This window comes from Elaeis guineensis, chromosome 8 (genome assembly GCF_000442705.2).
Source record: "Elaeis guineensis isolate ETL-2024a chromosome 8, EG11, whole genome shotgun sequence".
NCBI classification, from domain to species: Eukaryota; Viridiplantae; Streptophyta; class Magnoliopsida; order Arecales; family Arecaceae; genus Elaeis; species Elaeis guineensis.
Window position 1 is genome coordinate 77,385,904 of NC_026000.2, and position 72,089 is coordinate 77,457,992.

Genomic DNA, 72,089 nt, shown 5'->3' on the forward strand with positions numbered 1-72,089 from the left:
TCAAACATCTTCGAACTAAATCTGATTGGAAACTTGGATTAATTCATGTGCTAGGATGTCAATTAAACCCATAAGATTTTCAATAAATCCAATTAGATTAAGATCATGATTAAATTTCTAAGTATATGACTCATTGGATTCCATACTAGCCAGTAGTAGACTCAGGCTCATGACCAAACTAATCTAATTAGAATAGGTCAGCCCAAATGCACCAATTAATCAAAACACTTTTGAACTAATTATTAAATTAAACTCTTTAATTCTTGCAAGTTCATAAGTTAAGATTGATGTCTAGCAACATATCATGACTATTCAGAAGATATAAAATTTGATAGAAATATCAAAATATCCTTCAGTGGCAAGTTACCGTGCAATTCAATTCTTTCGATCATACAATATCCTAGATAAGCTATGGCATGGAATCATGTCAAGCTCAAATAGTTATCTATATGTATCTCGATCAAAAGATGATGACTCAGTGATGATATATTAAAAATTCTTTTAATTATCATCCTACTTTGATTAAAGACTTTTGAATCATCAACTTATGAGATCACATAGGATTTCTCTCTCCTATAAGGAGTAATCGATTTCTTATTGACTACTCACAACCTCCATGCATACTGCACTATATCTAGAACATCCCATATAAAACTCAAAGAGTCAGTTAAGAATGAACTAAAATATAGATTTATGTACATAAGGTACCATGATGATTAGGTCTAAAGATCACTTACACTACTCCTGTTGGAAATTATGTCCTAAAATCAATGTGTGATGATTGAGTTCATCCTTGTATATGAATTATTGATTATTGAATAAAAATTATTATGATATTTTTCATTACAAAGTAACATCGTCTTTGAACTCTTGTATTGTGATGAAGTCTTTAGAACTATGCTAGTGTGCGATAAAGAGAGGATTTATCGTATAGTTCTTAAACATGTTCGCAATCAAATGATATGTTATTATAGGACGATGATGTTTTATTGAGTAGAAATCATTGTGTACCATATAGGTTGGTTGTCCTCTTAACCAAGAGTATGTGATACTGGTATGGCATACAGATGAGATGTAGGGGTACATCATCACTGAACAAGTGACTCACCTACCGAGTGTTCTGTTGTCAAGAGTTGCTCGCAAAATATATGGATATAAGTATTCTTCAGACCTGAGATCATCATAGTGACTTGCAAGCAACTCACTGTGCTTTGGTGCCAGACTATCTGGATTTTTAATATAGTGATGGAATGCTACTGGGAACAGTCAAGTACTTGTGAAGTCTGTGTGTGTATCAAGATGGATTAACCCTCCAGATTATTAGAGTTGATGTATCGTTGTATTTTAATTTAGCAAAATCTTAGCTAGAACAATCCATGAGATGGATTTGAAAGATTGAAATATAATACCAATGAAGCAATCTCGATTGACAGTTAACTTGAGACCATCCTAGAGCATTCAGGGTCAAAAAGATGAACTATGCGGTAACCATATGTATGAGTTTTAAAATATTTTTTTATGATAATTTGACCTATCTGGATATTGAAAACCATTGCTAGATGGTATCTTGATTAGTGCAAAAATTGATTCCTATACTACCGACTTAGTATTTGAACCTATGGAGTCATGTACACAAATCAGACAAAGTAGGAAAGAATTGACCTATATTTATATGTCTAATTTGGAAGTACTTGACTTGATTGAACATATAAGCTAACTTGATTGAGAATTAAATTACGGATCAAATGAGATTGAAGAGTTGACTATGTCTAGCTAGCACTACATATGAGATTAAGGTTCGAACCCGGAGATGAATAATTTTTGATCTATGATCCATAGAGCATATGAAAGATTAGATTAAAGTACTGATTAATTTTAAATTAGATTTAAATTAATTAGTCTTAATTGAATTCAAAATTTAAGTTAGATTTGGTACAAAAATCTTAAAGAGTTGAGGATTGATAGCCTTTTGAAATTATTTCGAACCAGCTTTGAATTGGATTTGAATCGAATCCAATTTTGATGAGATATGAGTATTCCCACTTACACTAAGATTTCTCTCTATTATGGACCAACCAACACCTGGAGCTTTACTCATTTGGGTCGACCAATGTGGGTAAGGGAGTGGGTGCAAATTGATTGTCATATGTGATGGTAATTCTATCTCATGTAGGAATCCTTCTTTCATGAGTATTGGACTGATTCAAATCATATTTGAGTTGGGACCCCTATACTTATTGGGTCATGAGAATCATCTATAAATAGAGAGGGTCTCTACCTATGGATGCATAGCAAACAAATCAGATCGAGATAAAAGATAATAAGAGAGAGAGGTGTGAGAAGAAAGAGAGGTCACTTCTTCCCCCTTGCCCTCTCTTCTTGTTGTCGCCCCTTTTTGTTGTTAATTTCAATGCAGGGGTAAAACGGTAGTTTTAAAACTTTTTTCAAAATTATAATTTTACAGTGAAAATTATTAATTAATATAATTAATTAACATGTATTAATCTTACACAAGGATCTAAATATGATATATATAGCATGTATTTAAATTTAAAATTTAAATTTTTACAATAAATATTTTACTATTATGTGTTCAGAACATATTATCTTCGTGCGGGTAGCCGATTGTCGTAGTTTGATCACTGTCAGAAAGGTCTGATCATCACAATGTAGCCACACAGTATGTCTGACCTCCGTGGATTGTCCACATGAAGCTCTCGATCTGATCTGCTCCTCCTGAATGTTAGTTCGTTGCAGAACCCTTTTGATGGCCAATGCTGATCGAACTCCTTCGATCGGTGTCTGCTGACTCCTCGGATGCTCTGGATCATCAGCAAAGGTACTTGAGAGGTTGATGAAGCTCTCCCTAAAGTTTGATGGGCTCACGACACTCGTAGCTTACTTTCTCACTTTTCGAATCCTAGGTAGAAACCCTAGGGTACTCTAAGAAAATCCTACACCCTTTCTGTTTCTTTTCTTTTCTCGCACACAGGGCCTTTCTCATGCCACCCTTTTTCTCTCAAATAAGATTTTTGCACGCCCCACCTTCTCTTCCCTTTTAAAATTATGCAAGACCATATTTTTACAGCATTTTTACCGTGTGAGAGGATAAAGCTAGGTGGTTGCTCACTTGAATTCAAATCGAATTTGAATTCAAATGCCAACCAACCAATCTTTATCCACTCTTGGCATGAGAAGAAGGGGGCGTGGGTTCTTTGTGCATGGAGAATTTACACGAGAATCTTTTTCTCGTGTAGAGTAAGTGGCGCACAAGTGGATAAGGTGGCGCATGAGATTAGTTGCCCATTCAAATTCAAACTTCATTTGAATTTGAATGGCCAACCAACCATCTTTATCCACTCAAAATGGCGCACATAGGAAGGGCATGGGAAGGCTTCTGTGTGGGAGAAAATTCATGAGAACTTGTTTCTCGTGAATTCAAATAGGCACAGATGGGTGAGGTGGCGCGGGAGATAAGTCGAAGGTGGTTTGAAATTTTAAACCAATCTAATTGAACCAACCATATTAAAATAGGTTAGGCACAATTAGACTAAGTTAAATCTAATATAATTAGGCTTAATTAGGATCAATAAAATTTTAATCAAATCAAGAATTGACTAAGCCCAATCTCTGATCAAATCAGAGACCAAAACACCTCGACGATTAGGTCAACTCTTAACCTAATCGGGTCAAACCCAACTGAATCCAATTCAATTTGACTTGATCCAAAAATAATTACTTAATCAAATTGAGTTAATTAGTGATCAAATTATTAATTAAATCTCTCATAAATACTGAGTCCAAATCTGATGGACAATCGGGCATCAGAGTCCATCGATATGAAACCCTGATCGAAGAGTCCCAAACAAGTGGGACTCTTGACCCCGGTACCCAAAATATGTGGAACTCATGATCAGAGAATCTTGATTCTCGATCACAGAGTCTCAAACATGTAGGACTCAGAGTCTCCAAGCATTAAGACTCTTGATTGAAGAGTCCCAGTCTAGTGGGACTCTTCACCAGCCATCAGATCAGATAGGAACCTCTAATATGTGTGACCCCATAGGTTCGAAACTAAATCAGTAGCACAGGAACCAATTCCTATACTAATCGAAGTGACCATCTAGCAATGGTACCCGATGTCTGGATAGGTCGAATAGTCACAATCGCAACACTCAGAACCTACGCGAATATGGTTACTGTATAATTCATTCCTTTTGACCCCTGTGTATAGGATGACTCAGGGTTAAACTGTCAATCCAGATCAGATCATCTGAATTATGCTCAACTAAAACAGTCCTGTGACTCCTCACTAGGACTACCCTGGCCAAGGTTTTGCTAAATTGAAACACGACTATACACAGCTCCTGAACTGGAGTGGTCAATCCCATTTTGACACATGCACCGACAAGTCAAGTACTTGACTACACCCAGCAGCCTTCCGTCACTGAATTAAAAATTCAGGTAGTCAGTGCCGAAGTGCAGTGAGTTGCTTGCAAGTCACCATGGCGGTCTCAGGTCGGAGGGACATTTATACCCATATCCCATCGGAGCAAATCTTGACAGCAAAAAAAACTCAGAGTCGGTCACGTTCAGTGCAGATGTACCCTTACATCTCACCTGTATGCCATACCAGTGTCTCCACACTTCTTGGTTAAAAGGACAACCAACCCATATGGTATACAACGACCTATGCTTGATAAACATTATCATCCTTGGTAACAACGTATCATTTGGTCGCGAACAGGTTTAAGGACTAAATGATAAATCCTCCTTTGTCGAGTCTAAATAGTCCTAAGGACTTCACCACAACACAGGAGTTCATTAGAAGATGAAATAATTTATGATGAAAAATATCAAAATAACTTTTATTTATTTATAATTCATATACTAATACAAGAAAGAGCACAACCATCAACAGGCTGACGATTGGCTTTGGGATACTATTCCCAACAATCTCCCACTTGGCCTAAAGCCAATCGGTGCAGTATCTAATACCCATCTTTGACTTGAAGTCGTCGAACTCCTTCACTACAATGGCTTTAGTGAATGGGTCGGTCAGGTTCTCCTTTCCGTCAATCTTCTGAAGGTCGACGTCACTTCGATCCATAATTTTTCGGATAAGATGGTAGCGGCGCAGAATATGCTTCGTCCGCTGGTGTGCCTTCGATTCCTTCACCTGATCAATGGCTCTAGAGTTATCACAGTAGAGCAGAACTGGACCAACAAGGGAGGGTGCTACTCCGAGCTCGGTGATGAATTTTCTCAGCCATACCACTTCTTTGGCAGCATCTGATGTAGCGACATACTCTGCCTCGCAAACTAAATCAGCCACTGTGTGCTGCTTGAAACTCTTCCAGCAGACTGCCCCACCATTAAGGGTAAAAATAAATCCTGACACACTCTTTCTGTCATTGTGATCAGACTGGAAACTGGAGTCTGTAAACCCCATAAGTCTCAAGTCTGATTCACCATAAACAAGCCACTGGTCCTTAGTATTTCTTAAATACTTCAGGATGGTTTTAACAACCTTTCAGTGATTCTCTCCTGGATCATATTGGTATCTACTCACTACCCCTAGTGAGTATGCCACATCTGGTCGTATACATGTCATAGCATACATTATAGATCCCACTGTCGAAGCATATAGAATTCTATCCATACGCTCTCTCTCTTGAGGTGTTGTTAGACAATCCCTCTTCGAGAGAGAAATTCCATTGCTATCGGTAGATAGCCTTTCTTGAAATTATCCATGCTAAACCTCTTCAGCATAGTATCAATGTACGTGGATTGGGATAAGCCAAGCAACCTTTTAGATCTATCCCTATAAATCCTCATCCCTAAGATGTAGGAAGCTTCTCCCAGATCCTTCATGGAGAACTGTGACGATAGCTAAATCTTTATTCTCTGTAATGCAGGGACATTATTCTCGATTAAGAGAATGTCATCCACATACAATACAAGAAATACCACTACTGGACCATTAGCCCACTTATAAATGCAGGACTCTTCTCCATTCTTAACGAAGTCATACTTCTTGATCATCCTATCAAAATGTATGTTCCAACTCTGGGATGCCTGCTTAAGTCCATAAATGGACCTCTATAGCCTGCACACCTTAGACTCATCTATGGATGTGAACCCTTCAGGTTGTATCATATACACCTCTTCGTCCAGCTCTCCGTTTAAGAAAGTTGTCTTCACATCCATCTGCCAGATTTCATAGTCCAGATAGGCAGCTATCACAAGCATAATCTAAATGGATTTGAGCATTGCTACAGGAGAAAATGTCTCGTCATAGTCTATACCATAACGTTGACGATATCCCTTGGCAACCAGACAGGCTTTATAGGTCTCCACCTTTCCGTCTGCACCCCTCTTCCTCTTGAAGACCCACTTACATCCTATGGGTTTTACTCCTTCGGGTGGGTCAACCAATGTCCACACATCGTTGACCTTCATGGACTCCATTTCGGATTTCATGGCCTCTAGCCATTTCTCAGAATCAGGTCTCTGCATTGCATCCACGTAGGTGATCAGATCTTCATCATTTTCATCAAGTTCGACAGGATCACCATCCCGGACCAAGAAATCATAGTATCTGTTCGGTTGACGTGGTACTCTACCAGATCCCCTTAAGGGTACAAGAACAATGGGCTCCAGATCTGATCTAACCAAATCCGATTCAGGTTCAGCAACTTGTGTCAGTTTTTCCACCTGCCGAACTTCCTCAAGTTCGACCTTAGAGGCAACAGTCCCTTCACCAAGGAACTTCTTTTTCAAAATGATTGCCTTAAGGCTGAAAAATACCTTTTGCTCATCAGCTAGGTAGAAATAATATCCTTTGGTCTCTTTTGGGTACCCTATGAAATAACACTTGTCATACCTAGATCCAAGCTTGTCCGTAATTAAACGTTTAACATAAGCCGGACACCTCCAAACTCTAAGGTGCGAGAGTACTGGCATACATCCTATCCATATCTCATATGGCATTTTGGTTACAGACTTACTCGAAACCCTATTTAGAAGGTAACAAGCCGATTTGAGTGCATATCTCCAGAGGGAGATTGACAGACCAGCAAACCCCATAATGGATCGAACCATATCCAACAAGGTCCGATTCCTCTTTTCAGACACACCATTATGCTGTGGTGTTCCAAGAGAAGTCCACTGAGAGAGAATCTCATTCTCCTCAAGATATATCAGAAACTCATTGGAAAGGTATTCACCTCCTCGATCAGATCGAAGAGTTTTAATACACTTTCTAGGTTATTTTTCTACCTCATTTCAAAATAGTTTGAATATTTCAAACGACTCCAACTTATGCTTCATTAGGTAGACATACCCATACCTCGATAGGTCATCTGTGAAGATTATGAAGTAGAAATATCCACCTCTTGCACTTGAGCTCATGGGTCCACATACATCAGAATGTATCAGACCCAAGAGTTCACTGGCTCGCTCACCTTTTCCAGTAAAAGGTGACTTGGTCATCTTCTTAAGAAGACAAGACTCATAGGTTGGAAGTGATTCACAATCACCAACTTCAAGAATTCCTTCTTGAGCCAACCTGTTTATCCTGTTCTTATTGATATGACCTAGCCTACAGTGCCAAAGGTAGACTTCTGATATATTATTCATTCTAGGGCGTTTACTGGAGGTTTGAACCACATTAATAGGCTGTGATAGTAAGTAAATTTCATTATTTAGTTGTCCAACAAACATTGTAACACCATTCAAAATGATATTATAAATATTTTCTTTTATTAAAAATTCATAACTGTACATGGCCAAAAGGCCTACAGAAATAATATTTAATAAAAAACTTGGACAATAGTGACATTCACTTAGAATTACATTATGAGAGTTGATTACAAGGTTCATGATTCCTAAAGCTAGAACTGGAACTTTGCTTCCATCTCCAATGTTCAGGAACCTCTCACTTTCATCGAATCTCCTACTGACCTGTAGACCCTACATTGAATTACAGATATGATAAGGGCTTCTGGTATCCAATACCCAGGCAGTAATATCACAAATAGAAAAGTTGCAAGGTGTTATCGTATAAGTACCTTGCTTCTTCTTCAGCCTGTTCGGATCCAGGGAGGCAATGTATAGAGGACAGTTCCTCTTTCAGTGCCCCTGCTTCTTACAAAAGAAGCACTCCGCCTAGCTCTAGTCAAGCTTGCGCTTCTTGGTCTAACCCTGTGCTAACGTCCCAACATGCAGCTGCACCTTCTTATTCTTCTTCTTCTTATTCTTCTTTCCTTTCTTAAAGGGTCAACGACCAGAAGAAGACCCTCCCACAATATTCACTGACTCCTTATGAAGCTGGTGATCCTTCTCAAAGTTCTGCAGCAACCCCAACAAGCTGTGGTAGTTCACTGCAGGCTTTGTCATCCGAAAATGAGTAAGGAAGGGGAGGAAGGACTTGGGCAAAGAATTAAGGATCGCATCCTTACCGAGCTACTCGTGCAAAGGAAAGCCCAATTTACTTAGGTGCTCAATCATTTCGATCATGTACAGTATATGATCGGTGACTGAGGCCCCATCCCTCATTCGAGCATTGAAAATGGCACAACTAGTTTTGTGCCTTTCAACATCGTCAGGCGTGCCAAAGGAGTCGTTCAACATTTGAAGCATCTCCTGCGGCTGGCATTTTCGAACCTGCGATTGAACTCATCTTTCATTGCCGCTAGCATTATGCATCAAATGGTGGTGCGGTCGTTGAGTCACTTTTGGTAATTATCTCGGATCATCCCTCTAGTGTTCGGGTCTGGCTCCTCAGATGTCGGATCCGCTACTACATAAAGGATCCGCTCATGCTCAAGAATGATTTTTAATTTTTGATACCAGCTATCGAAATTAGGTCCCATGAGCTTGTCATTATCTAATAATGATCAGAGCGACAGAGTAGTGGCCATAGCTGCATAAAAGAAAACCAGACCTTTATTAGTACATAAATTATTAATTCTAAAAACTTGGACTTTAGTCTAAAGTTTCTTCCACTATTTATACGAACTGGTAGCCTCAACCTCCAATTCGAAAAATTACTTTAATTCCTTAGTGGGTACTAGAATCCACACAGACCACACACGAGCCCAACTTTGGCTGGTCAACCCATGTGCATCTATGGGTAGGTTCATAACCAGTTGTTTCTCTAAACAACTTCTAGTAATTGATTTTTGCCCCAGAACTTAAGCAGTAGGCTTTGGCCTCCACTGAAAAGATCTGGTTAGGTCCAACCATTAACATGACTTGATTTAGTGAATCTGATCAATAAATGGTCAAGCCTGACTTTGGCCGGCCAACCTGACCACCATCAGAAAGACTCAACCAAATGATCATATTATGAATGATAATTCCATTAATCAATAAGCACCAGACCTTTGGGCCTCCAGTGATTATTAAACTAATGGACTCATTATCACTCACTTAATGGGAGGCTATGACTTAGTTATCACTATAACTTAATAATTTTTAGGGACTTAATAATTTTTGAGGATCTTATTAAAGGATAGAAGAAAAGAAATTAACCAGCCAATTTCAATCCTCCCACTGACTTCACCAAGTCAGATTAAAAAAGAATTTAATTAAAGCCAGCATTAGGAGAAACTAAATCAGTCACACTGATTTACCTAATGACATGGGTGAGCCCTAATCACCAAGTGATCTAACCAAAACCTAACTCACCAGGTTGGCCAGGTAAGTGAGATCAATGGAAGGGATATGCCATTAACTCATCAAAAATCGAATCAATGCGAGTAGCTCCCAGTTAAAAACCACTGGTCAGACTGTCGAACTTATCTTAGATACCAACCGGTTCATTAGTTTTAATTTGATCAACTTAGTAAATAGGGTTCCACCGCATAGCCATGAATTAAGTCCATCTTGGTCTAGTTAAAGATATGGACCCATTCAACTACAACTATTGGAGTTGAGTCTAGAGTATCCTTGACCTAATCTAATTCAACTTTTGATTAGATTTGAGCAATTACTCTAATTTAGTCCATTTCTTTAAGCTAACCTTAGGTCTAACCCAATTATGGACCTAATCCATCTAACCCATTGACCCACAAGTTTATGTAATTATCTTAGGTCTTAATTCATAATTCTAGACCAACTAGACAACACTTAATTCTTTTAATTAAGTATTTGGACTGATGGGTCAGGATTTAGCATTTCAAAAATAATTTTCAAATTTGAAAGATTTTATTTTCTGTTCACCAAATGTGTTGTCTCATTGCACAAATGGATCAGCATATTTCATAAACAGCAATCCTATTGCTAATTACATAACAAAAAATAACTCAATCAAAATAAATCATGAATATTCTTTTAGATCTAATCTAACATATTCATGATAAATTTTACAATTAAACTTTTATAATTAAGTCCTTTCGCTGCTTTGTTTGCATGGGATATAATCGCTCGGCACCCCTACTGCCATAGGAGAATCCCATCGAATGGAAGGAGAGGGCCTTTAAACCCTACTTTTCTCCTATGACCGGATAACTATGGCAACCAACCCAATTAGACTACTTACTAGTTGGATCAAGTATATCTAAATATACCAATTTCAAAATTTAAATTTTAAATTTCAAATTTTGAATTTTAAATTTTAAACAAATTTCAAATTTCAAATTTTTAAATTTTAAATTTTGAATTTTAAATTTTGAATATCAAATTTAAAATTTCAAATAAATTTCAAATTTTGAATTTCAAATTTTTGAATTTTGAATTTCAAATTTTAAATTTCAAATTTTAAATTTTTAATTTTTAATTTCAAATTTCAAATTTAAATTTTTAGATTACTACTTAATCTATGCACGCAAAAGCATATCATATTTTAGAACCCGCTCTGATACCATTTGTTATGAATTTCAGTGCAGGGATAAAATGATAATTTTAAAACTTTTTCAAAATTATAATTTTATAGTAAAAATTATTAATTAATCTAATTAATTAACATGTATTAACCTTATACAAGGATCTAAATATGATATATATAGCATGCATTTAAATTTAAAATTTAAATTTCTACAATAAATATTTTACTGTTATGTGTTCAGAACACATTACCTTCGTGCGGGTAGTCGATCATCATAGTCTGATCACTGTCGAAAAGGTCTGATCATCGTAATACAGCCACACAATATGTTTGGCCTCCACGGATCATCCACACAAAGCTCCCGGTCTGATCGGCTCCTCCCGAATTTTAGTTCGTTGCAGAATCCTTTCGACGGTCGATGCTGATCGAACTCCTTCGATCGATGTTTGTCGACTTCTCAGATGCTTTGGATCATCAGCAAAGGTGCTTGAGAGATTGATGAAGCTCTTTCAAAAGTTTGGTGGGCTCACGACACTCGTAGCTCACCTTCTCACTTCCCAAACCCTAGGTAGAAACCCTAGGGTACTCTAAGAAAACCCTGCGCCCTTTCTGTTTCTTTTCTTTTATCTTCTTTTCTTTTCTTTTCTCATGCACAGGGCCTTTCTCATGCCACCCTTTCTCTCTCAGATAAGATTTTTGCACACCCCACCTTCTCTTCCCTTTTAAAATGGTACGAGACCACATTTTTACCACATTTTTACCGCATGAGAGGATAAAGCTAGGTGGTTGCTCACTTGAATTCAAATCGAATTTGAATTCAAATGCCAACCAACCAATCTTTATCCACTCTTGGTGTGAGAAGAAGGGGGCGTGGGTTGTTTGTGCGTGGAGAATTTACATGAGAAACTTTTTCTTGTGTAGAGTAAGTGGCGCACAAGTGGATAAGGTGGCACATGAGATTAGTTGCCCATTCAAATTCAAACTTTATTTGAATTTGAATAGCCAACCAACCATCTTTATCCACTCAAAATGGTGCACATAGGAAGGGTGTGGGAAGGCTTTTGTATGGGAGAAAATTCATGAGAACTTGTTCCTCATGAATTCAAATAGGCGCAGGTGGGTGAGGTGGTGCAGGGAGATAAGTCAAAGGTAGTTTAAAATTTTAAACCAATCTAATTGAACCAACCATATTAAAATAGGTTAGGCATAATTAGATTAAGTTAAACCCAACATAATTAAGCTTAATTAGGCTCAATAAAATCTTAATCAAATCAGAAATTGACTAAGCCCAACCCCTGATCAAATCAAGGATCAAAATACCTCGGCGATTAGGTCAACTCTTAACCTAATCGGATCAAATCCAACTGAATCCAATTCAATTTGACTTGATCTAAAAATAATTACTCAATCAAATTAAGTTAATTAGTGATCAAATCACTAATTAAATCTTTCATAAATACTGAGTCCAAATTCAATGCACAATCGAGCATCAGAGTCCATCGATATGAAACCCTGATCGAAGAGTCCCAAACAAGTGGGACTCTTGACCCCGATACCCAAAATGTGTGGAACTCATAATTAGAGAATCCTGATTCTCGATCATAGAGTTTCAGACATGTAGGACTCAGAGTTTTTGAGCATTAGGACTCTTGGTCGAAGAGTTCCAGTCCAGTGGGACTCTTCACCAGCCATCAGATCAGATAGGAACCTCTAATGTGTGTGACCCCGCATGTTCGAACCTAAGCCGGTAGAACAGGAATCAATTCCTGTACTAATCAAAGTGACCATCTAGCAATGATATTCGACATCCGGATAGGTCGAATGTCACAATTGCAACACTCAAAACCTATGCGAATATGGTTACTGTATAATTCATCCCTTTTGACCCCTGTGTATAGGATGACTCAGGGTTAAACTGTCAATCCTGATCAGATCATCCGAATCATGCTCAACTCAAACAGTTCTGTGACTCCTCACTAGGACTACCCTGGCTAAGGTTTTGCTAAATTGAAACACGACTGTACACAGCTCCTGAACTGGAGTGGTCAATCCAATCTTGATGTTGGGAATAGTGTCCCAAAGCCAATCGTTAGTCTGTTGACGGTTGTGCTCATTTTTGTATATGTACATGAATTATGAATTAATAAAAATTATTTTGATATTTTTCATCATAAAATATTTCATCTTCTAATGAACTCCTATGTTGTGGTGAAGTCCTTAGGACTATTTAGACTCAACAAAGAAGGATTTGTCGTTTAGTCCTTAAATCTGTTCACGATCAAATGATACGTTGTTACCAAGGATGACAATGTTTATCAAGCATAGGTCATTGTGTGCCATATAGGTTAGTTGTCCTCTTAACCAATGAGTGTGGAGATACTGGTATGGCATACAAGTGAGATGTAAGGGTACATCTGCACTAAACGTGACCGACTCCGGAGCTATTTCTGCTATCAAGATTTGCTCCGATGGAATATGGATATAAATATCCCTCCGACCTGAGATCGCCACGGTGACTTGCAAGTAACTCACTATACCTAGGTACTAGACTACCTGAATTTTTAATTCAGTGATTGAAGACTGCTGGGTGTAGTCAAGTACTTGACTTGTCGGTGCGTGTGTCAAGATGGGATTGACCACTCCAGTTTAAGAGCTGTATACAGTCATGTTTCAATTTAGTAAAACCTTGGCCAGGGTAGTCTTTGTGAGGAGTCACAGGACTGTTTGAGTTGAGCATGATTCGGATGATCTAATCCGGATTGACAGTTTAACCCTGAGTCATCCTAAACACAGAGGTCAAAAGGATGAATTATACAGTAACCATATTCACGTAGGTTCTGAGTATTCCGATTGTGACTATTCGACCTATCCGATCATCGGGTACCATTGCTAGATGGTCACTTCGATTAATACAGGAATTGGTTCCTATGCTACCGGCTTAGGTTCGAACCTGCGGGGTCACACACATTAGAGGTTCCTATCTGATCTGATGGCTGATGAAGAGTCCTAATGCTCATGGACTATGAGTCCTACGTGTCTCGAACTCTATGATCGAGAATCAAGATTCTCTAATCATGAGTCCCACACATTTTGGGTACCGGGGTCAAGAGTCCCACTGTTTTGGGATTCTTCGATCAGGGTTACATATCGATGAATTCTGATGCCTGATTACCCATCGAATTTGGACTCAATATTTATGAGAAATTTAATTAGTGATTTGATCACTAATTAACTCAATTTGATTGAGTAATTATTTTTGGATCAAGTCCAACTGAATTGGATTCAGTTGGGTTTGACCCGATTAGGATAAGAGTTGACCTAATCGTCGAGATGGTTTGGTCCCTGATTTGATCAGGGGTTGGGCTTAATCAATTCCTGATTTGATTAAAATTTTATTGAGCCTAATTAAGCCTAATTATGTTGGATTTAAATTAGTCTAATTGGGCCTAACTTATTTGGTTTAATTAGGTTGGTTTAAATAATGAAACCACCTTGACCCATTCTCCCTGCGCTACCTCACTTCCACTGCGTCCATTTGAATTCACGAGAAGAAAGTTCTCATGAAGTTTTCCTCATGCAAAGCCCTCCTCACACCCTACTTTAATGTGCCAAATGAGTGGATAAGGATGATTGGTTGGCCATTCAAATTCAAAACAAAGTTTGAATTTGAATGAGCAACCAATCTTAGCGCCTTGACCTTATCCTCTTTTAGCACCCCATTTATTACACAAAAAAATGTTTCTCATGAAATCACTCATGCACAAATTAAGCCACACCCTCCTCTTCTCACGCCCTTAGTGGATAGGGATAAATTGGTTTCCATTTGAATTCAAAATTTGATTTGAATTCAAATGTGCAATTACTCATCTTTATCCTCTCACGTGGATAAGACGTTTGACATTGTTTTAAAAGGAGGAGAAGAGTGGGGCGTGTGCAAGAAAAATTTTGGAGAGAAAATCTAGGCGTGAGGAATCTTTGTGTATAAGGTGAAGGTCTATATCCTTCCGAGAGAAAAAGAAAGAAAAGAAAGAAAAAGTGTGCACAGGGTTTCAGTGAGTTCTTCAGGGTTTCAGCCTGGAGTTCGGGAAGTGAGAAGGTGAGCTACGAGTGTCGTGAACCTACCAAATTTTAGAAAGATCTTCAACATCCTCTCAAGCATGTCTGATAATGATCCAGAGTATCCAAAGAATTGGCAGATATCGATCGAAGGAGTTCGATCAGCATCGGCCATCGAAAGGGCTCTACAATGAGCTAGCACTCGTGAGGAGTCGATCAGATCGGAAGCTTCATGTGGATGATTCGTAGAGGCCAGACACACTGTGTGGCTGCATTGCAATGATCAATCTCTCCCGATGGTGATCAGATTGCGGCGATCTACTACCCGCACAAAGGTATTGTGTTCTGAACACATTACAGTAAAGTATTTACTGTTCAAATTCGAATTTCAAATTTAAATGCATACATGCTATATATCATATTTAGATCCTAGTATAGGATAAATTTTTATTAATTAATTATATTAATTAATAATATCCACTGTAAAATAGTAATTTTAAAAAAGTTTTAAAATTACCATTTTACCCCTGCACTGAATTTTCCCCACAAATAGTATCAGAGCGGGTTCTTAGATATGATATATATATTTGCATGCATAGATTAAGTTGTAATCTAAAAATTTAAATTTAAAATTTAAAATTTAAAATTTAAATTTTGAAAGTTGTTCGAAATTCAAAATTCAAAAATTTGAAATTCAAAATTTGAATTTTGAATTTTGAAATTTGAAATTTGAAATTTGAAATTCAAAAATTGAAATTCAAAAATTGAAATTTGAAATTTGAAATTTGGTTGAAATTTCAAATTAGAAATTCAAAATTTAAAATTCAAAATTTGAAATTCAAAATTTAAAATTCAAAAATTTGAAATTTGTTTGGAATTTGAAATTCAAAATTTAAAATTTAAAATTTAAAATTTAAAATTTAAATTTTGAAATTGATATATTTAGATATACTTGATCCAAGTAGCAAGTAATCGAATTGGGTTGGTTGCCATGGCCGTCCGATCATAGGAGAAAAGTAGGGTTTAAAAGCCCTCTCTTTCCATTCGATGGGGTTTCCTATGGCGGTAGGGGTGCCGATGTGATTATATCCCATGCAGATGAAGCAGCGAAAGGAATATTCATGATTTATTTTGATTGAGTTATTTTCTGTTATGTAATTAGCAATAGGATTGCTATTTATGAAATGTGCTGATATATTTGTGTAATAAGTCAACATATTTGATGAACAGAAAATAAAACCTTTCAAATTTAAAAATTATTTTTGAAATGCCAAACCCTGACCCATCAGCCCAAATACTTAATTAAAAGAATTAAGTGTTGTCTAGTAGGTCTAGAATTGTGAATTAAGACCTAAGATAATTGCATAAACTTGTGGGTCAATGGGTTAGATGGATTAGGTCCATAATTGGGTTAGACCTAAGGTTAGCTTAAAGAAATGGACTAAATTAGAGTAATTGATCAAATCTAATCAAAAGTTGAATTAGATTAGGTCAAGGATACTCTAGATTCAACTTCAATAGTTGTAGTTGAATGGGTCTATGTCTTTAACTAGATCAAGATGGACTTAATTCATGGCTATGCAGTGGAACCCTATTTACTAAGTTGATCAAATTAAAACTAATGAACCGGTTGGTGTCTAAGGTAAGTTTGGCAGTTTGACCAGTAGTTTTTAAGCGGGAGCTACTCGCAGTGATTCGATCTCTGATGAATTAATGGCTTATCCCCACCACTGATCTCACTTACCTGGCCAACCTGGTGAATTAGGTTTTGATTAGATCACTTGGTGATTAGGGCTCACCCATATCATTAGGTAAATCAGTTTGACTGATTTAGGTGCTCTTAATGCCAGCTTTAAGTAAATCCTTTTTAATCTGACTTGGTAAAGTCAGTGGGAGGATTAAAATTGGCTGGATATTTTCTTCTCATCTATTCTTTAATAAAATCTATAAAAAAAAAATTATTAGGTCCTAAAAATGATTAAGTTATATTGATAACTAAGTCATAGCCTCCCATTGAGTGATAATGAGTCCATTAGTTTAATAATCATTGGAGGCCCAAAGGCCTGGTGCTTATTGACTAATGGAATTATCATTCGTAGTATGATAATTTGGTTTGAGTCTTTCTGATGGTGGTTAGGTTGGCCGACCAAAGTCGGGCTTGATCATTTATTGGTCTGATTCACCAAATCAAATCATGTTAACGGTTGGACCTAACCAGATTTTTTTAGTGGAGGCCAAAGCCTACTGATTAGGTTCTGGGGCAAAATTAATTACTAGAAGTTGTTTAGAGAAACAACTGGTTATGAACCTACCCATAGATGCACATGGGTTGACCAACCAAAGTTGGGCTCATGTGTAGTTTGTGTGGATTCTAGTACCCACTAAGGAATTAAAGTAATTTCTCGAATTGGAGGTTGAGGCTACCAATTCGTAAAAATACTAAGAAAACTTTAGACTAAAGTCCAAATCTTTAGTATTAATAATTTATGTACTAATATAGGTCTGATTTTTCTTATGCAGCTATGGCCACTACCCTGTCGCTCCGATCATTATTAGATAATGACAAGCTCATGGGACCTAATTTCGATAGCTGGTATTGAAAATTAAAAATCATCCTTGAGCATGAGCAGATCCTTTATGTAGTAACAGATCCGACACCTGAGGAGCCAGCCCTGAATGCTAGAGGGACGGTCCGAGACACTTACCAGAAGTGGCTCAACGACCGCACCAATGTCCGGTGCATAATATTGGAGGCAATGAATGATGAGTTCAGTCACAGGTTCGAGAACGCCCAGCCACAGAAATGCTTCAAATGTTGAACGACTCTTTTGGCACGCCTGACGATGTTGAAAGGCACAAAACTAATTGTGCCATTTTCAATGCTCGGATGAGGGATGGAGCGTCAGTCACTGATCATGTACTATATATGATCGAAATGATTAAGTGCCTAAGTAAACTGGGTTTTTCCCTGCACGAGCAGCTCGGTAAGGATGCGATCCTTAATTCTCTGTCCAAGTCCTTCCTTCCCTTCCTTACTCATTTTCGAATGACAAAGTCTGCAGTGAACTACCACGGCTTGTTGGGGTTGCTGTAGAACTTTGAGAAGGATCACCATCTCTATAAAGAGTCAGTGAATGTTGTGGGAGGGTCTTCTTATGGTCGTCGACCTTTTAAGAAAGGGAAGAAGAATAAGAAGAAGAAGAATAAGAAGGTGCAGCTGCATGCTAGGACGTCTGCATAGGGTCAGACCAAGAAGCGCAAGCCCGACCAAAGCCAGGCGGAGTGCTTCTTTTGCAAGAAGCAGGGGCACTGAAAGAGGAATTGTCCTCTATACATTGCCTCACTGGATCCGAACAGGCCAAAGAAGAAGCAAGGTACTTATATGATTACACCTTGCAACTTTTTTTATTTGTGATACTACTGCCTGGGTATTGGATACCAGAAGCCCTTATCATATTTGCAATTCGATGTAGGGTCTGCAGGTGAGTAGAAGATTTGATGAAGGTGAGAGGTTCCTGAACGTTGGAGATGGAAGCAAAGTTCCAGTTCTAGCTTTAGGAATCATAAACCTTGTAATCAATTCTCAAAATATAATTTGAGTGAATGTCACTATTGTCCAAGCTTTTTATTAAATATTATTTCTGTAGGCCTTTTGGCCATGAACGGTTATCAATTTTTAATAAAAAGAAACGTTTGCAATATCATTTTGAATGGTGTTACAATGTTTATTGGATAACTTTATAATGAAATTTACTTTCTATCACAACCTGTTAATATGGTTCAAACCTCCGATAAATGTCCTAGAATATATAATGTGTTAGAAGTCTACCTTTGGCATTGTAGGCTAGGTCATATCAATAAGAACAGGATAAACAGGTTGGCTCAAGAAGAAATTTTTGAAGTAGGTGATTGTGAATCACTTCCAACCTGTGAGTCCTGTCTTCTTGATAAAATGACCAAGTCACCTTTTATTGAAAAAGGTGAGCGAGCCAGTGAACTCTTGGGTTTGGTACATTCTGATGTATGTGGACCCATGGCACAAGTGCAAGAGGTGGATATTTCTACTTCATAACTTCACAGATGACCTATCGAGGTATGGGTATGTCTATTTAATGAAGCATAAGTTAGAGTCATTTGAAATGTTCAAACTATTCCGAAATGAGGTAGAAAAACAAACTGAAAAGTGTATTAAAACTCTTCGATCTGATCGAGAAGGTGAATACCTTTTCAATGAGTTTCTGACATATCTTGGGGAGAATGGGATTCTCTCTCAATGGACTCCTCTTGGAACACCACAGCATAATGGTGTATCTGAAAGGAGGAATCGGACCTTGTTGGACATGGTTCGATCCATGATGGGGTTTGCTGGTCTGTCGATCTCCCTCTGGGATATGCACTCGAATCGGCTTGTTACCTTCTAAATAGAGTTTCGAGTAAGTCTGTAACCAAAATGCCATATGAGATATGGATAGGACGTAAGCCAGTACTCTCGCACCTTAGGGTTTGGGGGTGTCCGGCTTATATTAAATGTTTAATTACAGACAAGCTAGGACCTAGGTCTAACAAGTGTAATTTTATAGGATACCTAAAAGAGACCAAAGGATATTATTTCTACCTGGCTGATGAGCAAAAGGTGTTTGTCAGCCTTAAGCAATCTTTTTGGAAAAAGAGTTCCTTGGTGAAGGGACTGCTGCCTCTAAGGTCGAACTTGACAAAGTTCGACAGGTGAAAAAATCGACACAAGTTGCTGAATCTGAATTGGATTTGATTAGATCAGATCCGGAGCCCATTATTCAAGCACCCTTAAGGCGATCTGGTAGAGTACCACGTCAATCGGATAGATACTATGGTTTCTTGGTCCGGGATGACGATCCTATCAAATTTGATAAAATGATGAGGATCCGATCACCTACATGGATGCAATGCAGAGATCCGACTCTGAGAAATGGCTAGAGGTCATGAAATCTGAAATGGAGTCCATGAAGGTCAATGATGTGTGGACATTGGTTGACCTACCCGAAGGAGTAAAACCCATAGGGTGTAAGTGGGTCTTCAAGAGGAAGAGGGGTGCAGACGGAAAGGTGGAAACCTATAAAGCCCATTTGGTTGCCAAGGGATATCGTCAACGTTATGGTATAGACTATGACGAGATATTTTCTCCTGTAGCAATGCTCAAATCCATTCAGATTATGCTTGCGATAGCTGCCCATCTGGACTATGAAATCTGGCAGATGGATGTGATGACAGCTTTCCTAAACGGAGAGCTGGATGAAGAGGTGTATATGATACAACCTGAAGGATTCACATCCACTGATGAGTCTAAGGTGTGCAGACTACAGAGATCCATTTATGGACTTAAGCAGGTATCCCAGAGTTGGAACATACATTTTGATAGGATGATCAAGACGTATGGCTTCGTTAAGAACGGAGAAGAGCCTTGCATTTATAAGTGGGCTAATGATCCAGTAATGATATTTCTTGTATTGTATGTGGATGATATTCTCTTAATCGGGAATGATATCCCTGCATTACAGGGAATAAAGATTTGGCTATTGTCACAGTTCTCCATGAAGGATTTGGGAGAAGCTTCTACATGCTAGGGATGAGGATCTATAGAGATAGATCTAAAAGGTTGCTTGGTTTATCCCAGTCTACGTACATAGATACTATGCTGAAGAGGTTCAGCATGGAGAATTTCAAGAAAGGCTATCTACCGATAGGCCATGAAATTTCTCTCTCGAAGAGGGATTGTCCGACAACACCTCAAGAGAGAGAGCGTATAGGTAGAATTTCATATGCTTCGACAGTGGGATCTATCATGTATGCCATGACATGTACACGACCAGATGTGGCATACTAATTAGGGGTAGTAAGTAGATACCAGTCTGATCTAGGGAGAATCACTGGAAGGTTGTTAAAACCATCCTGAAGTATTTAAGAAATACTAAGGATCAATGGCATGTTTATGGTGAATCGAACTTGAGACTTATAGGGTTTATAGACTCTAGTTTCCAGTCTGATCACGATGACAGCAAAAGTGTGTCAGGATTTATTTTTACCCTTAATGGTGGGGCTATCTGCTGGAAGAGTTCCAAGCAACACACAGTGGCTGATTCAGTTTGCGAGGCGGAGTATGTCGCTGCATCAGATGCTGCCAAAGAAGCGGTGTGGCTTAGGAAATTAATCATCGAGCTCAGAGTAGCACCCTCCCTTGTTGGTCCAGTTCTGCTCTACTGTGACAGCTCTGGAGCCATTGCTCAGGCGAAAGAACCCAAGGCACACCAGTGGACGAAGCATATTCTGCGCTGCTACCATCTCATCTGAGAAATTATAGATCGAGGTGACGTCGACCTTCTGAAGATCGATGGAAAGAAGAACCTGGCCGACCCATTCACTAAAGCCATTATGGTGAAGGAGTTCGACGACTACAAGTCGAAGATGGATATTAGATACTGCACCGATTGGCTTTAGGCCAAGCGGGAGATTGTTGGGAATAGTATCCCAAAGCAATCATCAGCCTGTTGATAGTTGTGCTCATTTTTGTATATGTACATAATTATGAATTAATAAAAATTATTTTGGTATTTTTCATCACAAAATATTTCATCTTCTAATGAACTCCTATGTTGTGGTGAAGTCCTTAGGACTATTTAGACTCGACAAAGGAGGATTTGTCGTTTAGTCCTTAAATCTGTTCGCGACCAAATGATATGTTGTTACTAAGGATGACAACGTTTATCAAGCATAGGTCATTGTGTGCCATATAGGTTGGTTGTTCTCTTAACCAATGAGTGTGGAGACACTGGTATGGCATACAGGTGAGATGTAAGGGTACATCTGCACTGAACGTGACCGACTCTGGAGCTATTTCTGCTGTCAAGATTTGCTCCGATGGAATATGGGTATAAATGTCCCTCCGACCTGAGACCGCCATGGTGACTTGCAAGCAACTCACTGTACTTAGGCACTGGACTACCTGAATTTCTAATTCATGAGGAAGGCTGCTGGGTGTAGTCAAGTACTTGACATGTCGGTGCGTGTCAAGATGGATTGACCACTCCAGTTTAAGGAGCTGTGTATAGTCATATTTCAATTTAGCAAAACCTTGGCCAGGGTAGTCTTTGTGAGGAGTCACAGGACTGTTTGAGTTGAGCACGATTCGGATGATCTAATCAGGGTTGACAGTTTAATCCCTGAGTCATCCTAAACACAGAGGTCAAAAGGATGAATTATACAGTAACATATTCATGTAGGTTCTGAGTATTGCGATTTGACTATTCGACCTATCCGATCATCGGGTACCATTGCTAGATGGTTACTTCGATTAGTATAGGAATTGGTTCCTGTGCTACCGGCTTAGGTTGAACCTACGGGGTCACACACATTAGAGGTTCCTATTGATCTGATGGCTGATGAAGAGTCCTAATGCTCATGGACTATGAGTCCTATGTGTCTGGACTCTGAGATCTAGAATCAGGATTCTCTGATCATGAGTCCCACACATTTTGGGTACCGGGGTCAAGAGTCCCACTGGTTTGGGACTCTTCAATCAGGGTTACATATCGATGAATTCTGATGCCCGATTACCCATCAGATTTGGACTCAATATTTATGAGAGATTTAATTAATAATTTGATCATAATTAACTCAATTTGATTGAGTAATTATTTTTGAATCAAGTCCAATTGAATTGGATTCAGTTGGGTTTGACCCGATTAGGTTAAGAGTTGACCTAATCGTCGAGATGGTTTGGTCCCTGATTTGATCAGGGGTTGGGCTTAATCAATTTCTAATTTGATTAAGATTTTATTGAGCCTAATTAAGCCTAATTAAGTTGGGTTTAAATTAGTCTAATTGGGCCTAACTTATTTTGTTCAATTAGTTGGTTTAAATAATGAAACCACCTTGACCCATTCTCCCTGCGCCACCTCACTTCCACTGCTCCCATTTGAATTCATGAGAAGGAAGTTCTCATGAATTTTTTCTCATGCAAAGCCCTCCTCATGCCCTACTTTAATGTGCCAAATGAGTGGATAAGGATGATTGGTTGGCCATTCAAATTCAAAACAAAGTTTGAATTTGAATGAGCAACCAATCTTAGCGCCTTGACCTTATCCTCTTTTAGCACCCCATTTATTACATGAGAAAATATTTCTCATGAAATCACTCATGCACAAATTAAGCCACGCCCTCCTCTTCTCACGTCCTTAGTGGATAGGGATAAATTGATTTCCATTTGAATTCAAAATTTGATTTGAATTCAAATGTGCAATTACTCATCTTTATCCTCTCACGTGGATAAGACGTTTGACATTATTTTAAAAGGAGGACAAGAGTGGGGCATGTGCAAGAAAAATTTTGGAGAGAAAATCTAGGCGTGAGGAATCCTTGTGTGCAAGGTGAAGGTCTATATCCTTTTAGAGAGAAAAAGAAAGAAAAGAAAGAAAAAGTGTGCGTAGGGTTTCAGTGAGCTCTTCAGGATTTCAGCCTAGAGTTCGGGAAGTAAGAAGGTGAGCTACGAGTATCGTGAGCCTACTAAATTTTAGGGAGATCTTCAACATCCTCTCAATCACATCTGCTGATAATTCAGAGTATTTGAAGAATCAGCAAACATCGATCGAAGGAGTTCTATTAGCATCGACCGTCGAAAGGGCTCTACAACGAGCTAGCACTCGTGAGGAGTCGATCAGACCGGGAGCTTCATGTGGATGATCCACAGAGGCCAGACATACTGTTTCACTGCATCATAATGATCAGACTCTCCTGACGTTGATCAGATTGCGGCGATCTACTACCCACACAAAGGTATTGTGTTCTGAACACATTACAGTAAAGTGTTTACTGTTTAAATTTGAATTTCAAATTTAAATACATGCATGCTATATATCATATTTAGATCCTAGTGTAGGATAAATTTTTATTAATTAATTAGATTAATTAATAATTTTTACTGTAAAATAGTAATTTTGAAAAATTTTAAAATTACCATTTTGCCCCTGCACTGAATTTTCCCCACAATATGATCTTGAGGTCAGAATGAAAGATGTTGAGCATTGTAAAGGTACAATTGGTAAAGAGTTACATACTTTTGAACTCATGAATGCTTGTTGTGCTATCCACAAGGTATTTGTGAGGAATAGGGATCTCAACCCCACTAAGATATTAGTAAGTTTTTCGATTTTCATATTTGAGGGGTATGAAGTTTGATAAAATAGTGAGAGACACAATTAGATAAAAGTCCTAGTCTAGTTGTGAATGTCTTCATGGGTTGTTTTCTTATATTGTATTCTTGTCATTGTAGATTAACTATACTCATGGCATCCTCACTATCACTTAAAGGTATCCTAGATGCAAACAAGTTGACTGGACCTAACTATATCGACTGGTTAAGAAACTTGAGAATTATTCTCACTCAAGAGAAAATCTCCTATATTCTGGATACACCTACTCTAAATTCTCTTAGAAAAGATGCTTTCAAAGAGGAAAGGACCACGTACAAGATGTGGAATGATGATAGTGTGACTGTCAAATGTATCATGCTTGCCTCCATGAGCAATGAGCTCCAGAGGCAGCATGAGGGCATGGATGTTTTCTCTATTCTCCTTAATCTTAAGGAGTTATATGGGGAGTAAAGTCGAACTACTCGATATGAGATATCAAAGCAGTTGTTTTGTGTCCGTATGACTAAAGGCTCTTCTATGCAAATGTATATCTTAAAGATGATTGATTTGATCACTCCTCTGGGATAGCTGGGTTTTGCCATGGATGGTGAACTGAGCTAGAATTTGATCCGACAGTCTCTCCTTGACTCTTTTTCTCAGTTTGTTATTAATTATCAGATGAACAAGCTGAACACTAGCCTATCTGAACTGCTGAATATGTTGAAAATAGCAGAAAGCCATTATAAGGATGAAAAGGCTCAAAGGTTCTTCATGTTGATAAGATCAGCAAGAAGAAGGCAAAGAAGGGTTGTAAGAAAAAGCTAAACCCTAAGGCTAGCATCTCCAAGAAGAAGGCGAAGAAGGTCTCCACCAAAGGTACTTGTTATCACTGTGGTAAGGAGGGCCACTGGAAGAGAAATTACAAGGAGTACCTTGCAATCGTGAAACAGGCAAATGTTGCTACAAGTTTGTATATGATACAAACTAATTTATCATTAAGTACTTCAATGTCAGATTCTTGGATATTAGATACTACCTGTGGTTCACACCTTTGCAAATCATTCCAGGGTCTATAAGAAGTAAGAAATCTGAATAAATGTGACTTCGAGCTATTCAGCACAAGTGAAGAGTCTATTCATGCCGAAGCTGTAGGAATCAGGATTTTGAAGTTGTCTTCGGGCAAAGTTTTGGAACTGAAGATCTGTTATCATATTCTAAATATTGTTAGAATTATTATTTCTATACCATTATTATTGGAATAAAGTTTTGAAATAATTGCAAAGAACAATGGTTGATCTATATACTTTTCTAATGAATATTATGGAAGTACTTTTATTGATAATGATCTTATGTTTCTTTCACTTAATGATAATGTGCTTCATGTTGAAAATATGAAGAAAAAAAAGAGAAAGGATGTGAATGTCATATACCTCTGCACTGCCGACTTGGCCATATAAATGAGTCAAGGATTAACAAGTTGTACAAAGATAATTTCTTTGATCCTTATGATTATGAATCATATGAAACTTGTGAATCTTGCCTCATAAAAAAAATGATCAAGACTTCATTTATTAGACATAGAGATCAGGTGAGTGACATTTTGGACCTTGTACATACTGATGTATGTGGTCTAATATCGACTCAAGCCAGAGATGGATACTCTTACTTCATCATGTTCACTGATGATAGGTCAACATTTGGATATATGTATTTAATGAAATACAAATTCAAAGCTTTTGACAAATTTAAAGAGTATCAAAGAATGATCGAGAAACAAACTGATAAAAATATTAAAACTCTTCGATCGGATCGAGAAGGAGAATACTTATCTAGTGAGTTCCTCGATTATTTGAAATAAAATAGAATACTTTCTCAATGGACACCTCTTTATACTCTATAATTAAATAAAATTACAGAGAAGAAGAATTACACCTTATTAGATATGGTGCGGTCTATGATGTGTTTCATGGATCTTTCGACATCCTTTTGAGGATACGCCCTCGAGGTTGCAGCGTATATTTTAAATAAAGTACCTTCAAAATTTGTTTCTAGCACTCCATATGAAATATGGAAAGGGAAAAGATATAATCTTGAGTATCTTAAGATTTGGGGTTTCCCGGCTTATGTGAAAAATATTGATGGATATAAGTTGGATGTTAGATCAGAAATGTACAGATTTGTAGGTTATCCCAAGGAGAGTATAGGATGTTTGTTGGTAGGCATGTCATTTTCTTGAAGAAAAAGATTATCCAAGAAGGAGGCAGTGGGAGGTCTGTTGAACTTGAGGAAGTTCAAAACCTATAATCTATCTAGGATTCACTACATGGTTCTCAACTAGATGTGCTCGTAGTTGAGGCATAGCCACTACACACATCTCCTCTCTGAAGGTCGAGTAGAGTGCGTAATGTACCACATAGATATGGATTTATCATTGAGAATGACAACACAACCCACATCATTGAGAATGATGATCCCACGACCTATTCGAAAGCTATCATGAGTAGGGACTCTGACAAGTGGCTAAATGCAATGAAATCCAAAATGGACTCCATGTATACCAATCAAGTATGGACTTTGATTGATGCACCTGAGGGTGTGACCCCAATAGGCTGTAAATAGGTCTTCAAAAAGAAGATTGGAGCAGATGGCCAGGTAGAGACCTATAAGGCCAGACTGGTGGCAAAAAGTTTTAGATAAAAATAAGATGTTGATTATGAAAAAATCTTTTCGTTGGTAGCCATGCTCAAGTCTATTCGGATAATGCTTGCTATTACGGCATACCATGACTATGAGATTTGGCAGATGAATGTCAACACTGTCTTTCTCAATAAAAATCTTGAGAAAGAAGTTTATATGACTCAGCTAGAGGGATTTGTCTTAAGTGGGAGAGCGAATCAGGTATGCAAGCTAAATAGATCCATTTATGGATTGAAGCAAGCATTGAAAAGCTGGAACATCTATTTTGATGAGGCAGTCAAATCATTTGGCTTCATCAAAAATGTGGATGAACCTTGTGTGTATGAAAAGACTAGTGAAAGTGCTATTGTCTTCTTAGTCATGTATGTGGATGACATACTGCTCATTGAGAATGATATCTCGATGTTGCAATCCGTCAAAACTTGGCTATCACTAAAGTTTTTTATGAAAGACTTGGGTGAAGCATCCTATATACTTGGTATAAAGATCTATAGGGATAGATCGAAAAGGATGCTAAGCTTGTCCCAGTCGAGGTACATTGATCTTGTGTTGAAGAGGTTCAACATGGAGGGAAGTAAAAGTGGTTACTTGCCCATAAGTCATGGCATACAACTCTCTAAGAAGATATCTTCTAAGACACCTGAAGAGAAAAATAGAATGAGTTCTATTCCTGTGCTTTGGCAGTAGGATCAATTATGTATGCTATGTTATGTACCATGCCTGATGTAGCTTATTTCTTGGGTATTATAAGTAGATTTTAGGCTGATCTCGGAGAGGATCATTGGAAAGCTATGAAAAACATACTCAAGTACTTGAGGACTAGAGATGTTTTTTTGATATATGGTGGATTTGATTTAGAACTGGAAGGTTATACTGATTTTAGTTTTTAATTTGATTCGAATGATAGCAAATCCATATCTGGGTATGTGTTTACCTTGTATGGAGGTGCAGTAAGTTAAAAAAATTTCAAACAGCAAACTATTGCTAACTCGATCACTGAGGCTGAGTATATTGCTGCAAGTGAGACTGCTAAGGAGGCCGTCTGAATGAAAAAATTCATCACTGAGTTGGGTGTAGTTTGAGGATTGAACAATCAGTACCTCTTTATTGTGACAATACTAGGGCAGTTACTCAAGCCAAGGAACCAAGGTCTCATCATAAATCCAAGCACATCCAAAGACGGTTCCACCTTGTTCGGGAGATAGTCGAAAGACGTGATATGATTATGGAGTGAGTTGACACCAAGAATAATATAGCGGACCCATTCACTAAGGTCTTGTCAATACAACAGTTTGACCGTCATCTTGATCGCATGGGTATCAAGTATAGGGATGATTGGGTTTAGTGCAAGTGGGAGATTGAAAGAATAATATCCTATAAGTCAATCACATATGGGATGCGATTGGGTGTTTATTGTAATTTATCTTCCAAACTCATGCAATTGACATTAATATTATTAATAAAGTAGATATTTTTGATTCATCATATGCTGCATCTTATTAATTTTAAGATTATAATGAACTCCATAGGTCTGGATAATGATTTTAGGATCGTGATGAGATCATGTCAGTAAGACCTAAATTCTTGATAGTCCTAACCTAAAATATTCTTAGTCATTGGTACATTGAGTCAGAGATCAATGATACTGGTAAGACTAGCATGTCCTATATATGCTCAAAAATGAGGGTGGTTGATCTCATAACCACTTGTGTGGGGATACTAATATAAGAATATGGTTGCTTATTAGAGAATGAGTTCACTGAATTGATCTATGAGAGAATATTAGATGGAGTCTTATTTACATGTCAACTGATAATTCTTTGGTCGGAGTTGTGTAAGTGATCCTTTGACCTGAGGTTACCATGGTACCTTGTGTACATGGATCTATATTTTGGTTCACTACCTAACTTGAGTCTTTGATCCTTGTGTGGTATGTTCTGGATATGGTGAAGTATGCATAGAGGTTGTGAGTGATAAATAAGAGATTAGTCACTCCTAATAAGGAGAGCGAACATCCAATGTGATCTCATAGGTCGATGATTCAGAAGTCTTTGGCCAAAGTAGGATGATAATTAGAAAAAAAAATTTAATATATCATCAACTGAATCATCACCTTCAGATCGAGATACATAAAGATAAGTGATTGGGTTTGACATATTTTTATACCCACAGCTCATCTAGGATGTTGTTTGACTGAAGGATTGAATTATATGAAAACTTATCACTAAAAGGTATTTTGATAATTTTTTATCAAAATTTTAAATCTTTTGAGTAGTCATGATACATTGTTAGACGTCAATCTTGACTTGTGAGCTTGACAAAATTGAAAAAATTTAATTTTGTAATCAATTTGAAAGAGTCTGAGTTGATTGGGACTCTTCGGGTTACCTAATCTCATCGAATTAGGGTTACGTCAAAAGTCTGGGTCAATTGCTGGCTAGATTTGAAACCCAATGGGTTACATACTTTGAGATTTAATCTTAATTTAATTTAATTAGAGTTTAATATAAATTCTACAGGTTAATTTGATATGCTAGCATATTGTATTAACCTAAGTTCCCAAATTGGTTTAGATCAAAGTGTTTGAGCTAACCTAGACCAGTTGGCTTTGACCTAATGGGATTGGGTCAATTTAAATTGGATCATTTTTCAACTTGAACCAATTTTAAGTAGAGAAGGAGTCCTCCACATTCATCAAAATATATAGTAAAAAATAAATGCCGCCCACCTTAAATTGGCATGTGAAGTGGAGAGTCCATCTTAATGAAGGCTCTTAACTAATATGCGTTACCTTAAATTTCTGACCAGTTCTCCTATGATTTAATGCCAAAATTTATTAAATATTTCATGAAATATAGAAGATAAAGAGTCCTTCTACTTTAAATAATTGGATTTTCAAAAATTCACTTGGAGAATTTATTTGATGCATGGAAAGTTGGAGTACCAAAGGTTGGCACCCCTTCATCCCATGTGATGTCCCCTGGTCCTCTATTTATAGGGGATGTTCTAGATGGCTTCTGATAGATATTTTTGGGTGAAATAGAGAGAAGGGATGTATAAATCAGAAGAAAAATTCTAAGGAAAAAAAGAGAAAATTTTGGGTGGCAAAATTTGCTATAAGGGTGGTGAGATTTTCAGCAAGTGTTGCTGGAGTGCCCTAGGATTTGATTTTTTCATATGTTGGGATCAAAAATTAAATCTTAGGTTGTATGACATCTGAAGATTATCTTTTTGGTGTCATTGTGGTGGTGAGAGTGAAATCAAACAGGGCTTTGGTGTGATCATGACACAAGTTTGAAGCCGGCAGTGTTCTTAAGAAGATAAGGCTGCGACAGCGCACCGATTGGGAAGGATCTTGGTCAACTTTCGTGTGGATCACCGTTGGAGAACTTCTACTTTGGAGTCTCATAGAGAACACTAATGTGCCACTTTTTCATACTAGTCTAAGTATAAAATTCTATCTCTTTGCATGCTTGATTTTGTTTTGATAGATATCAGCAAGGTGATTCTAGGGTTTGGATTCTGGCTCAATAGTTTTATTTGATAAAGCTATTGATTTGTATATTTTTAAAATTTTTAAAATTATTTTTTACTATGTGGTTGGAATCCAACTGCTTGCAAGTCACCGTGGTGATCTCAAGTCAGAGAGACACTTATACCCATACCCTTTGCGAGCTACCCTTGATAGTAGAGTACTCTACAGTTGATCACGTTCAGTGATGATATACTCCTACATCTCATCTACATGCCATACCAGTGTCTCCATGCTATTTTGTTATGAGAATAACCAACGCATATGACACACAACAACCTACACTTGATATCGCTATCATCCTAGTAATAACGTATCGTTTGGTCGTGAACTAATTTAAAGATTATGCGATAAATCATTCTTTATCGATCAAAACAATTCTAAGAACTTCATCACAATATAAGAGTTCATTAGAAAATATAACCTTGTGATGAATAAGGTCAAATAATTTTTATTATTTATCAATTCATATACAATTATAATTAGCATAATTATCAAACGATTGACTTTAGGATATATTTCCCAACAACTCCCACTTGCACTAAGGCCAATCAGTATGTATCATATACCCATCTTCAATTTATCATCTCAAAACTCTTAAATATCGAAGCTTTAGTAAAACGATTGGTCACATTCTCTTTTCCATCGATCTTCTAAAGATTGACATCACATTAACAGATTTCTCAATAAGGTGGTAGCGATGCAAAATGCTTGGTAAGCTAATGGAACTTCGGCTCTTTGGCATAAGCTATGGCTACAATGCTGTACAATACAGCAGGACCATCATTGGAGGGTGCCACTCCTAGCTTGCCAGTGAATCTGTACAATCACATAGCTTTTTTGCAAGCATCAAATGTTGCAATGTATTTTGCCTCGCAATTTAAATTTGGCTATATTACTATGCTTGGAACCTTTCCACCAGATTGCTCCATTATGTAGGATAAGGATGTATTCCGATACATTCTTACTATTATTATATCCAACTAAAAATTGGAGTCATACTCTATAAGTTTTAAGTAAGATTCTCCATAATCGAACCACTGATCCTTAGTATTTCTCAAATACTTAAGGATGACTTTCCAGTGATTCTCATCTGGATCTTGCAGATATCCACCCACTATCCTAGTGAGTATACCATATCCGGTCTCATACATGATGTACATGATAGAATAAATTTTACTCATAAACACTCTATATACATTGGACTGGGATAACTCAAGCAGCCTCTTAGATCTATCTCTATAGATCTTCATCCCTGGGATGAGAGATGCCTTTTCCTAAGTCCTTTATTGAGAAAAATGATAATAGCAAAACCTTTATTCTTATAATGTAAGGAATGATATTTTTGATTAAAAAAATTTTATTCATATATAAAATAAAAAATACACTCACAGAACTATTAATCTATTTATATTTACAGGGTTCTTCTTTATTCTCAATGAAGCCATGCATTTTGATCATTTATTAAAATGCTCATTCCAACTTCGAAATACTTAGCATTATCTTAAGAGAAATTATCTCATTATGGTCAATACCATAATGTTAACGATATCCTTAGGCAACTAGATGAGCTTTGTAGGTCTCCACCTTCTCATCTTCTCATCTGCACTCTCTGATCCTATTAAAGATCCACTTACACCCTATGGGTTTTATCCTTTCGAGTGGATCAATGAGCGTCCATACATCATTGATCTTCATGAACTCATTTTCAGACTTTATGGCTCGAAGCCATTAATCAGAGTTGAACTTCTATATGGCATCCATATAGGTGATCAGATCCTTGTTGTTCTTATCAAGTTCAACAAGATCACATCCCAGATCTAGAAAATGAAGTATCTATCCGATGGATGTGGTACTCTATCGGATCTCCTTAATAGTGCCTCTTCAACGGATTCCAAATATGATCTAATCAAATCCGATTCTATAGGTTTACTAGATTGTGTCGGTTCTTCTACCTGTCAAACTTTACAAGTTCCACATTAAAGGCATCAATTTTTTCACTAAGGTACTCCTTTTTTGAAAGAAATATCGAACAACTCTTGTTCTTTAGCATGGTAGAAGTTATATTCCCTAGATTCTTTGGGGTTATCCTAAAAAATAATACATATAGGATCAGGATCCAAGCTAATTGGTCTATAAATGCTTGACATAAAATAAACACTCTCAAGCTCTAAGGTAAGAAAATATCGGTTTATACCTAGTCCATATCTCATATGGAGTCTTTGCAACTGATTAATTTAGAATCCAGCTCAGAACATAACAAGAAGTCTCAAGAGCATAATCCTAAAAGGAGACTGACAGACTTGTAAACCCTATCATGGATCGAACTATGTCTAACAAAGTTGATTTCAATAAGAGAGAATCTTATTCGTTTCTAGATATATTAAAAACTCACCAAAAAGGCATTCTCCTCTTTGGACAGACCAAAGAGTTTAATGTTCTTTCCAGTTCATTTCTCTATCTTATTAAGAAATTATTTAAATATTTTAAATAATCTAAATTTATGGCAAACATGTTCGTAGATCCAATACATTAGTATGTATCAGATTCAGAACATCATTGGCTCATTTATCTTTTCTAGCAAAAGGTGATTCGGTTATCTTACTAAAGAGATAAGATTGACAGATTGACAACGATTCATAATTATTAACTTCAAAAATTATCTCCTGTTGATCATATTCTTGTTTATATGATCGAGCTTAAATTGCTAAAGGTAGGAATCCATGACATAATCTACTTTAGGATGTTTGATTGTGGTGTACTATACACTAACAAGTTGTGACTATTCATAAATGCTATTTCTCAGTTATCTATATGATTTTGATATCATTCATAATGATATCATAAAATAATGAACAATAGTGACAATCACTAAAACAATATTGTTAGAATTGAAAACTTGCTTGAAAATTTTTAAAATTAAGATTGGAACATAACTTCCATCTCCAACATTTAGAAATCTCTTACTATTTTCAAACTTTCTACTAATCTGAAGTTGTTGCAATAATTTACATGAATTTTCAATATCTAATATCTAGATAGTAGTGTCACAAATAGAAAAATCATAAGATGTTATCATATAAGTATCTTGTCTAGTAATCCTTTGTTGATTTCTCTTCCTTAACCTATTTGGGTCAAGAGACTCTACCAGTCTAGGTTAACCTTAGACTCTTTTGTCAGTTCGGATGCATTAGTCCAAGCATGACTCTTTTGCACTTTCTTTTCTTTTTGTTTCTCAAAGAATTCTTGCCCCACGAAGATACATCTACAGAGGTATAAAAAGAACTCCTTCAATATTTGAAAGATTTTTTTTCACTGAGCATCAATAAATTAACAACTAAAATCATATTCTTTGCTGCTCTCAAAAATATCACACAGTGATATGATCATTTGGCCACTTCTAATAAGTATCTTTGATCACATCATGTGTGTTGGATGTAAAAAATTTAGGTGCTAGATCCATAATCATATTTAGGATCCATTTGTGCTCTGAAACTATTTACAACTTTTGATACTGTCTATCGAAGTTGAGTCCTATAAATAAGTCATTGTTAAATAATGAATGGAGCAACGGACATCTAGCCATAACTGAAAGAAAAACATAAGACTTCTATATTTACAAATCAATTAAACCTAAAGACTTGAACTTTAGTCTAAAGGTTCTCTCACTATTTTGGTCGAATTGGTAGCCTCTACCTCCAATCCGAGGAATTATCCTAATTTTTTAGCAGGTACTAGAATCTACACATACTGCATACAAGCCCGAGGATGGCTCGATCAATCCATATGTATCTATGGATAGATTCTCAACCAATTATTTCTCTAAATAACTTTTAGTAATAATTTTACCTCAGATTTCATTTCAGTAGGTGATGGGCCTCCACTGAAAGTCCCAGTTAGGTCAAACCATTAACATGAACCTACTCAATGATTCTAACTAATGAATGATCAGACCCAAAGATGGCTCGATCAACCCAACTATCAATAGATAATATAACAGAGTCATCATATGATAAATGATAATTCCATTATTCAAAAAGAACACCAGACGGATGGCACCTGCAATATCAATCAAAAATAATAGACCCATTATCATTCACCTTAATGAGAGGCAATGATCTGGTTATCCCCACAACTAGCTTATTTTATGGACCTAATAATTTAATAGATTTAAGAATCAGTTTAGAGAAGAGATGAGAAGAGATCAACCAGTAAAGTACAATCCTCCCACTGACTTCACTAAGTCATTGAATTAGATTAAGATCATGCTGGTTGAAATGGCATCTAGATCAGTCACACTGATCAACCTCAATGACATGGGTCAACTCGAATCACTTAGCAACCTAATCAAAATATAATCTATCAAATTGATTAGGTAAGTGAGATTGGTGGAAGGGTCTGATGGGTTCTAGTGGTGCAGCAAAAAGGTTAGGTGTTTAAAATTTTCATTCAAAATATCTGATGCATCGAAAACCCCAATGCCCAGAAACTCTTGACTATAATAATCAAAGTATAATAAATATAAATTAGGATAAAAAGAATACATGTAGTGCTAAGTGTCCACCCTTCAATGGTGATTTATATGAAAATTGAACCAAGGATAGTGCTCCTTCTTCACCTTGCTTCAAGAGTTCTAGCCACTAGAACTCGACTAGCCTCATACCGGTTAGATTTCTCCAAGAAATTGACTCCACCCTCTTAGAACCTTCTCTGGACATCTGATCCTCCTTCTTTAAGACCCTCACAATATTTATTAGGATTAGATATACTTTGTCTTAAATCCCAAAGCCTTGTCCTAAAACTAAGATAGGTTGTAAGAAAGAAAAGAGAGCAACGAAGACAAAATTGAAAATTCTTTCTGAATTTCCTCGGACACCCAGTGCCCTAGCTAATTTATAGACACTAGAGGGATGCCAAAAGAGAGAGATGCACCTCATACAAAAGGCCTATCTGATTTGATTATCAGAGATAAGAGTTCCTTCAAACAGAAGGACTCTTATCAATGATACGTCGATCAGCACCTTGCTTTATGCGCACGACCAGAGAAGGGATGTTTTTGCATCCCTTCTCAAATCAAAACAATCTTTAAAAATTTATGTGGATAAGGATTCAATCCTAATTCCAAAACATATAATGAGTGGATAAAAATTCTCACAAATGGATGTGTTCTCATATCCATTCGTGTGAAGTCTGATCACCATGCATGTAGGCATGAGAAGGAATTTATGACATACTTTTGGCATCTTGATAAGTCTGAAAAAATTCCAAAAAAAATATAAAAAATATCTTGTCAAATTAGGAACGTTATCACCAAAAATTATTTCATTTTGAAAGTATTTAATAAGGAGAAGGACTCTTCAAATCTCAAAGAGATGCGACACCTCTGCGTGCGCGAGACTTCCTTCCTTTTTCTAATTTTTCTCCATCACAAAAATTCTAGAAAAAATACATCTTATACTTTGAGATGTGCACTAGAGGATGGAGGGTAATATGGACTATAACACATATTTTAATCCTATACCAGAAGGATTCTTTTCTTCTACCCATGCCAATACTTGTATGCAGAATCTGTTTTGCTCCAAGAGTCCTTCACAACTTGGACTCTTCATAATTGGCATTAAAATAGGATGTGGCACCCCAATTTGAGATGCTTCTAGGGGGCATGACCTGACCCAAATGCTCACTAAATTGGGCTAGCTAATTAGCAAGAGATGAGACTAAATTGACCTCCAAAGGAGCAAGGGTTCCACACGTGCTAGCATGCTTACCGGAGCCCTGATTGAATCCAAAATTTCAACTAACCTTTTTCAAAAGGATCCTTGGCCAATTTTTATATGTGTGTAACCCATTGGGTTCCACATCTAGCTAGCAATAGGTTTAGGTACAAATTGACCAAATTTGATTAGATTTCAATCTAATCGATTTAGGTCCAATCGAGCTAATCCGAGTTCAATAATTATAATCCTTTCTAATTGGTGATCGAATTAAACTTTTTAATTTGATTAAAAATATATAAGTCAAGATTGACATCTAGCAATATATCATGACTACCTAGAAGATGTAGAATTTTGAAAAAAATATCAAATATACCCTTCAATGGCAAATTAACACACAATTCAATCCTTCGATCATCCCTGCACCCTGAATATGTTCATGAGTATGAAATCATATCAAAAATACATATTCATATCGATTCTCAATTAACCAATGATGACTCCAATGAAGAAGTATTAGAAACTCTTTCTAATCTTCTTTTTGCTTTTGGCCAAAAAACTTTTTTGAAGTCATCTAGGATTGAGAATACACAGGATGCGATCTTCTTTTACTAAGAGTGATTGATTCCATATTGACCTACTCACAATCTTCATATATACTCCACCATATCCAGAACACCTCGTATGTATCTTAATGTCATGCCTGAGTATGAATCAAAATATGAGTTCATGTGCACAAGATTCTATGGTGGTCTCAGAACTAAGGATCACTTGCACAACTCCCATTTAGAGAACCATCTTTGACATGCAAGTAAGGCTTCCATAAGATGTTCTCTTTCATCAAGTCAATTCAGTGGACTCATTTTTCAAATGAGCACCCACATCCTTGTATTAGTGTCTTACACAAGTGGCCAGTAAGATCTGCCATCTTCTCTATCCAGCATACATAGGATGTGCCAGTCTATCCAGAACATTGATCCCCGACTCAATGCTCCACGATCAGGAATGTTTAAGATTAAGATTTTAGGATTTTAGATCTCACTAGCATGATCCATTCATGTCTCCTAAAACTATTGCCCTATTCTTTAGGGTTCATCATACTCTTAGACATAATAAGATGCAGCTAATATGATGAATCAATACCTCAAATAATAATATCATTTCATGAGTTGAAAAATTATAAAGAAAAGTTTCATCACGACAGACTTGCAATTGGCTTATAGGGCACTCTTCTTTCAATCTTCCATTTGCACTAAAGTCAATCGCCTTTATATCTCATACAATCAAGATGGCGATTATATAGCTGCTTTGGTATGGTTTTAGTGAATGGGTCTGTTATATTATTCTTTCTGTCTACTCATTCAAGGACAATATCTTGTCTCTAACGAGATGGAAGCATCTGAGGATGTGCTTGGATCTATAATGAGATCTAGATTCCTTTGCTTGAATAATGGCCCCAGTGTTATCACAATAGAGTGACACTGATCTTTCATTCTTAGGAATGACTCCTAAATCTATAATAAATTTCTTCATCCAGACAGCTTCTTTAATGGCTTCACTAGTAGCGATGTACTTTTTCTCAGTAATTGAGTCAGATACTATCTGCTGCTTGGAGCTCTTCAAACTCACTGCCCCATCATTTAGGATAAACATATACCCTATATCGACTTGCTATCATTCGCTTTCCAATGATCCTTCCTTGGATCAGTTTGAAATCTAATAGCTATGCCCAAAGCATAAACTACATCAGGCCTGGTACATAGCATGGCATATATAATTGATTCCATAGCTAAAGCATAAGGGATTTCATTCATCCTCTTTCTCTCCTTTAATGTCTTAGGACATATTTTCTTGGAGAGACATATACCATGACTTGTAGGCAAGTAACCTCTCTTACTTGCCTTCATATTAAACCTCTTTAATATGAGATCTATGTACCGTGACTAGGATAAGCTTAACATCCCTTTAGATCTATCTCTATAGATCTTTATACCAGTATATAGGATGCTTCACTCAAATCTTTCATGGAAAACTTATTCGATACCCAAGTCTTGACCGATTGCATCATTGGGATATCATTTCGAATCAGCATTATGTCATTGACATACAAAACCAAGAAGACAACAACATTCCCACTTATCTTCTTATACACATATGGTTCATCTTTATTTTTGATAAAGTCAAACTCTTTGACTGTCATATCAAATCGGATGTTCCAACTCCTCAAAGCCTACTTCAATCCATAGATGGATCTCATTAGTTTGCATACTTGATTTATCCTCCCACTTGAGATAAATCTCTCTAACTAAGTCACATAGACCTCTTCCTCTAGATTACCATTAAGGAAAATGATCTTGACATCCATCTGTCAGATCTCATAGTCATAGTATGCCACTATAGCAAGCAAAATTCAGATGGACTTGAGCATAGCCATTGGTGAGAAGGTTTCATCACAGCCAATTTTTTAGCTTTGACTGAAATCTTTCGCCACCAACCTAGCTTTGTAGATTTTTACTTGGCCATCTGCTCTGATCTTCTTTTTGAAGATCCACTTGCACCCTGTTGGGATCATACCCTTAGGTGCATCAACCAAAGTCCGCACTTGGTTGATATATATCGAGTCCATCTTAGATTTCATGGCTTTCAGCCATCTGTCTGAGTCTCTACTCATGACAGCTTCCGAATAGGTCAGTGGATCATCATCCTGAATGATGTTGATCATATTATCATCAAATCTCAGGATGCATGATGTACTCTATCTGACCTTCGGAGAGGAAGTGTGTATTATGGATGTACCTCATCTTTAGGTACTTTTGATTAAAGATCTTTTTGTGGTCCAACCACTGATATTTCTGGATCGATTTGTAGATCATGAACTTCAGTAAATTCAATATTCCTCCCACTGCCTCCTTCTTGGATGAGTTCATTTTTCAAGAAAGTGGCATGCCTACTAACAAACACCTTTTGTTCAGTAGGTGGTAGAAGTAGTATCCATTAGTTTTCTTAGGATACCCTACAAACCTACACTTATCTGATCTAGCACTAAACTTATGTCCAAAAATATTTTTGACATAAGCAGGATAGCCCCAAGTCTTAAGATGTTTAAGATTAGGCTTTCTTCCCTTTCATATCTCATATGGTGTGCTTGCAACAGACTTTGAAGGCACCCTATTTAATATGTATATGGCAGTCTCTAGGGCATTATCTCTAGAAAGATATTGGAAGATCAGTGAAGCACATTATGGACTACACCATATCCATCAAAGTGCGATTCCTCTTTTCTGCTACACCATTTAACTGGAGTGTATAAGGAGAGATCCATTCAGAGAGAATACCTTTACTTTTAAGATGATCAAGAAATTTACTAGATAAGTATTCTCCTCCTTGATCAGATTGAAGAACCTCGATACCTTTTCTAATTTATTTCTCGATCATACATTGATACTCTTTGAACTTATCAAAGGTTTCAAATTTATGTTTCATAAGATACACATATCCAAACTTTGATAAATCTTTCATAAATATGATAAAATAGGAGTATTTTTCTCTGGCCTGAGTTGTCATTGGTCCACATACATCTGTATGTACTAAGGCTAACAACTCATTCATCCTCTCTCCATATCCAGAAAATGGAGTCTTGGTCATCATACTCATAAGATAAGATTTATAAGTTCCCAATGATTCATAATCATATGGGTCAAAAAATTTTCTTTGTATAACTTGTTAATCCTTAACTTACTAATATGACCAAGGCAACAATGCCAGAGATATGTGACATTCACATCTTTTCTCTTTCTTTTCGTATTTCTTCCAATATGAAAAATATTTTCATTGAGTGCACAAATTAAAAGATTGTTATCAATATAACTACTGCCATAATATTCATTAGGAAAAAAAAGGAGCATTCATTTTCCATTAGCCTTATTTCATAATTTTGCTTTTACAACAAAGGTGTAGAAATAATATTTCTAATGATCTTTGGTATGTAATAACAGTCTTTTAATTCTAAAGTTTTGCCTGAAGATAAATCAAGCATACAGATTTCCATAGCCTCTACACTAATGGACTCTCCACTTGTGCTATAAAGCTCGAGGTCACCTCTTTTCAGACCTTTGATATTCTGTAGTCGCTGTAATGAATTATAAATATATGATCCATAGGTGGTATCTAATATCCAAGTATTAGAGTTTGAGCCACTCAATGAAAAAATAGGTTTGTATTATATACACACATTTTGGTGCTATACTTGCATCCTACTTCAAACTTGCATCCTACTTCAAACTTGCAAGATTATTCTTGCAATTATACTCCCAATGTCCAAACTTACCACAAAATAAACAACTAATATCCATATAGACATCTTTTGCCTTCTCATTATTACTGACCATCCCAAGATCAGAAATATCCAAAACTTTGGAGTTCTTCTCCGATACAAACTTTATTTGCAAGTTTCTCAACCAATCCACAGAGTTGGATTAGTCAATATATTTTTATTTATGGTGTTATATAGTGAAAATAGAGAAGCCATAATGCAGACTTAAATCTATATAAATAAAGAATAATAGTATAAGCAGACCACTCATGTTGGACATGCATAACTAGATGAGGATTTTTAAACTAGTTATATCTCCCACTATTTTATCGGATACCATATCCCACTCCTATGGTAAACGAGAAATTCTAATCTGATTTCTTAATGGGGTTCAGACTCAAATTCCTTAATGAAGCCTTGTGGATATCACAACAAACCTCAATGAGTTCAAAGATAGAAAAATCTATCCAATTACATCTCATGCGACTCTCAACATAATCTGCCTCTAAAAATACTCATAGCCTTGTGGATTTCGCAACAAAGTATAGTATTTTTAGTTAAGTCAGATCCTTCATTTTTATACAGTCATATCTGAAAAATACTGCCCTTGTGGATATCACAACAAAGCAATATATCAAAATATGCCATAAAGTATATAATATGCACCAAGACAAACCCACATCAATTCTTATAGCAAGCCTTATGGATATCACAACAAACCTACTATGATTTTTGTCAGGATATTGACTAGGCATGAAGGAAGGCATATGTAGTATTCTAAATACTGAGCTACCTTCATTCAAGATTCGAACTAATCTAATTGGCCAAAAAAGTGTTAAGATTGGTGGGGTCCCCCCGTTCTTAGACACCAATAAAATTGGCCAAACCAGCAACGGAACCAATTAAATAATCACTGTATTTGAAACACTCCTTAGACACCAATTGATTAATCGATTCAAGAAATAGATCAGCTACTGGTTCATAATACTACGACTTAATATAATTTTTTTGAGGACTTTAATGGTCTCAAGCACATCCAAATTCAATCACAATGATGCACTATTTTAGTTATATCTTAATAATCATAACAACTAATCATGGTATCTATTCATATCTCTAAGATATGAAATCATAATTATTCAATATGATTGTAACTAAATATCTCAAGCATATCATATATGCATGAATACAAAATATTCTTTTCGTAGTTCTTCTTCTTAGAATATCACAATGGCACCCCTACGCACCATAAGAGTATCCTATTGAATAGGAAGAGAGGATCTCTGAACCCTACTTGCTCTTATGACTGAACGGCCTGGTGATGAACCCAATTAGTGTACTAAGCTACTAAAAAAGATTTTATACATGTATCATATATTTTATATTTAAAAATATATCTCTAAGACATGTGAGAGTTTGGATGTTCAATTGGGTTCAACCTTTGACCCGACTTGAACCAAACCAAAAATTCATGTTTGATCACAATCAAGACAACATTCTAACCTTTGATTATATATATCAAGGTAGGCTCTAATACCATTGATAGGTTTCAGTGGTACAGCAGAAGGGTTAGGTGTTTAAAATTTTCATTCAAAATACCTGATGCATCGAAAACCCCAATGCCCAGAAATCTTTGACTATAATAATCAAAGTACAAAAAATATAAATTAGGATAAGAAGAATACCTGTAGAACTCATCTTAATTTCTACAAGACGTCCAAGTATCTACCCTCCAATGGTGATCCACACAAAAATTGAACCAACAACAGCACTTTTTCTTCACCTTGCTTCAAGAGTTCTAGCCACTAGAACTCGACTAGCCTCATACCGATCAAGTTTCTCTAAGAAACTGACTCCATCCTCTTAGAACCTTTTCTAGACTTCTGATCCTCCTTTTTTAGAATCTCACAACCCTTGTTAAGACCATATATGACTTTATCTTAAATCTCAAAGCCTTGTCCAAAAACTAAGATAGGTTGTAAGAAAGAAAAGAGAGCAATGGAGACAAAATTGAAAACTCTTTCTGAATTTTTTTGGACATCCAGTGCCCTGATCAATTTATAGCCACTAGAGGGATGCTAAAAGAGAGGGATACCCCTCATCTAAAAGTCCTATCTAATCTGATTATCAGAGATAAGAGTTTCATCAAATAAAAGGACTCTTATCAATGATACATCGATCAGCACCCTGCTCTGCATGCGTGACCAAAAAAAGAATATTTTTGCATTCCTTCTCAAACCATAAAAATCCTCAAAAATCTATGTGGATAGAGGATTCAATCCTAATTCTAGAACATATAATGAGTAGATAAAAATTCTCACAAATAGATATGTTTTCATATCCTTTCCTGCAAAGTCTGATCACCACACGTGCAAGCATGAGGAGGAACTTATGGCATCCGTTTGGCATCCAGATAAGTCTGAAAAAAATTCAAAAAAATTACCAAAAATATTCTATCAAATGTGCAATATTATTATCAAAAATAATTCTATTTTGAAAGCATTTGATGATGAGAAAGACTCTCCAAATCTTGGAGAGATGCGATGCTTCTGCGCATGCATGAGACTTCCTTCCTTTTTCTAATTTTTCTCTACCCCAAAAATTCTAGAAAAAATATATCTCATGCTTTAAGATATGAACCAGAGCATGAAGGGTGATATGGACTATCACATGTATCTTAATCCCATGACAGAAGAACTCTTTTCTTCTGCCCATGCCAACACTTGTACGCAGAACCTATTTTGCGCCAAGAGTCCTTCATAACTTGGACTCTTCATAATTGGTGTTAAAATAGGATGTGGCACCCCAATTTGGGCTACTTCTAGGTGGCATGACTTGACCCAAATAACCACTAAATTGTGATAGCTTATTAGCAAGGGATGAGATCAAATTGACCTCCAAAGGAGTAAGGGTTCCACACGCACTAGCATGCTTATCGGAGCCTTGATTGAATCCAAAATTTCAATCAACCTTTTTCAAAAGTGTCCTTGGCCAATTTCTATATGTGTGTGACCTATTCAGTTTCACATCTAGCTGATAGTAGGTCCAAGTGCAAGTTGATCAAATTTGATTAGATTTCAATCTAATCGATTTAGGTCCAATCGAGCTAACCCGAGTTCAACAATTATAATCCTTTCTAATTGACGATCGAATTAAACTCTTTAATTCGATCAAAAATTTATAAGTCAAGATTGATATATAATAATATATCATGACTATTTAGAAGATATAGAATTTTGATAAAAATATCAAATATATCCTTCAATGGTAAGTTACCATATAATTCAATCCTTCGATCACCCCTGCACCTTGAATATGTTCATGAGTATGGAATCATGTCAAACTCAAACACATACTCGTATCGATTCTCAATTAACTAATGATGACTCCAATGAAGAAGTATTAGAAATTTTTTCTAATCTTCTTTCTGCTTTTGACCAAAAGATTTTTTTCAAGTTATCTAGGATTGAGAATACACAGGATGCGATCTCCTCTTACGAGGAGTGATTGATTCCATGTTGATCTATTCACAACCTCCATATACACTCCACCATATCCAGAACACCTCATACATGTCTTAATGCTATACCTGGGTATGAACCAAAATATGAGTTCATGTGCATAAGATTTTATGGTGGTCTCAGATCTAAAGATCACTTGCACAACTCCCATTTAGAGAACCATCTTTGACATGCAAGTAAAATTTTTATAAGATGTTCTCTTTCATCGAGTCAATTTAGTGGACTCATTTTTCAAATAAGCACCCACATCTTTATATTAGTATCCCATACAAATGGCTAGTGAGATCTGCCACCCTCTATCGAGCATACATAGAATGTACCAGTCTATCCAGAACATTGATCCTCGACTCAATGCTCCTACGACCAGAAATATTTAAGATTAGGATTTTAAGATTTTAGGTCTCACTAGCATGACCCATTCATATCTCCTAAAATCATTGCCTTAATCTTCAGAGTTCATCATAATCTTAGACATAATAAGATTCAGCTAATATGATGAATCAATACCTCAAATAATAAATATCATTTCATGAGTTCGAAAATTATAAAGTAAAGTTCCATCACAACACACTTGCGATTGGCTTATAGGACACTCTTCTTCCAGGGTCTGCTAAGCTTGTCTTTATTGTGATCCAGGTGGTGTGCCCAAGGCCCAGGGGACGAAGACTAAGGCCAAGGTCCATCATTCATGAGGGCTTTATGGAGGCTCTAGGGCTAGTTGGGCCCTAGGTTGAAAGGCTATGGGCCTTCCGGATTCTTGAGGTCTAGGTTATGTGGGCCTCAAGGGACCAACTCTTTATGGGCTAGGTCTGGGCCCAGGATAGATGAGATTAGGTTGAGTCATGGGTGTACATGGGCTTGGGTTAACCTAATCTCCCATAGAGTTGGTCAAGGGAGTTTTGGGTTTGGGTCACTTGACCCTGTGTTTATATATACATGCACTGTATAGGTTTGATTAAGCCAACGAATATGAAAACCCTTTCTCCCAAGTCTCTCTCTCTCTTCTCCCTCTCTCTTCAGCTATTCTCCATGCCCCAGGAGTAAGAAACCCTAGGGTTTCTTGCCGCCAGGTCCATAGAAGGCAGAAAAAGCAGGGGAGGTGCTAGGGTTTTGAGCCCCTCCCCCTTTGTGCCGCCAACCATATTGCCTCTCTCTCTCTTGTAGCTGCCCAAACATTTGGTCTAGGACTTGGAATCTCTTGTTACAAGGTTGGTACAAGTTTCTCTCAGATCTGGAGTTGATCTGAGGTCGTTTGAGGCACGGGTGAGATCTCTATCAACAGATCTACAGGAAAGGCTGCAGTAGGATAGATCTGCAAGGTCTGGTTCTATCTACCTTCTTCCCTATCTAGAATACCCTGATTCAAGATCTATAAATTGAAAGACCTCAATCCAGGCCTGATCTGGTTGGATAGTAGATCTTGGATTTTTTAGAGATGATCTTAGAGGCATTCTTCATCTGGAACGAAAGGCTGACGAAAAAGACAGCAACCAGGCTGATTTCGTCAAGAGCCTTCGATCGAGTCCAGAAGTCTCCAGATTTGTTCGTTGCTGGTTCTACTGCACCCAAGGTCTGTGAGAGGAGCCAGGATCATGCTCCAATAGTTGGTATCAGAGCCACGATGGTGAGGAAGCAGTTTCAAGTATGAAAAGTTAAAGATCCCAAGTGCTGAAAATTTTCAGCAAGGTACCATCAAGGTATATTCTACAATTCTTGATTTTATATTACTTATTTGGCTTGGATCCAGTTATGGGCAGTAATATGAAGGTTGATTTTAAGAAGTTTGATGGCAAAAAAAATTTTTTCATGTGAAAAATCTGGGTGGAGGATCTTCTGGTGCAAGCAGATCTGGATCAGGCTTTGGATGAGAAGCCTGAGGGAATGATAGATAGACAGTAGGCATCATTGGAGAAGAAAGCATGCTCGATGATCAGAGGATGTTTGGCAGATGCGGCGTTGTATTCAGTGCTGGAAGAAAAGACCCCGAAGGGCCTTTGGTCGAAGTTGCACACCATGTATATGGGGAAGAATATGTGCAACAAGCTAATACTGAAGAAGAGATTGTACAGTCTTCGAATGCAGGAGGGATCTGATGTGATTGGCCACATTCAGAGGTTCGACCAGTTGTGCAAGGAGTTGATGAATATCGGGGTGAAGCTGGATGAGGAGGATAAGTCCCTGTTGCTTTTGTGTTTGCTGCCAGGATCATATGACTCTTTGGTGACTACACTGCTCTACGGTAAGGAGACTCTGGAATATGAGGATATGGTCTCGGTGCTGAGGTCTAATGAGCAAAGAGAAAAGTTGACCAGAGATCAGGCTCCCCAGGAGGGTTTGGCAGTAGGGGAGAGGATAGGTAGAGGTAGAGGCAGAAGCAAGTCCAAGGGGCGGTCCAAGTCCAAGAAGGGAAAGAAAGAGATGAAATGCTTCAAGTGCAATGAGTTTGGGCACTTCAAGCGAGAATGTCCACTATGGAAGAGCAAGAAGGGAGAAAGAAGTGGCTCAAAATTAGTGAGTGTAGTTGCTGGGCAGCAGGTGGAGGATGATCTACTTGTGGTATCAGATGGTCACAGGCATTACACAGAGGAGTGGACACTAGACTCTACGTGCTCACATCACTACACACCACACAGGTCTTGGTTTGCAACATACACCAAGACAGATGAGGGATCAATGACTCTAGGCGACAATCATCCTTGTAAGGTGGCTGGATAGGGACGGTCAGGGTGAGGATGTTTGATAGGATTGTGAGGACATTGACAAATGTAAAGCACGTCCTAGAGCTGGAAAAGAATCTGGTGTCACTAGGCTACTTGGAGCGTAGTGGATACAGCTTCAGCAGTAGGGCTACAGGCAGAGTATTAAACATCTCCAATGGAGCTATGGTGGTGATGAGAGGTAGGAGGTTGGACAATAATCTCTATCGCATAGAGGGATCTGTGGTGACCAAGAGTCTGATGCAGCAGTTGCAGCACAAGACCAGCAGGGGGCTTACAGGATGTGGCACTACCGCCTAGGCCACATGGGTGACAAGGGGCTGAGGGAATTGAGCAGGAGAGGACTCATCTCTGATCTGGAGGATGGTGCTACAGGGGAGATCTATGAGCCTTGCTAGATGCGAAAGCAGAGGAGAGTTCAGTTCAACATCAGTATAACCCACAGTGCAGCCCCTTTGGAGTTAGTACACACAGATGTGTGGGGACCAGCCCCTGTTTCAGCTAGGAATGGGGCCAGATACTTCATAACCCTGATTGATAATTTCTCAAGGAAACTCTGGATTTACTTCATGAGAGAGAAGTCTGAGGTCTTCACCAAGTTCAAAATCTGGAGAGCTAAGGTGGAGAAGGAGCAGGGGAGGAGCGTGAAGTGTTTGAGGTTAGACAATGGCGGAGAGTACACCAGCAGAGAGTTCTAGGACTACTGTGAGGAGTGTGGGATCAGAAGATACTTCTCAGTTAAGAGGACTCCACAGCAGAATGGGATGGCCGAGAGGAGGAACAGAACACTTCTGGAAAAGGCATGATGCATGAGGCTGCAGGTAGGGCTTCCAAAGGCGTTCTGGGTTGACACAGTTGACGCAGCAGGTTACTTGATCAATCGGTCACCTCACACCAGGTTGGATGGAAGGCTTCTAGAGGAGGTGTGGTCTGGGAGGACAGTTGGGCTGGGCCATCTATGGGTATTTGGGTGCACGGCCTATGTGCACATTGGAGCTGGTGAGCGGAGCAAGCTAGATGCCAGATCATGCAAGACGGTGTTTCTAGACTATCCACGAGGAGTTAAGGGATACAGGCTGTGGGATCCCTTGGAAAAGAAGGTCATCATTAGTCGGAATGTGACTTTTGATGAGAAGTCAGTCCTATGGAGGCGAGCAAGCATGGAGGAGCAGAAGGAGGTCTAGCAGGGCACTGCTGGACAGCTTACCTCTTTGATTTTGCCTCTTGCAAGTACTACTGGAGGACATGACATTCAGGTGGAGCACCTATCTAAGGTGTCTCCATAGGTGGAGAGGACTCAGACAGATGATCGAGGCGAAGAATGCCAGCAGGAGCGAGCTGGACTGAGGACTGATATCGGTGTTGCCCTACACAAGCCCAAGAGGACCATCAAGTAACCGGACCGATATGGCTTCAAGGAGACACTGTCATATACCCTGATGACAGCGAATGGAGACCCATATATGTATCAGGAGGCTATTGAGAGTCAGGACAGAGAGTGGTGGGTCCAGACGATGTCTGAGGAGATGCAGTCTCTCTACCAAAACCAGACATGGCGATTGGTGCAGTTGCCATAGGGGAAGAGGCCAATTGGCTACAAATGGGTCTACAGTCACAAGGAACGGCCTTCAGAGCAGGGAGGTATCAGATTCAAGGCGAGGTTAGTGGCCAAGGGATACTCCCAGAAGGAAGGCATCGACTTCAGCGAGGTCTTCTCTCCCGTCGTCAGACATACTTCCATCAGAGTGTTGCAAAGCATTGTAGCAGCTCAGGATTTAGAGCTGGAGCAGATGGATGTCAAGACGGCATTCCTCCATGGGCATTTGGAGGAGAGGATTTACATGGAGCAACCATCCGATTTCAGGGATCCAGGATCAGAGGGAAAGGTTTGTTTGTTGTAGAAGTCACTGTACAGGCTGAAGCAGTCGCCTAGGCAATAGTACAAGCGGTTCGACTCCTATGTGCACAGCATTGGATTTTTCAGGTGCGAGTTTGATCCCTGTGTTTATGTTTAGTCTCTTGAGGATGGTTCTAGGGTGTTCCTACTCTTGTATGTGGATGACATGCTTATAACATGCAAGAGTAGGAAGGTTGTGCAGGATCTGAAGGCATCCTTATCTTGGGAGTTTGAGATGAAGGATTTGGGCCCTGCAAGGAAGATCCTAGGCATGGAGATTTTCAGAGATCGAGCCCAGAGGGTGCTACATCTATCTCAGGGGGGCTACATACAAAAGGTCTTAGAGAGGTTCGGGATGAAGGGAGCAAAGCTGATGGAGCTGCCACTTGCCGATCACTTCAGACTCTCGAAGACCATGGCGCCACAGACTGAGGTGGAGGCTCAGGAGATGGAGACGGTCCCTTATGCTTCAGGAGTTGGGAGCTTGATGTATGCGATGGTCTGTTGTAGGCCAGACATCGCTCATGTAGTGAGTCAGGTTAGCAGGTTTATGGCGCAGCCTGGCAGGGAGCACTGGAGAGCTCTGAAGTGGATATTTAGATACCTGGTGGGTTCAGTTGGAGTTGGCATCTGCTACGAACAGCGAGGAGGTGCAGTGGAATAATCTGACATATCCAAGGAGGCTCAGGGGCTGATTGGTGGTTATGTAGATGTAGACTTCGATGGAGATGTGGATATCTGGAGGTCTACGACAGGCTTCATCTTTAGCCTGTATGGAGGTCCTATTTCTTGGAAATCGAGTCTGCAGCCTATCACGGCCCTATCCACTACAGAGGTGGAATACATTGGGCTGACAGAAGTAGCTAAAGAAGCAATTTGGCTGAAGAGTTTGTTGACGGAGATGGGCCTTACTCAGGAGTTCATTAGAGTGCACTGTGACAGCCAGAGTGCGCTTCTACTAGCACAGAACTCAGTCTATCATGCAAGGACAAAGCACATTGACATTCGGTATCATCGAATCAGGGAGCTTGTGGAGGATGGTGAGGTGGAGCTGGAAAAGGTACACACCAAGGAGAATCCAGCTGATGCACTTACGAAGGTACTTCCATGGGACAGCTTTCAGAGATATGTTGAGCTGATTCGGCTGATGGACAGAGTGGAGCTGGTTGAGGCCTTGGGACACCAAGGTGGAGATTGTTGTGATCCAGGTGGTGTGTCCAAGGCCCAGGGGACCAAGACTAAGGCCAAGGTCCATCATTCATGAGGGCTTCATGGAGGCTCTAGGGCTAGTTGGGCCCTAGGTTGAAAGGTTGTGGGCCTTTCGGGTTCTTGAGGTCTAGGTTATGTGGGCCTCAAGGGACCAACTCTTTATGGGCCAGGTCTGGGCCCAGGATAGGTGAAATTAGGTTGAGTCATGGGTGTACATGGGCTTGGGTTAATCTAATCTCCCATAAAGTTGGTCAAGGGAGTTTTGTGTTTGGGTCACTTGACCCTGTGTTTATATATACATGCACTATATAGGTTTGATTAAGCCAAAGAATACGAAAACCCTTTCTCCCAAGTCTCTCTCTCTCTTCTCCCTCTCTCTTCAGCTATTCTCCATGCCCCAAAAGCAAGAAACCCTAGGGTTTCTTGCCGTCAGGTCCATAGAAGGCAGGAAAAGCAGGGGAGGCGCTAGGGTTTTGAGCCCCTCCCCCTTTGTGCCGCCAACCATATTGCCTCTCCCTCTCTTGCAGCCACCCAAACATTAGGTCCAGGACTTGAAATCTCTTGCTACAAGGTTGGTACAAGTTCCTCTCAGATCTGGAGTTGATCTGAGGTCGTTTGAGGCACGGGTGAGATCTCTATCAACAGATCTACAAGAAAGGCTGTAGCAGGACAGATCTGCAAGGTCTGGTTCTATCTACCTTCTTCCCTATCTAGAATGCCCCGATTCAAGATCTATGAATTAAAAAACCTCAGTCTAGGCCTGATCTGGTTGGGTACCAGATCTTGAATTTTTTAGAGGTGATCTTAGAGGCGTTCTTCATCTGGAATGAAAGGCTGACGAAGAAGACAGCAACCAGGCTGATTTCGTCAAGGGCCTTCGATCGAGTCCAGAAGTCTCCAGATTTGTTTGTTGCTGGTTTTGCTACACCCAAGGTCCATGGGAGGAGCCAAAATCATGCTCCAACAGTCTTAGATACCACCAAAATGATCAGATAAGCCACTTCCAATTAAAAATCATCGATCGAAATGCCAAACTTATCTTAGACATCAATTGGTTAATTAATTTTAATTTGACCAACCTAATGATTCGGGTCCAATCACTAAGTCACAATCAAGGTCTATTTGGTCTAATCAAAAATATAGACTTGACCATCTATAACTATTGTATTAGAGAAATCTTGATTAATCTAATTTAATATTTGATTAGACTTAATTAATTTCTCTACATGGTCACTTAATTCTGTAATTCTAACCTTAGATCTAACCCAATTAAAATGATCTGATTTGAGCTAACTCATGCCCTCATATTTTATGCAATATCTTTAGATCTTAAATTATAATTCTAAATCTAATTGATTCTATACTTAATTCTTAATTAAGTTTCAGTATTAACTTCAATTTAGGTTTAGGTTTGAAACAATTTTAATCTTTTTATTTTATAAATAATTTATAATAAATATTATGCAAAGACTTTTTATTCTGAAACTAGATCGACTCAATCAATATTAAGTCAGCTACACAAAGGGACTAGATCAACTCAGTTCAAAACTAGATCGACTCAGTAATTGTGTGAACACGATTCAAAGAGTTTCAGATTTGAAAAAATCTTGCATAATAATAAAATAAAATTAATCATAATACTTTTAGATCATATCTATAATTTTTATAATTTGAGATTTTAGTTTTTTTATGATTAAAATAATTTTAATCATATAGATTAGATGTTTTATTTTTCATACAACTTTGTATCACATACAACAAACCTAGGGTTTCAAGATCTAAGATTTTATAAAAAAATAAGTTCTTCCTTTCTCATTCTTCTTCATGGGATCTAATCACATGGCATCCCTACATGCCATAAGAGCATCCCATCAAATGGGAAGAGAGGGCCTTTAAACCCTTCTTACTCCTATGATCGGATGGCCTAGTGATCAACCCAATCTAAGTACTTGCTAATCGGATCATCTAATCCAATCACATATCACATATGCATGAATTTAGATCTAATCTAAATTATATCAGATCTGATTACAACTTTAGATCACATCTAAATCAGATCATAAGCATCATATGCAACACATAAAACTAAATTTTATCAATGATCAGCATATACTAAGACAACCTTTTCACTATAAGAGATAAATCCTACAGTAGGACAATCTTATATCAGTTTGTGTGATCCATCATTAATTAAATTTAGATCTAATATCACATAACAGATCTAAAAGAAATTAAATTTTAAATTTAATATACACATAAATCATGTCATAATGAACCTAGGCTCCGATATCATTATTTGAAAATGTAGGTGATTTCATGCATATATTTTAAAACTTTTTTGAATAAATTACAGTGAAAAGTAAATAGATTAATCAAATTAATCTAACATGTATATGATCTAGTCTTCAAATCAACCTACTCTAGGATCAATGATATGATACGTTGCATATAAAATCTAAAAAATATTAAAGATAAAATCAGCATGCATGCATGTGAGCAGTAGATCACATTTACTTCTAATCTGAGTTTAAAACTTGATATCTGAGTGCGGATTGATGAACATCACTACTGAGAGATATGGTAGAGAGGGCCCTCACTGATTGCTCACAGTCGCACATACATCCGACCTCTATGGAAAGTCCACTCGAAGCTCCGATCTGATTGGTCTTCTCGAAAGTGCTAGCTTATGCGAAAATCTTCTTCTTAGCTTATCTAGATCTTTTCTTCAAATCTCTAGAACTTTTTCAGAGATTGAAGATGAACTTTTGGAGAAGATTAAGAGGTGGAAGAAAGATGGAGAGGAAAATAAATTTTCTCTTATTTTTTCTCTCTTCCCAAATCCAAAGGTATAAAATCTTAGAAAATAGATTTTGCACACACCCCAAGAAGGACTCTCCTCTTCTTTTTTATGCCATAAACCCATGCCCAACTCCTTTCAACATGAAGGCTTCTCTCTCAGGTCTCTTACACAGATAAGAATGAAATAAAACTCCTTTTATTTCAATGTGTAAGGAGGTGGGATGAAGAGCCCTAGAGATCTTAGTCTCTTGATGTGTTGTCACCCCTACTCAAAAATTCATGCCAAACAAATATGGGACCCCCCTTCTCATATTTTGTTATAGTAAAATAGTTCTCCAACTGATTTCTCACAAAACATCTTCTTAAAATATCACACATATAAGGAGAAAAAAAGAAGTTGGCATGGAGAGGTTGATTCGGATAAGAGCAGACTCTCTTGATAAGGAATATTTTGAAATCTAATTTTAAAATATTTTTTTATCAAAATCAAATTAGATTTGGATGTGAGATAGAGAGAGAGAGAATAACTTTTTGGCATAAAAAAATCTCATGGAAAAACTATTTGTACGTGAGGATATATGATGTCAAAGTAGGAGGCGCATGAGAGAAGAGTCCTATTCAATAAGGACGCTTAATTTCTTTATTGGAATCCAAACCATATCACATCTGATTTAGCTCAAATAAAATATATAAAATTTAATCTAATTAGATTCATAAATTTTTAATCAAATTTTAATTAAATTATAAATTAATTAAACTAAAATCCTTATCAAATCAGAGATAATTCTCTCTTAGCGATTAGGTCATCTCATAACCTAATCGGGTCAAACCTAATTGAATATAATTTAATTAAATTTTATTTAATTCTTTTTTATTGCCCAGCTATGCAACCCAAGAGGGGGGGTGAATTAGATTTCTAAAAATTTTAAACTTAACTTATATCTTATGACAAATGTTTAACAATAGCTATGTAAATAAAGAGAGTATAGTTGATTCAAGGCTAATGGTTGAATGCAAGAATGTAAGAGAATAAAGAAGTTCTAAATAAAAGAGCAATTAGGCACAACACAAACAAAAGGATTTATAGTGGTTCGGTGCCAACCTTGCACCTACATCCACTCCCCAAGCTCCTACTTGAGAATTCCAATCTACAAACTTGTATTCAACCTGAATACACACGTGGAAACTCCAACTCTAGCTATCCCAAGCTAGTCCACTTTTTTTTTGGGTACAAGCCAATCCAATACACTCCGATTCAAGGTTCGGATCAACCTTCCCTTATTTTGGAACCCTTCCAAAATAAAAATAATAACTTAAATAGAGTATAACAATCAATAGCTCAGAAAATACAAAAGAAGCTCCTTTAATGAGCGAATGAGGCTTTAAATATACTTTACTCAAAGAGAAGAAGGCTCTTTTTGATTTCCTCAAGGTGGTTGGAGACTTGAATGTGCACTTGAGGAGTTGGTGAGCTTGAATTAAATACTTCTTGAATGCTTTGAGTGAGCTCTTGCTTAGGGCTGAAAAGTTTGCTTGAAATCCTCTTTTCAAAAATCTCTCTTGTTGATGATTCTCACATTTTTATCCTTTTTATAGCTTTAAGAAATGGTGGAGAATAATCTTGGCTGAAATAGAGCCGTTAGACCACATTAAATGAGCATTAAAAGCACTTAAAATGGGTTAAAAACTAGCCGTTGCGGAACTTTCCCGTCACAGGGGTCGACTCATGGGTCGACCTCTGTGGAAAAACAACAGAAAACCAAGGTTCTGTAAATTTGGCCTAAAAACAGCAAAGATCGACTCATGGGTCGACTCATGCCTAGGGGTCGACCCATGGGGTCGACTCACAGATAGTACCAAGACTGTGCCAGCCAAAAATTCTGCGTGCCAATCAGCTCATTGTGCCATGAGTCGACTCATGGGGTCGACTCAAATTTTCAAACATGGATATCTTTCAAAATACATGTCCAAAAATTATAAAATTTTCACCAATGGATCAAAAATCTTTTGTTCTATCACTTGATACTTTTAAATCAGGGTTTGATAAAATTATAATTTTATCTCTGAAAAGTAATAAGTCTTTTTCTAGCGAAAATCATTAGTACCCCTTCAAATACTTTATAATCATCAAAATCAATCCAAGGAGCAACAATCTCTCCCTTTTTGATGATGACAAAATACTTGAGCAAAAGCATATATATGAAACATTAAGCATGAATTTCAAAGGAATGAAATGCATCATAGGTAGTTTGAAGATAAATAAAAAATTTGCTACCAATTTGAAAATTACTTATAAGTGCATTTGCTTGAAAAGAAGATTGATTCTTTGGCACGTGATACATGTGCCCATTTGCTTATGTTGCTCATTTGCCTAACAATTTGCCTATTGCTTAATAATTTAAAAATTTGCTCATTTGAAAATATGCTCATTTGAAAATATTTGCTTATTTGATTATGTGATTTTGGTATCAGAGCAGAATTTTTGGTATCAGAGCAAAGCAGAATTTGCCTAAGAATTTAAAAATTTGCTCTTTGCTCATTTGAAAATATCTCATTTGCTTATTTGCTTGTTTCTCAATTGCTTAACATTTTGAATATTTGCTCATTTGATTATTTAATTTTGGTATCAGATCATGCCTAAGAATTTGAAAATTTGCTCATTTTCTTAACATTTTGCTCAATTTGCTTCTGATTCTTTTATCAATTTACTTTTGATTCTTTAATTTCTCCCCCTTTTTGACAGCATCAACAAAAATTATTTACTCCCCCTTTTCTGAATATATTTTCTCTATTTCTTTCTTTTGATGGAATTAATTTTACTAATGTTACTTCTTTAGCTTCCTTCTTTATTGCTTTTTTCTTAGTTGCATATTATTTTACTCCCCCTGAATGCAGCAAACATAAAAGATATACCATTGGATATCATGGATAGCATATTGCAATTCATAGTTGAAAGCACATAATTGAAAGCAACTTAATTTGAAGGTCATTCATTAAAAGTCAAAGAGTAGATATATATATATATAATCAAAAAGTGACTGATACCACATAGTTGTTCCAATACATATACCAAAATACAAAAGTCATTCAGTCAACATCATTACATGGCTCAAAAGATAGATCCTAGAAAGAGACTAAAGACAAGACTAACTACAAGGATCTAGTAGAGCTCATGACTGAATGGATCAGAGTCAGATGAATCAGAGATAGGGTGGGGAGATGAAGGATCATGACCAAGGGCTCATCCTCTACCCCGTCTGCCTCTGTCACGAGTGGAGGTGCCGGCACGAGTGGGCAGGTGAGATGATCCTGAAGGCTGAGAAGCAACAGACTGAACTACAAGAGAGAGTCTGATGGTATCCAGAAGGTTCAGAGCTCTCGATACAGACTGTAGCAGTGTAGTGAACTGGGTGGAAGCATGCTCACTAGAGCCTCTGATCTCTCTTCTTAGGAAATCAAAACCACTCTCCAAAACTCCTCTAAGTCTGGCTGCCTCCATAGATAGGTCTGAGACCTCAGTGATGCACTCCTGTGGCTGTGGATGTGCCAGAGCTAACACTTACCCCTGTAAGTCAAGTACTCTCCCAGTCAGTCTCAATATATAACCCTCAAGCTGCTGAATGCGAACTGACTGATCTGAGATCATCTGAAAGATGGTGGAGATGTGAGGGATCAAAGTCTGATCAGATACATCATGTAATGTGGATCCCTGTGCAAAAGCTGAAGTGCCCCACTGTCGAGAAAGTAAGGAGGCCACACGCTGAGAGATCATCTCGATCTGGTCATCAGCCAATCTGATCTCTGAAGGAAGTGCTCTGCTGTCTGGCTGCTGGACTGGAGTGCGCCTCCTAGTAGATTCTGATGGGCCAGCCTCGGGATCTGAAATGAACTGAATGTCTGGAGATGCTGCCCTAATATCATGGAGAGGTGATGAAGGACCTTCTTCCTCAGCTCTGTCCTCAACTCTCTCTTCTACACTTTTAGTCCAACCACCATCTATCTTAGTAAATCCCATGCGGTGCAAAGTATATTGGTTGATGGTGTCAGAGTGAGAAAGCCTAGCTGCTGCCTCCTCCTCAAAACTAACTCCAAACCTCCTGAATACTAATGTGAGGGCCATACCGAAAGGCAGATGTGCCTTGGATCTATTCAGGGTTTCCCTCATAGCTTCTATCATTAATGCAGGGAGGTTTAGGGGGGTTTGGGTAATCACATGAAATATGATGCAGATGTCTCGGCCTGAGAGGGGGTCATGTCTACCACTTCTAGGGAAGAAAAGCTTTGTTACCATTTGATGTAGTATCCTTATCTCAATGGACAGGATCTTGGCTTCTAGTTTGTTTAGGCTTCCCGAGAAGGTTCCTCCTAAAATCACATTAATTCCTTCTTCCTTGACTGGGAGTTCCATGTTTGAGTATCCCTCATAGGGTAAATGAAGAATCTCTCCCAAAAGTACAGGATCTATACAGATATCTATACCCTTAACAGTGGATGTTACTGTTCCATTGTCATAGCTCAAGTTCAGATAAAATTCCCTAACCAAATCCACATAAGTAATTTCTTTAAGTGAACAGTAAAATTTCCAACCTTGATCTTTGATTTTTGAACCAATGGAGAACCCCTCTTTTTCAAAAAATCTGAAATCTATATTTTTCTCGAGTTCTACCTTTCTACCAGATAAGAGAATTTTACTGGGACTTAATGGAGATCGAGAAGAACCTGAAGCAGATGCCGAAACAGGAATGGATGCTGATGAGGTCTGAGAAGCCTGTCTCTTCCTGTGCACGCCCTCTTCCAACTCGCGGACGAACTTCCTTCTTTGTGGGAGCTTCATTTTTGGAGCCATTTCCACCATCAGAGCAAGCAAGGGGTCTTGGGAGGTCAAATGTGTGAAGAGATAGAGGGATTTTAGGGAAAGGATAAGGATTTTTGGAGGAGTGAAACCCCAATTTGGAGGAGAAGGGTGGAAGCTAGGGCACGCTCCAACCGATCCAAATAAGGGATGAGATGGGGAAGAAATCGATTCCTAAGGGTCGATTTGAGGTGAGAGGGGTGATGGGAGAAGAATTTTGGGGGTAGGACTTGGATTTGGAGAGGAAGAAGAAGGAGACCTAAGGTTTTGGAGGGAGGAAGAAGATGGTGGAATGGGTCGGCTCAAAGGATGGGATTTCAACAAAAAAGAAAAGAGCCTGTGGGATTTTGGCCAAAACTACAAGTTTGCCATTGGGTCGACTCTAGGGGGTCGACTCATGGTTCACAAAATTTCAAAAAAAATGATGAACAATTTTTGAAAAATTCAAAACTTTAGGAGAAGGATATTTGCTCAATGATCAATTATGAGAATGATAATTTTGAGCTTTTAAGCCCAAGAGACATGATGAGAATTAAGTTCAAAGAGTTTTTGACATTGATCCCTTGGGATTGGAGAGACATTTAAGCAGATGGATCAAGGATTCCTAGTTCTCTCCTAATTTCACAGAATCTATCTTCACTTAGAGCCTTTGTAAAGATGTCGGCTAATTATTTTTTAGTACAAACATAGTCAAGAATTATGTTTTTATTTTGAACATGTTCTCTTATAAAATGATGCATGATTTCAATATGTTTAGACCTAGAATGCTGAATTGAATTTTTAGTGAGATTTATGGCACTAGTGTTATAACATCTTATGGGAGTTTTATTAAGTTTGATACCAAAATCTTTGAGTTGTTGCTTAATCCACAAGATTTGAGCACAACAACTTTCGGTTGCAATGTATTCGGCCTCGGCCGTAGACAGTGCTATCGAATTTTGTTTCTTGCTAAACCAGGAGATTAGGTTAACTCCAAGAAATTGGCAAGTTCCACTAGTGCTTTTTCTATCTAATCTACATCCAGCAAAATCAGTATCTGAATATCCTATTAAATCAATTAGTGAGTCCTTAGAGTACCATAATCTTAGAGTTTGAGTACCATTCAAATATCTAAGGATTCTTTTAACAGCATTCAAGTGAGATTCTTTAAGATTGGATTGAAATCGAGCACAAAGATAAATACTAAACATAATATCAGGTCTGCTAGCAGTTAAATATAGTAGAGAGCCAATCATATCTCTATAATATTTTAAGTCTACACTTTTACCTTCTTCATCCTTGTCAAGCTTACATGAAGGGCTCATGGGTGTGCCAATTGCTTTGGAGTTCTCCATTCCAAATCTTTTGAGTAATTCCCTTGTGTACTTGCTTTGGGTGATGGAGATTCCTTCCTTTGTTTGTTTGATTTGGAGTCCGAGGAAGAATGTAAGTTCTCCCATCATGCTCATCTCGAACTCCCCCTACATGAGCTTTGCAAAATCTTGACAAAGAGATTCATTAGTAGATCCAAAAATAATATCATCAACATATATTTGTATAACTAATATATCATCTTGATTTCTTTTAATGAAAAGGGTTGTGTCTACATTGCCTCTTGAAAAATTAATGAGTAAAAATTTGCTTAGTCTTTCATACCAAGCCCTGGGTGCTTGTTTTAAACCATATAGAGTTTTATTTAATTTAAAAATATTATTAGAAAAAGCATAATTTTCAAAACCTGAGGGTTATTCTACATAGACTTCTTCAGTAATATATCCATTCAAAAATATACTTTTGACATACATTTGAAATAATTTAAATTTCATAAAGCAAGCATATGCAAGTAGAAGTCTAATTGCCTCTTCTCTGGCAACAGGTGCAAAGGTCTCATCAAAATCAATTCCTTCTTCTTGATTATAACCTTTAGCAACCAATCTTGCTTTATTTCTTATTACATTTTCATGTTCATCTAATTTATTCCTAAAAACCCATTTTGTGCCAATTATTGAATAATTTTTAGGTCTTGATACTAAAGTCCATACATTATTTCTTTCAAATTGATTAAGTTCTTCTTGCATTGCATTAATCCAATTATAATCATTTTCAGCTTCTTCAATAGTTTTAGGTTCAAGATGAGAGACAAAAGTAAAATGATTGAATGCATCTTTAAGTGAAGAATGAGTTCTTACCCCATGCATAGGATCACCAATAATTAGCTCCTTAGGGTGATTGTGAACATACCTCCATTCTTTGGGTAGGTCATTTGTACCTTGAGATTGTTCTTGATGTTCTTCACCTTCCTCATCCTGTTTGTCTTCATGTTCCTCATCATCTTGAATTGTAGAATCTTTCAGAGTGATCTCTTTCATTCCTTCTATAAGAAGATTTGCATCATCAACACCTTCATTCTTCCTTGAAGGAAGATCATTAGTTTCATCAAAGACAATATGTATTGACTCCTCTACTACTAAGGTTCTTTTGTTGAAAACTCTAAAAGCTTTACTAGATGAGGAGTAACCAAGAAAGATTACTTCATCGAATTTTGCATCAAATTTTTCAAGTCTTTCTTTACCATTATTTAATACAAAACATCGGCAACCAAAAATAGAAAATATGCAATATTAGGTTTTCTTCCTTTCCAAAGCTCATACAGGGTTTTCTTTAAAATTTGTCTAATCAAGGCACGATTTAAAATGTAACATGCTGTGTTAATAGCTTCCACCTAAAAGTATCTTGGAAGGTTGCTTTCACATAGCATGGTACGGGCCATTTCTTCTAGGGTTCTATTTTTTCTTTCTACTACCCCATTTTGTTGGGGTGTCCTAGGTGCTGAAAAATTATGGCCTATTCCTTTTTCATCACAAAATTTTTTAAAGTCTTGATTTTCAAATTCGGTTCCATGATCACTTCGAATATTTTGAATTAAAAATTCTTTCTCATTAGTGATTATTCGGTAAAATTTAGAGAAAACTTGAAAAGTTTCATCTTTATGTGCCAAAAAGAAAACCCATGTAAAATGAGAGAAATCATCAATAATTACAAAATCATATCATTTTTCTCCTAGACTAGTAGTTTTAGTAGGTCCAAATAAATTCATGTGCAATAGCTCTAAAGGTCTAGAGGTTGAAATAATATTTTTAGATTTAAATGAAACTCTTGTTTGTTTACCTAGTTGGCATGCATCACAGATTCTATCCTTTTCAAAATTCAATTTTGGCAAACCAAGAACCAGTTCCTTCTTAATGAGTTTTGAAAGTGAATGCATGCTAATATGTGCAAGCCTACGATGCCAAAGCCAACTAGTCTCATTAATCTTGGCATTCAAGGATACTAGGCATTACATGTTTATCTTGGATAGATCATTCAAATCTACCATATAAATATTACCATGTCTATGTCCCACAAATTTAATGCCTTCATTAATAGGACTAGTTATAATGCAAACAGAAGATTCAAAAATAACTTTATATCCTTTATCACAAAATTGACTAATGCTTAGTAAATTATGCTTTAAACTATCTACTAACAAAATATTTTCAATGTACTTGGAGGGAGTGATACCAATGTTACCTATACCGATGATCTTTCCTTTACCATTGTCTCTAAAGGTGACCATCCCTCCATTCTTAGCATCAAGTGTGATGAATTGGGATTCATCACCAGTCATGTGTCTCAAGCATCCGCTATCAAGATACCATTTTCTATTTGCTCCTTTGGATGCTAGACACACCTGCAGGCAAAAGTCAAGTTTTTGTTTTAGGTACCCAAGCTTTCTTGGATCCTTTTTGGTTAGTCATAATGGTTCCTTTTAGAACCCATATTTTCTTTACATTTGAGTTTACAGATTTGTTAGAGAAGTAAGTGTATGACTTGTGTCCTACTCTACCACATTTGAAGCAAGTAATATTAGAAAACTGGTTACTTGAAGAGTTTACATAGATATTTTTTAGATACTTTTATTTCTTCAAGGGTTTATAGCCAAGTCCAGCCTTATCATACATGGCCTTTTGATTTTCAAGAATCATATTAAGTTTATTAAAACTCAAGGTGAATTTTTCAACTATTGATTTTAGCTTGGCAATTTTATTCTTTAAATTTTGTTTTTCTTGAACCAGGGTAGATTTTTCAATTGAAATGCTCTCATTTTGTTTCAGTAAAGATTGATTTTTTAATTTTAGATCTTTATTCTTTATCCCTAGTTTCTTTAGTTCATCAATTAAATCATAAAAAGCTTCATGCAGTTCTTCAAATGTAAAGTCACTAGGAGTTTCAGAATTTACCTCATTTTCATGTGCCATAAGGCATAAGTTGGCTTGTTCAGTTGAGTCTTCCTCTTCGGAGCTTGAGTCATCACTCCCACTCCAAGTGGCCATCATGGTCTTCTTCTTGTACTTCTTGGGACCCTTATTCAGTTGTGGACATTCGGACTTGAAGTGTCCTGATTTCTTGCATTCATAGCAGATAAGGGGTTGGTCCTTATCCTTTTCTTTGCTCTGTTCCCCTTTTGTGAATGGCCTCTTCCTCATTCCTTGTTTCCTTTTTCTCAAAAACTTCTTCAACCTTCAGGTAATGAGTGCCATCTCTTCATCCTGCTCTTCATTTTCGATGTCATCAGTTTCTTCATCTAGTTGAGCTATGGATTTGAGGGCAATTATTCTCTTCTTTTTGACTTCTTCCTCTGGATGTTGTTTTATGCTCAGCTCATGTGTCATCAATGATCCAAGAAGCTCTTCCAAGGGTAGAATGTTCAAATCCTTGGCTTCTTGGATGGCTGTCACTTTGGCTTCCCAAGTTCTTGGTAAGGACCTGAGAATCTTTCTTACAAGCTCACTGTTAGAATAGGACTTACCAAGACTCTTTAAACCATTTATAATATTAGTAAAGTGAGTAAACATTTCAGTTATAGACTCATCATGCTCTATTTTAAATAATTCATATTTATGCACGAGCATATTAATTTTGGACTCCTTTACTTGATTAGTTCCTTCATGGGTTACTTCTAATCTATCCTATATTTCTTTAGCAGACAAGCAAGTTGAAATACGATTAAATTCATTAGCATCAAGAGCACAATATAGAACATTCATAGCTTTAGCATTTAGTTGGGCCATTTTCTTATCAACCTCATCCCATTCTTTTTCGGATTTGGCTGAATCCACACCATCAATAATTTTAGTGGGTGTGTGAGGGCCGTTCACTATGATACTCTACATATCATAGTCAGTGCTTGAATGAAGATTTTCATCCGAGCTTTCCAATAGATTTAATTGGACCCATTGAAAAGTGGAGGTCGGTTAGTAGACTGTCCCTCGGCTAGAGAAGTGCCAACTTGAGTTGCCATAGATCTTTGGCTCTTTGATTGGTTAGATCAAAGTAGGGCTAGAGCACCGGGCTCTGATACCACTTGTTGCCCAGCTATGCAACCCAAGAGGAGGGGTGAATTGGGTTTCTAAAAATTTTAAACTTAACTTATATCTTATGACAAATGTTTAACAATAGCTAAGTAAATAAGGAGAGTATAGTTGATTCAAGGCTAATGGTTGAATGCAAGAATGCAAGAGAATAAAGAAGTTCTAAGGAAGAGCAATTAGGTACAACACAAACAAAAAGATTTATAGTGGTTCGGTGCCAACCTTGCACCTACATCCACTCCCCAAGCTCCTACTTGAGAATTCCAATTCACTAACTTGTATTCAACCTGAATACACACGTCGGAAACTCCAACTCTAGCTATCCCAAGCTAGTCCACATATTTTCTGGGTATAAGCCAACCCAATACACTCCGATTCAAGGTTTGGATCAACCTTTCCTTGTTTTGGAACCCTTCCAAAATAAAAAAATAACTTAAACAGAGTATAACAATCAATAGCTCAGAAAATACAAAAGAAGCTCCTTTAACGAGCGAATGAGGCTTTAAATACACTTTACTCAAAGAGAAGAAGGCTCTTTTTGATTTTCTCAAGATGGTTGGAGACTTGAATGTGCACTTGAGGAGTTGGTGAGCTTGAATTAAATACTTCTTGAATGCTTTGAGTGAGCTCTTGCTTAGGGCTAAAAAGTTTGCTTGAAATTCTCTTTTCAAAAATCTCTCTTGTTGATGATTCCCATCTTTTTATCCCTTTTATAGCTTTAAGAAATGGTGGAGAACAATCTGGGCTGAAATAGAGCCGTTAGACCACATTAAATGAGTATTAAAAGTACTTAAAATGGGTTAAAAACTAGCCTTATGAAATTTTTCCATCACAGGGGTCGACTCATGGGTCGACTCATGCTCATGGGTCGACTCATGGGTCGACCTCTGTGGAAAAACAACAGAAAATCAACAAAAAATTAAGGTTCTGTAAATTTGCCCTAAAAACAGCAGAGGTCGACTCATGGGTCGACTCATGCCTGGGGGTCGACCCACGGGGTCGACTCACAGATAGTGCCAAGACTGTGCCAGCTAAAAATTCTGTGTGCCAATCAGCTCATTGTGCCATGAGTTGACTCATGGGGTCGACTCAAATTTTCAAATATGGATATCTTTCAAAATACATGTCCAAAAATTATAAAATTTTCACCAATGGATCACAAATCTTTTGTTCTATCACTTGATGCTTTTAAATCAGGGTTTGGTAAAATTACGATTTTACCTCTGAAAAGCAATAAGTCTTTTTCAAGCGAAAATCATTAGTACCCCTTCAAAAGCTTTGTAATCATCAAAATCAATCCAAGGAGCAATATTTTTATTTAATTAAATTAAACTAATTAATAATCTAATTACTAATTAATCTTTTATTAATTTACTATCACTTAGTAAATAAATTTATTACAACTTTTGCATAAGGTTAATCATCAATCGAATTGACGATTAAGTCCATGAATGATTCTCAATCATTGATCAACCACATGATCAGTCAGAAATTTATTTTGAGTGTGATCTCATAGGTTCAAATCTATGTCAGTAGCATAGAAATAACTTTTCAAACCAATCGATGTAACCATTTAGCAATGATGACCCAACATCCGGATAGGTCGAATGAAAGTGAAGCAATATTCAAGAACCTATTGGTGTATGGTTACCGTATAATTCATCTCTTTGATCCTAATGCTCAAGGATGACCTAGAATTTAACTGTCAATCTGAGATAAGTCATCCACATTGTATTTCAATCTTTTTCAAATCCATCACATGGATTATCTGAGCTCAGGTTTTGCTAAATTGAAATACATTGATATATTTACTCCTAATTCGGAGGGGTCAATCTCATTGTTACTCATGTACTGATTGTTGGGTTCTGGCAATGCAGTAGAAAGTAATTTTTAAAAATTTTAAAATCAAACAAGTCAATAGCTTTAACAATTAAAACTATTGAGTCAAACTCAAAATCCTAGAATCACCTTGCTGATATCGATAAAACAAAACAAGCATGCAAAAGGAAATAAAATTTTTACTTTCATAAAAAAAGATGAAGTGGCACATTGGTATTCTCCATGAGACTCCAAAGTAGAAGCCTCTAATGGTGATCCATACGAAAGTTAGCCAAAGTCCTTCCTATCCGATGCACTGCTGCAGCCTTTTCTTCTCAAGAATACTGCCGGCTTCGAACTGAAGGAACGAATGCACCAAAGCCCAATTGCTTCCGATCTTGCCACAGAATGATGTGAAGAAGATATTCTTCAAATGTCTCACAATCTAGAATTTAATTTTTGACTCCAACGCATGAAAAAATAAAATCCTAGGGCACACTAGCAACACTTGCTAAAAATCTCACCACCCTTTTTGCAACTTGTTGGGTATAAAATACCCTCAGTCGAAGTTCATAACAGGATTGACCCTCCCAAGACTCCTCCAGCTTTCGACTGCAGATGGTATCTCCCCGGACCCTGCCAACGGCTGAACTTCTCCAACAATAGATTCCTACAACTATCAGATCTCAGCCCGAACTCCTATGGGAGCCGGATCTCGTCCCCGACCTCGACTGTGGAAAAGCTTCGCCCAGACTCCTACGGGAGCCGGGCTCCGTCCTCGACCCCGATCGCTATAAACTTCGTCCGGACTCCTAAGGGGGCCGGACTTCATCCCTGACTTGGATTGCAGGTTGACTCAGCCCGAACTCCTACGGGAGCCGGATCTCATCCACAACCTCGACTGCGGAAAAGCTTCGCCCGGACTCCTATGGGAGCCGGGCTCCTTCCTCGACCCTGATCGCTGGTAAACTTCGTCCGGACTCCCAAGGGGGCCGGACTTCATCCCAGACTTTGATTGCAGGTAGACTTCGCCAGGGCTCCTACGGGAGCCAGATCTCGTCTCCAGCTCCAACTGCGGGAAGACTCAGCCCGGACTCCTATGGGAGCCGGACCTCGTTCCCAATTCTGGCTGCACAAGGACTTCGCCCTGACTCCTACAGGAGCCGGGCTCCACCCACGACTTCGCTTACAGGTAAACTTCTTTCGGACTCCTAAGAGAGCCGGACTTCATCCCTGACTTGGATTGCAGGTTGACTCAGCCCGAACTCCTACGGGAGCTGGATCTCGTCCCCGACCTCGACTACGAAAAAGCTTCACCCAGACTCCTACGGGAGCCGGGCTCCGTCCTCGACCCCGATTGCTGGTAAACTTCATCCGGACTCCTAAGGGGGCCAGACTTCATCCCTGACTTTGATTGCAGGTAGACTTCGCCCGGGCTCCTACGGGAGCCAGATCTCGTCTCCAGCTCCAGCTACGGGAAGACTCAGCCCGGACTCCTACGGGAGCCGGGCCTCATTCCCAATTTCAGCTGCACAAGGACTTCGCCCGGACTCCTACGGGAGTCGGGCTCCACCCACGACTTCGCTTACAGGTAAACTTCGTCCGGACTCCTAAGGGAGCCAGACTTCATCCCTAACTTGGATTACAGGTTGACTCAGCCCGAGCTCCTACGGGAGCCGGATCTCATCCCTGACCTCGACTGCGGAAAGACTTCACCCGGACTCCTATGGGAGCCGGACTCCGTCCTCGACCCTGATCGCTGGTAAACTTCGTTCGGACTCCTAAGGGAGCCAAACTTCATCCCTTACTTTAATTGCAGGTAGACTTCGCCAGACTCCTACGGGAGCCAGACCTCATCTCCGACTCCGGTTACGGGAAGACTCCGCCCGGACTCCTACGGGAGCCGGACTTCACCCCCGACTTTGACTGAAGGAAGACTCCATCCGAACTCCTGCGAGAGCCGAACTCCGAGCTTCTCTCAGATGGGTGGCTAGCCACCTCTGTTGCCCAGCTATGCAACCCAAGAGGGGGGGTGAATTGGGTTTCTAAAAATTTTAAGCTCAACTAATTACTTATGAAAGGTATTTGTTAAAACTTGATGAATGAGAAGAAAGACTTTAAATCAAGATTAAATTTCTAAAGCAAGAATGCAAGGATATAATAAAGAAATAAAGAGAAACAATAAAGCACACCACAAACACAAGGATTTATAGTGGTTCGGTGCCAACCTTGCACCTACATCCACTCCCCAAGCTCCTACTTGGGAATTCTAATCCACTATACTTGTATTCAACCCGAATACAAACGTCGAAAACTCCGACACTAGCTATCCCAAGCTAGTCTACTTATTTTCCGGGTATAAGTCAACCCAAAACACTCCGATTTCAGGTTCGGATCAACCTTTCCTTGTTTTGGAAATCCTCCAAAAATAAGAACAAATACTCACAAAGAGTAAAATAGCTTAGAGCACAAATTAATACAATAACAGCTCCTTAAATGAGTGAATATAACAATAAAAATACTTTACTCAAATGAAGAATCCCCTTTTTGGATTTTCTCAAGGTGGATGAACGCTTGAATGAATGCTTGAGAAGAAGATGAACTTTGATTGAAGACTTCTTGAAGGCTTTGAAAGATCTCTAGATCAAGGTTGAAACAATAGGCATGAAAAATCCTCTCTTTGAATGCTCTTGAATCTCTTTCACAATCTCTCGTGTATATTGTGGATCACCTGTCTCTCTCTCGTGTAGATTTTGGATCCTCTTTTCTTTTTCTCTCGAATGTCTCGTTGATCACTTCGTGTATATTTTGGATCCTCTCAATTGTATATATGTTTGATCTCCTCTTTTCTTTCACCATTTGAAACCTTTTATAACATTAAGAAATAAGAGAAAACATATTAGGCAGAAAAAGAGCGTTAGAGCATTTTTAGGAAGCATAAAAGGCAATTAAAATGGGCAAAAAACTAGCCGTTGCGGACGATTTCCATCGCAGGGGTCGACTCATGAGTCGACTCATGCTTCAGGAGTCGACTCATGAGTCGACTTCTGTTGCATTAGCCAGAAACTTTGATTTCTGGATTTTTTGGCCCAAATCAGCAGAGGTCGACTCATGCCTTATGGGTCGACTCATGAGTCGACTCACAGGTCGTGCCAAGCCAAAAATCCAGTGTGCCATGGGAAATTTTTGCGTGCCAATCAGCTCATAGTGCCATGAGTTGACTCATGAGTCGACTCATGCACTTCAAACCTTCATAACTTCAAAAATATAAGTCCAAAAATAATAAAATTTTCATCAATAGTTTACAAATCATTTGTTCTACCAAATGATACTATCAAATCAGGATTTTAGTAAAATTATGATTTTACCCTTGAAGAGCATAAAAACTTTTTCAATTTAAAATATTTGTATCCCTTCAATCTGCTTTGTAATCATCAAAATCAATCTAGGAGCAACAATCTCCCCCTTTTTGATGATGACAAAATACTTGAACAAAAGCATTTATGTGAATGCATTAATTTCAAAAGAATGCACTATAGGTGTATAAAAAAAATATGATTCTTTTGGCATGTGATATAAATGGTCATATGCAAAAATAGTTTGTCCATTTTCTTAAAGATTTGAAAAGATGCTCATGGGATTATGTGAATTTGGTGTTTGAGCGGAAAACTTGTTTTTGTTATCATATTAAGCTGTATTTTGAAAATTTGCTCATTCTCATTTGATTTTAGTTTTAGCATCAGAGCAAAAAAATAATTATGTGCTTTAATTGCTTTTGAAAAAAAAAAATAATTATGTGTGCCAAAGCATGTTTAAGAGTTGATTTGGAAAGTATATTAGATCATTTTGAGTTTAAGATGTATCAGAGCAAGAGAAAAAAATAAATTTTGAATGTATCAGAGCAAAAAAAATTTTTTTACAATGTTATCAGAAAAGATTTTACAATGTATCAGAGAAAATTTCACAATGTATCAGAGCAAATAATGTATCAGAGCAAGTTAAAAATTTTAGGACAATATATCAGAGCAAGAAAAATAATTTTTACAATGTATCAGAGAAAATTTTATAATGTATCAGAGCAAGTTAAAAAAAAATTTTAGGATGTATCAAAGTAAGTTAAATTTCTTAAGATGTATCAAGGTAAATAAAATTTCAAAAGATGTATCAGAGCAAGTTTGAATTTTGAAGTATATCAGAGCATATTTAAATTTTTTAAAGCAAATCAGAGCATATGTAAAGAAGTAATTTAAAAATTACTTATTTGCATTGTACTTAGCATTGTATTTTTGATATTGTTCTTTAAATTTTCAATTCATTCATTAATTTCTCATAATTTGGTTTTGTTGAGTTGCTTTTTCATAGTTTATGGTTTTGCTTTTGTTGGATTGCTTTTTGTTTAATTTTCCAAATTTTTGTTTAATTTCTCCCCCTTTTTGACATCATCAAACATGGTTAACTCTTCCTTTTTCTGAAACATTCTTTAATTTCTCCTCCTTTAGAGTTTATCACAGATGTTTGCTCCCCCTTAATATAGCAATTATCAACAGCAAACAACAACAAAGAGAAGACAATATTTCAACAAGGAGAATATATATAACCAAAATATGATCGATATCATTACAAAAGGTAGAAATATAAGTAAAAGATGATTGCATAAAACCATAATTGTTTCATTACATAGTTCTTAAAATAAAAGTCAACCAGCTAATTTTCAATACATGGCCCCAAAATACAGATCCTAGAACAAGACACTAACACCTAGGATCTAGTAAAGATCAAGACAAGTCAAGGATCGGAGTCATCAGATATGAGATGAGAAGCTGATGGATCAGAAGTGCGTCCTCTACCCCGTCTGCCTCTAGCACGAGCAGGAGAGCGAGATGAACTGGGAGGCTGAGTACGCTGAGATGCTAAGGACTGAACAGAAAGGGTGAGTCTGATGGAATCAAGTACGTTGATTTATGTCACAAATTGACATAAAAAGTATCAATTAATATCTAAATTATCTAACTTTATTAAGAAATTGATACTTGTTATTATATTTTGCAGAAGAAGAGATCATCAATAGAAGGAACAAGGAAAGAGGATTCCAACGGCGCAAATTTTATGCAAAACGAAGTTAAATTGACCCAGGAATTGAAGAATGAAGAAAGAAGACTCAATTGGGTCAAACCCGAGTCAAATCAGATCAAAATTGATCAAAAATCAACTGATTTGGTGATCTGATTAGCCGCCTGGTCCACAGCAATAGGCACATGGACCATGGACCCATCGGCGCACCATAAACCCCCCTAACAACTCTCTAAAATCTCTTAGTCCCACATCGAAAGTTTTGAAAACCTTATAACCCCCAAATGCCTATAAAAAGCCCCCAAAGGCCCTTGTTTTATGTATTCTTCCTTCCGATCAAGCTTGTAACCCTAGATAGTGGGGTTTTTAGCTCTCTTTTCAAGCCTCGAGCTTTGAGGTTTTTGTAATAAATTTTTTTTATATAAAATCTTATTTTTATGCAATTTCATCTCTTTACATTATGCAATTTATTTTTCTTGCAATTAGGATAGTTTAATTTATGCAATTTAATTTTATGTAATTAGGTTAGTTTAAATTATGCAGTTTAAATTTATGTAATTAGGATAGTTTAATTTATGAAATTAGGGTAGTTTATTTTTCTGTATTTAAATTTTGCAAGTAGATTTAGATCATGTCTAGCTAAGCATCCCTTCTAGGGTTTGCGATGAAGCTAGATCATGAGTAGGGATTTTACATAGGGTTCTTTCTTTTTCTTAGGGTTTCTTTTTCTTCCTCTTTTGCCAAGAATTTTTGATGAACTACAGTTGGGTCAGAGTCCCTTCATAGTTCATGCTTGATTCAGTGCATAGGAGGAGAAAACCCTAAGGGATCCTAGTTATTACTCCCCTGTAAAGAATCTTGATGGGTTATCGTTGGGCTTAGTCCCTTCATAATCTATGCTTGGGAAAGACAAGAGGAGTAGTCGTTAGGATCATTAAGAAAAATTCTAGGTAGAATTTCCTAATCTAGATCTAGTGGATTCAAAAACCCTAGATCCTTAGTCTTATTGTCTTTAGCAAACAACTTTCGACTTTCGATTTTTGTTAAAGCTCGCTTGAGCATAGATTTGAAAATCATTTTTAAAACCAAGTCTCTGTGGGATCGACCCGTACTCGCTGGTCGTGCTACTCTGCACACCGTGCACTTGCGGTTTTATTTACAAATTTTAAGATTTGCACATCAAGTTTTTGGCGCCGTTGCCGGAGATTTGGCATTTTAAATTGTTTTCAAATATTTGTTCTTCGTGCGTTATAACTCTCTTTCTTTTTTCTTTAGGTTTCTATATTTAGTTGGTGATTGTTGGAAAACTCAGGTACACTTCTAATTTCTCTTTTATTATTTTTAGTTAATTACTTTTGCTTTTAGACCTAATCATTTGAATTTACTTAATCACAAAAAAAAAAAAAAATATAAAACAAAACAAAAGACATTTCATAATCGTGAAGTAAAATATCAAAATAAAAAAAAAATTCTAAATTAAAATCTTTTACATTCTTGGTCATCTTGTTTATTTGTATTTGCATTTTCATAATTAATCTAAGGGCATCAACCCATTAACAAGATAAGGTGGGGATTTCATTACCCTTCCTTAGCCCAAAAACCATCTCCATCATATTGCATTACCTAGACTTTTAATCTTAAAATCAATTAGACGTCAACCTTAAGGAATTCGAGCTCAATAAGACAAGGAACCCTAAGAGTTCTACCAAGTTTGAGTTGTTTGATTAGTTGGTGTCTAGGCAAGTCCCTGAGAGTGGTTTGTTAAATTGGTTCAGTTGCTGGCCTGGCCAACTCGTTTGGTGTCTAGAAAGGCAATGATGAGTGAACCTCCCACCTCTTATACTTACCTGGCTAACTAGTTGATCAATCTCCACTTGGAAGGTTTGAAGGGTCATCTTGGAACAGTTAGGAGCTGTCTAGATTTAGGTTAACCCTAGGATAGATTGAGTTTAATTTATTGATTCACTTGTTTGAAAAAAAAAAAATTTAAAATTTAAATTAATTTGGTTACTTTTCTTTAGATTTAGGACTCCTTAGGATCTTCTCTTTAGAACTTTTTCTCTTTTCTTTCTTTTCCTTATACATAAAAATTTTATTAAAAAAAAAAATTGTATAAACATCGAGAACCGTACACTTCGTGTGTGGAGAAGAGTGTCGGGTCGTCTAGTTAGAATTGAGTCAATTCCTGTTGTTCCAATGGCTGAACCAATCCAACCCATGACCCTTAAGGATTTGTGTTATCCAGTTGGCTCCATCCAACCATCTTGTATCAGGTTGCCACAACCCACAGCTAACAATTTTGAAATCAAACCTCAAATCATAAATATGCTTCCAAAATTCACAGGATTAGAGGATGCTTATATATTTATTAGAGAATTTGAGGAGGTATGTGCAACCATGAAACTGCAATTAACAGAGGATGAGGTCAAACTTAGATTAATCAACTTTGCCCTTAAGGACAATGCTAAGAAGTGGCTTTATAGTCTGCCAAACTATTCTGTCACTACCTGGGA